Source organism: Nicotiana tomentosiformis, chromosome 8 (assembly GCF_000390325.3).
Source record: "Nicotiana tomentosiformis chromosome 8, ASM39032v3, whole genome shotgun sequence".
NCBI lineage: Eukaryota > Viridiplantae > Streptophyta > Magnoliopsida > Solanales > Solanaceae > Nicotiana > Nicotiana tomentosiformis.
This window is the reverse complement of record NC_090819.1, coordinates 11,780,098-11,852,186: the sequence shown is the minus strand read 5'-3', so window position 1 is coordinate 11,852,186 and position 72,089 is coordinate 11,780,098. Positions and strand designations below refer to the sequence as shown.

General features: G+C 37.5%; 3 protein-coding genes across 3 annotated transcripts; 1 reads left to right on the top strand and 2 right to left on the bottom strand.

The window, feature by feature from the left end:
- Nucleotides 1-11,132: 11,132 nt before the first annotated feature.
- On the bottom strand, nt 11,133-11,822 carry LOC138897069 (uncharacterized). Its single transcript, XM_070183023.1, has one exon. It carries the CDS (start codon nt 11,820-11,822, stop codon nt 11,133-11,135), a length of 690 nt encoding a protein of 229 aa, XP_070039124.1.
- A 35,776-nt stretch (nt 11,823-47,598) lies between these two features.
- LOC138897068 (uncharacterized) lies at nt 47,599-47,952 on the bottom strand. The gene has a single exon (XM_070183022.1). It carries the CDS (start codon nt 47,950-47,952, stop codon nt 47,599-47,601), a length of 354 nt encoding a protein of 117 aa, XP_070039123.1.
- A 3,355-nt stretch (nt 47,953-51,307) lies between these two features.
- Nucleotides 51,308-51,928, top strand: LOC138897067 (uncharacterized). Its single transcript, XM_070183021.1, has one exon. The coding sequence runs from the start codon at nt 51,308-51,310 to the stop codon at nt 51,926-51,928; it is 621 nt and encodes a 206-aa protein (XP_070039122.1).
- The last annotated feature ends 20,161 nt before the right edge of the window (nt 51,929-72,089 follow it).

Sequence of the window (72,089 nt, the reverse complement as noted above, 5' to 3'; positions counted from 1 at the left end):
TGGGTAACAACATCTGTAATAAGAAGAGAGAGAAGCAAAGCGAAAGCGATTAATCTGTAAACAAGCAGCCAAACAAGATGAATTTGTTTGTAACATGCTTTCCAAACTTCATCTTTATACAGAAAACCTGCTTTATTAATTAGCTCATGATTCTCTATTTGTTGGCTTCTACATTTTGAGAAACCTTCATACTTCCGGATGAGTGGTGGTGGAGTACGGTGGTTCCATTGTATAAGAACAAAGGTGATATCCAGAGTTATAACAATTATAGGGGTATCAAATTACTGAGTCATACCATGAAAGTGTGGGAGAGGGTGGTTGAAGCGAGGGTGAGGATGATAGTGTCTGTATCCGACAATCTGTTCGCGTTCATGCCGGGTCGTTCGACTACAGAAGCTATACACCTTGTTAGAAGGTTGGTGGAACTGTACAGAGAGAGGAAGAAGGATCTGCACATGATGTTTATTGACCTAGAGAAAGCGTATGACAAGGTTCCTAGAGAAGTTATCTGGAGATGCCTGTAGGTAAAAGGTGTGTCGGTTCCCTATATTATGGCGATTAAGGATATGTATGATGGGGCTAAGACTCGGGTTAGGACAGTAGGAGGCGACTCTGAGCATTTTTCGATTGTAATGGGGTTACACCAAGGTTCTGCGCTCAGTCCGTTCTTATTCGCCCTGGTGATGGACGCGTTAACACACCATATTCAAGGGGATGTGCCATGGTGCATGCTATTCGCTGATGACATAGTTTTGATTGATGAGTCGTGAGCCGGTGTTATCGAGAGACTGGAGGTTTGGAGACAGGCTCTTGAGTCTAAGGGTTTCAAGTTGAGCAGAACGAAGACGTAATACCTGGAGTGTAAGTTCAGTGCTGAGCCAGGAGAAGTGGGCGTGGATGTGAGGCTTGATTCGCAGGTCATCCCGAGTAGAGGCAGCTTCAAGTACCTTAGTTCGGTTATCCAGGGGGGAGGGGAGATCGACGAGGATATCACCCACCGTATTAAGGTAGGATGGATGAAGTGGAGGTTAGCATCTGGAGTCCTGTGTGACAAGAGAGCGCCACTGATATTCAAAGGTAAGTTCTATAAAGTGGTGGTTAGACCAGCCATGATGTATGGGGCTGAGTGTTAGCCCGTTAAAAACTCACTTATCCTGAAGATGAAAGTAGCAGAAATGAGGATGTTGCGGTGGATGTGCGGGCACACTATGATAGATAAGATTAGGAATGATGATATTCGGGAGGAGGTGCACGTGGCTCCCATTGATGACAAGATGCGGGAAGCGAGGCTTAGATGGTTCGGACATGTTCAGAGGAGAAGCCCAGATGCTCCGGTAGGTGTGAGCGGCTAGTTGTGGAGGGCACGAGAAGAGGTAGAGGGCGGCATAAGAAATATTGGGGAGAGGTGATCATGCAGGATATGGCGAGGCTCCAGATTTCCGAGGACATGACACTTGATAGGAAGATGTGGAGGTCGAGTATTAGGGCTATAGGTTAGGAAATAGTTGAGTCGTGCCTTACTTTGTACTATTGTGGGACTAGCCATGTAGGGTTTTTGTCTAAGATAGCTAGTGGCAATGTTGTGTCTTACTATTTCGTTTTTCAGTGCAGGTCCTATTTACTAGCTATCGCTTTTGCTTTACATCTTTCTTCTAGATTTCATGGTGTTCTTATTTTTCTTATGATTGTTGTGGTGATACTAATATTGTCTCCCTTTGCTTTGCATCTTTCTTCTGGATTTCATGGTGTTCCTATTTTTCCTATGATTGTTGTTGTGATACTAATATTGTCTCATTTTTGTTCTTTTGTCTTTTTTTTTAGCCGAGGGTCTTTCGGAAACAGCCTCTCTACTCCTTCGGGGTAGGGGTAAGGTTTGCGTACACACTACCCTCCCCAGACCCCATTAATAAAATTTTACTGGGTTGTTATTGTTGTTGTTGTTGTTCATACTTCCATATTATGAGTGCTGAAACCAACATTGCTGCTAATATCCATATTGCACAGATTTAGAATCTCCAATTAAGCCAATAACTAGGGGTAGTTGTATCTGCTGTCATGTCATAACCGGTGGCTAAGTATGATTCAAATATTCTTGTGTTTTAATGAAAGAAATAAAAGCAAATAGGCAAATATGCATTGGTTTCAATTGGTTAATTGTTTATTTGAGGATTAAACTAATGAGTCCAGAGTGATAGTATGAGCAAAAGATGAGGCCTGCACGTACAAGAGGAAAGGAAATAGAAGGAAAAAAGGGCAAAGGGCCAAATATATCTTTCTATTTTTGAAAATGGTATAAAAATACCCCTCGTTATATTATTGGATTATCTATACCCTTGCAGTCATACTTTGGGTTCAAATATACCCCTCATTTAAATGGAAAGACATGTGTCATCGTCCTGTTGGTCAATTTTAAATATCTCCTAATTAATTAAAAAGACTCATTACCCATACCCGAAAAATATATTTTTTTTGTAAAAACTGGAAAAAACTAAAACAATTTTACTAAAAACTGAAAAAAACGAAAATATTTTTTTTCCAGTTTTTACAGAAAAAAACTGCTTTAAAAAACCTGAAAACTATTTTCTAAAACAATATTTTGTTGAAACTGAAAATAAAAACTGAAAAATAATTTTCTAAAGCAATTAAAAACTAGAAAAAACTGAAATATTTTTAACTAAAAACTAAAAAAAAATATATTTGTTTTTTCAGTTTTTACAAAAACATTACTATAGAAAATTGCTTTTTAGTTTTTTTTTCAGTTTTTACAAAAATATTATTTTAGAAAATATTTTTATTTTTTTTCTGTTTTTAGTTTAAAAAATCAGTTTTTTCCAGTTTTTACAAAAAAAAAAATGCTTTGAAAAATTAATTTTCAGCTTTTGTTTTTTCAGTTTTTACAAAAATATTGTTTTAGGAAATATTTTTCAGTTTTTTTAAAGCAGTTCTTTTGTAAAAACTAAAAAAAAATTATTATTTTTCGGGTATGGGTAATGAGTCTTTTTAATTAATTAAGAGATATTTAGAATTGACCAACAAGATGATGACACGTGTCCCTCCGTTTAAATGAGGGGTATATTTGAACCCAAAGTATGACTGCAGGGGTATAGATCACCCAATAGTATAACGAGGGGTATTCTTAGACCATTTTCGAAAGTAAAGGGGTATATTTGACCCTTTGCCGAAAAAATATTAGTACGTATTAAACTAATACACAACGAACTATCTATTTATTTCTTTTTCTTAGATCTCCTCTTTAGTTATCATAATAGAAAAAGGAAAGTGGGATAGCAGTTCTGAACCAACACACTCATTATGACGTATATACGTGATATGAAAAGAGGCGGATTCAGAATTTTGATGAGTTTATGAGGTCTTATTCTAGATAAGATACATCTTATTAGATTCTGAATAAATTATTTATACTTATTTTAATATAAATACAGAATTTTGATTAAAGCTATTAAGTTCTACCGAACCCATAGCTATAACTTTAGTTCCGTCTGTGAATATTAATGGCCTTTAAAGGACATCTTCTTGTATGGCTGTAGCCTTACAAACACCATCTACCTGAGCATCATACTTGACTGAACCAACATGTTTAAGAAGTCTGATAGTGCCTTCTCTGGCCTCTAAGCTTTTATCAACTTCTACCTTAGCTTTTATCTCTGTCGCTAAATATGGCTTGGGACAAATCAGGTATTCTCTTTGTTTTTATTTATATGTTTTACTTTCTTTTTTAGTCTGTTAAAAAAAATACCTTTTTTTTATATTTAATAATTCTTTAACTTCAACATTTCACATGATATATTTAAGATCACAAGATTTAAAAGTATTTTGGTACATTACACATATCTTTAGTCTAAGATCACAAGATTTAAAAGTGATAGAATTTAAGGGTCCAGAGAACCAGGTTCTCTATAAGTTCCCACAGATATAAGTTCCCACAGAAACCACGCAAAGTACATTAAGTAAATGACAAGAGGAATTTTACGTGGAAAATTCCCAGCTCAACGGGATTAAAAATTACGACCTACCCTTGTAGGATGTCAATTTCACTACTGAGCAACTTTCAGATTACAACCTATGTCACCTAGGAATTAACCTCTTAATCCCTCACCATCTTGTAACACTCTATTACAAGCCACTTTGTAATAACTCTATTACAAAGACTTTATAACTCGACTAACTCTAGCCAAGACACAAACACAAGGGTTTATGATTTACAAAGTGTTTCCTACGCAATGCTTCTAAACAAGATAAGTAGGAATTGCAATTGAAGTGCTTTAACAGAGGTGCAACACAACTAAGGACATGTGATAACTCAATACAAGAAGCTGGTCCTTCGTTATGTTGTTCTTTGTTCTTGATACCCTTGAGAATCACTTGCAAGATTGGCACAGACTTGAGAGAATGCTTCTTGGATTCTTGAATGTGCAAGTGTTTTGTTTTACCTTTTATTCTTGATGTAAATAACTTATTTATGACATCACATGAATGATGTAAGCTAGTTAGGTAAAGGGCATTCCCCATAAAGTTGACTGTTGCACTGTTTCTGTACTGTAGCGTGTGCAGGCAGCAACTTTACAGCTGGAGCAGTTGACTTGTGTAGTTTTCTCGGAAAATGGTAGTTATCTATTCCCTCTGTTGTTCCTTTGACTCTGAAGAGTTGAACCATATCCCAAGTTGGAACCTTTTGATCTTAAGGTGTTGAGAATGTATAACAGGTTCCTTATCTAGTTCTTGACAGTAAGTTTGTTAGATCATCAAAACATAATAGGGATATACATATGGCCTATCAATTTCCTCCTTTTTGATGATGACAAACTTATAATTCAAGTTCCCCCTAAGAACCAGCATTTCTTGAATTCCCCCTGAATTTGTTTCCCATCCTATTCCCCTTGAATCTGTTTCCCTTATGTTCCCCCTGAATTATTTTCCCCCTTTTGGCATCATAAAAAGATTAGTAACAGGCGTATAGCAAAAAGAAGTCTAGCTTGAGTTAACTCATGCCACTTGTGTGCACACAACATGACTAAAAACAGAGCATAAAGACAAGGCATATACAGCAAAAAGGGAAAAGCTTCCATTAAACAATTTGGATTTGAAAATAGGGAGCAAAGTCAATGTTACTGACAACCATCCACAATTCAAAACAACAAAAACAAATACCACAAACATAAAAAAACTAATCATAGGAAACCAATACTTAAGACTTGACACTGAGGGGACACTATTTAGGGAGTACTGGAAGGAGAGGGCTTAGAGGCAGAGGCAAGGGTTTGGAGGACGAGATCCATTCGAGCATTCGCCGACATTTGCTCATTAAGCAATTTCTCTTTCAGGTCCTCCACCTGTTTCTTGAGCTCAACATTCTCCTTAGTCAGATGGGAAACCTCTTCATTTTGAGAGATACTAGAACCAGGTGCCTCCTGAAGCTGACTCAACTGACCTTTAAGAATAGCATTCCTTGCTTTCAACTGCCTTATCTCAGCAGTAGCACTATTCTGAGCGTAGATCAACTGAGAAATGGTAGAAGTGTTTCCAACTCCTCCAACCCTATCAATGCACTCACATTCTTCTAGAGTAGACATAGAGAAAGTTTGTTCCTTAGTGCCCACTTTGGCTTGTCCCAGAGGAACCTTGAAGTACTCAAAGACCTTGGTGAGAAGGAACCCATAAGGCAACCCATGATTACCATCTTTAAAATCTGCCACTCCCTGCATGTGCTCTATTATGATCCCAGGCAGATTGATGGTAGTGAAGTTGTCCAGTGCTTCCATGAGGGACAGGTCTGCACGAGAAGTGATAGATCTTCTCTCAGCACGAGGGAGCAAGACCTTGTTCACCATCTCAAATAGCAGTTGGTACTACACTAGAAGGAGGGCCTTCTTTTGTACCCGTTCCCCTTGCTGAACTGCTATGTCATTCAGGATGGCATTTCTGAAATTTTGAGAACAAGATCCCTGAACACTAGACAGCTCTTCAGCAGGCACACCCAGAATAGATCCCAACAAAGCATAGTCCATTACCATGTCAACTCCATTTACCAGCACGCAGATGCGATCATCCTCAACTTTGAAGAGGTCGACATGGAAACTTTGAACTTCCTCCTCATACACCTTTGGAGCATCACTTGTGAACAAATGTGTCCACTATTGAAACTCACAAATTTCAACCAGTTGTCTCAAACCAGCTTCCTCCAAAATGTCAGGGGCAAACGTGCGGCCCATAGCACCTTTTGATTCCTCAACTTCTCTTTCCTAGCACTCCTTGGATCACTAACTTTGGCCTTCTTTGAGGAATGTTGTTCCTCATCAGTATCAGCTTTTCTCTTAGCAGACTTGCGAACATTCTTTCCTTTTTCATCAGACTTGTAATAACTCTATTCCATCACCATGGCAGCAAACTCTTCTACCAACTTATCACCAGATTTTTTCACCACATTTTCACTAGCGACAGCATCATCAGATTTGCTCAGACTTTCAGCAGACATAGAAGATCCCTTTTTTGGCTTGGGGAGGCCATGCTTCTGTGAGCGCTTTCTAGTCAAGGAACCAGGTTCCTCTTCTACTTCATCATCCGCATTCACAACTGGCACCGTCTTCTCGCGCACAACTTTCCCATCTTTCACTAATTTTCTTCTCCTTGACTTAGCTTGGCTGTTCTTAAGCGCAGACTCAAGAGCCTCCTTCATTTGCAACCTTGTAGTAGGTCGCTTAGGAGTAGACTCTTGAGCAACCATTGGTCTATGCCTAGTTAATCTAGCAATTAGCATATCATCAGAATCCTCTTCACTTTCCTCAACTACTTCTTCAGAATCAGATCTCATCTCAGGCACAACCGCAGACAAAAGCTCAGCATCGAAATGAGGAAAGGGAGCAGGATCAATACTGACCTGGGGCTCTTAAGAGGACCCCTGAGTTAGATCCTCTGAGAAGGGATCAGGTCCCACATTTGGTACCCCAGTAGTATTGCCATGTGTTGATTGTTCAACAGGCACAAGCTCTCTACCCTCTACCACAGTCTTAGACTCTTCTCCCTGAGCCTCAGACCCATCCACACTTCCTTCGATAATAAACCCTTCATTAGCTATAGATAACATGTTTTCTATTACTTCTTTCTCTTGTAACTCCATGGAAAACACAGAAGAAGAAGGAGTTGTACTTGTGGGTCAAGATTAGGAACTGAAGCATTCTCAGAACCAGCAGTTTGGTCTGCATTTGAGTCTTCATCCAAAGGAAGACTGGAGATTTCCTAATTTTCTTCTTCGTTAACTATACCCTTTTCACCCTAATTTTCCGACGAGGTAGGAGGAGAACTCGTAGACACAAACCTTTTAGGAGTCGAGATTTTGCTACTCCTATGAGAACCAGAACTCGATTGGGTAGGAGAGGAAACTGATAGTGGGCGTGACTCTGTCCTAGGGTTTTGGCTAGTAGTAGTGAGGAGCGAGGAGTCCAACATTAGTGTTTTAACTGGTGAGGACTCAGTTGAGGTGTTACTTGGAACACCCGAGTTTTCATGATTTTCAGCCATGGTGAGAAGTGATGAATTGAAGAAAAAGAATGGGTAGTTTGAAGAGAGGAAGAAGAAGGGAGAGTTTGAAGTTTGATGTGAAGAGTTGTGATAGTGATGGATGTATTTAAGATGGATAAGGGATTGGTTAATAAAGGGCGACAGTTTTGGGAGTCGGGTAGATTATTAACGGGTGAGACGTTTGGGTTCAAAAGGCGAAAGGAAAAGAAACTAACACACTGATGATGTGGCACTTGTTTTAACTGATCAAAATTGTGCATGAGAGAATAGAGAAGCTGCTAACCTGTGTCAGGAGAACCAGGTTCCCTGACTAATCTTGCATCTGTAAGCTTTGCCCTTTTTACCAGCGTGTACTGCATCCACTGCCTACTTTCTATGTAATCATTATACGTGCCTACCTGTAACGGTATAGAGATAAGTTAGACGTTGCCAGAAAACACTTTTTAACTAATTTTACCTGAACATTTCTTTCATAGCCAATCATCGAGGGACCAGGTTTTCAATTGGGTTTTATCAACCCTAGTGTCGGGCAATTTCTTTCAAAATATTCTCTGCTCAAAGCCTTGGTAAATATGTATGCAATCTGATCTTCTGTGCTGCAGAATTTCATGCAAATGAGCCTCTTTTTAGCATTGTCTCTGAGGAAGTGGTGGCGCACATCAATGCGCTTGGTTCTCTTATATTGGACTGGATTTTTGGCCATATTGTGTGCACTTGTATTGTCACACATGAGGGGCACACAGTCAGAGAACACTCCAAAGTCTTCCAACTGCAATTTGATCCACAACAATTGAGCATAGCAAGAAGCAGCTGCTACATATTCCACTTCTGTAGTTGAGAGTTCCACAGAGTTTTGCTTCCTTGTACCCCATGAGATTAGACAGGAACCCGGGAAATATGCCATTCCAGACGTGCTTTTCCTGTCCACCAGATATCCTACATAATCAACATCAACATACCCAACAAGATTAAAGTTGTCGCCTGAGGGATAGTAGAGAACCAGGTCCTGCGTTCCTTTGAGATATCTCAATATTCTCTTGGAAGCCTTCAGATGAGATTCCTTTGGATTAGATTAAAATCTTGCACAAAAATCCACGCCAAACACAATGTCTGCTTGCAGTGAGATACAAGAGTGACCCTATAATCCCTCTATACATGGTCTGATTTACAGGGGAACCAGGTCCATCCATGTCTAGACGTGTGGCTGTGGCAATGGGAGTGTCAGTGATTTTTTATGCTTCCATGTCAAATCTCTTCAGCAGCTCCTTGATGTACTTCTGGTGACTTATCAAAGTCCCCTTTTGAGATTGCTTCATTTGTAAACCCAAGAAGAAATTCAATTCCCCCATCATGCTCATTTTAAACTCACTTACCATAAGCATTGCAAACTCTTCACATAGAGAATCATTTGTTGCACCAAAGATGGTGTCGTCAACATAAACTTGCACAATAAGTAGGTTCCTTCCTCGTTTCATGCACGAGGAGATTGCTTTAGACCGTATAAGGCCTTGTTCCTTGTTGTGTTCCCAAACTCATCAAGTTTGTTTGGAAATACCCACCTAGTTCCTATGACGGTTCTGTCAGCAGGTCGAGAAACCAGGTTCCACATGATGTTTCTCTCAAATTGATGAGGTTCATCTTGCATAGCAGTATTTCAGTCAGCATCCTTCAATGCTTCCTTGATATTTTTGAGAACAAAACATTTGCAGCCAAATGTCCTCAAATGTGTTAGCTTGGGCTTCCTTCCGTTCAACAGTTCATACGGGGTTTTGTTCAGGAGGGACCTGATCATGCACTTGTTTACCAAGTAGCACGCATTGTTGACTGCTTCTGCCCAGAAATTCTTTGCAATGCCATTATCAATCAATATCACTTAGACAGTTGAGATCACCACTCTGCAGGGACTCAAAATTAGCAACATAGATGTTTTTGTATCTTTTCGCCACTAGCACCACTTCACCAGTCACAATATTTGTGACTGTGCATATCTTTGACACAAATTCCACCTTGTTTCCCTTGTCACAAATTTCGGAAACACTCAAAAAGTTGTACTTCAACCCATTCACGCAGTACACATTTTCAATTAAGTTAGAAAGAGACTTCCAATCCTTCCAACTCCCAGAATGTATCCCTTTTTGCAGTTTCCAAAGGATACACTCCCTCCTTGCAGGGCTTTGAGTGAAAGGAAATCATTTTTGCTTCCAGTCATGTGCTTCGAGCAACCACTATCCATGTACCATTATTGGTTGCTCCCTTTCACTTCTCCCTGCACAAGGAAATCAAGGGTTAGACTTAGGAATCCAAACAAGTTTGGGTCCCTTGTAATAAGGAAAGGGATGAATCGGGACCTTTTTTGTCCAAGCAGGCATCATGGTTCTTTTATATGAGGGACCAGGTTCTCTAACAGTAGTTACCTTTTTGGCAAAAAATTTATTTTTTCGTTAAGACTGAAACTTGGCCTTACAGGTTTCCTTAAAGTGCCTAGTGTTACCACAGTGAGTGCAAAGCCAATTATCTGGTACAGTAACATACTTGCTATGAGGGTTGTAAGGAGTCTTTTCCCTTTGGAACCTTATCCCTTGCCTGTTTCCCCCATTGTTTTTATACAAAGTAGTGATAGCATCAGAGGACTAGGTCCACTTGAGTGATTTTTCTAGATCATTCTTAACTCTACCTAGATCTTCCTGAAGTTGTCTGTTTCTCTCAAGTTCGGCACATAGACTATATTTCACTGATTTTAGCTCATCTTCAAGCCTAAGGTGTGCCTCACTTGCAACTTCCTTTTCCCTTTTGGGTAATCTCATGCCTACCTTCCCTTTTTAGTTCCTCAATTGTTTCCTTTAGGTCCACGTCTACTACTAATAGGTCATCGCTCCCATGCTCTATGTTTGCAATTCTCTCAGTCAAAGTATCTTTTTCCTTTTTAAACTCTCAATGGTCTCTCTTTAATCAACCGCAACCACCACTAGATCATCTCTCTCGTGTTCTATTTCTCCTAGTTCCGTGGTTAGCGCATTTTTATCAATAATGAGAGTGTGATAAGAATCAATTAAAACATTAGCTAAATATATAAGCTTCTTTTGAGAATAGGATTTCAATTTTCTTTGAACATCCAGAAAGTTTACCTCATCTTCATCGTCATCTTCATCATCATCAGATTGTGCCATCAGGGCAAAGATAAAGTCATATTTAGTTGCTTCACTTTCTACTGCCATCATGGAGCTATCACCTTTGTCATCATCTTCGCCAGATTCACTTGAGGAGTCTCCTCATGCAGCAAGAGCTTGTTTTTCAACGTTGTCGGCAGCATCTTTTCTTTTGAATCATTTGTCAGAAACCTGGTTCCTCTTAGCTGCTTTGTCTGAGTTGTGTTTGTAATGATCTTTCTTGAGGAGAGGACAATCTTTGATGAAGTGCCCTGACTTCACATACTTATGACATAAGTCATAGCCTCTTGGCTTGCTAGAGCTGCCCTTCTTTGGAATACCTCCATTTCTGTGAACCATTTTCTGAAATCTATTTGTCAGGTAAGCCATGTCGGCATCCTCACCACTTGAGTCATTTTTGTCTATCTTGAGGACTAGGTTCTTCTCCCTTCAAGACTCTCTTCTCTCATTGTCCTTCTTCTTCTTCATTTCATAAGTTTTCAGATTACCAATGAGTTCATCAATGGTCAGCTTCTGCAAATCTTTTGCCTCTGTGATGGCGTTTACCTTGCTTTCCCAAGAACCAGGTAATACACTAAGTATTTTCCTGACAAGTTTGTTCCTGGGAATGATTTCTCCCAGTGAGTGAAGCTCATAGATGATAGAGGTGAAGCGAGTGTGCATGTCCTGAATGGACTCGTCGTCCTTTATTCTAAAGAGCTCATATTCTGTTGTGAGCATGTCGATCTTGGATTGCGTGACCTGTGTTGTTCCTTCATGAGTTATCTGGAGAGCTTCCCAGATTTCCTTGGCTGACTGACATGCCAATATCCTATTGTATTCGTAAGGACCGATACCATAGAGAAGGATTTTCTTTGCACGAAAAATCTTCTCTATGGCTTTCCGGTCGGCATCATTAAATTCTTTTCTTATTTTGGAAATAGTTATAGCAGGGACACCACTGGTTTTTGTGGGAACGAAGGGTCCATGACAGATGACGTCCCAGAGCTCGGAATCTCCAGCCATGATAAAATCGTGCATCCTTATCTTCCACCATCCATAATACTGGCCATTGAACCTTGGTGGCATGTAGGTGGACTGACCTTCTTCAAAGTTTAGTGGAGCAGCAATGAGGATCATTTCTAGGTGTTAGCTTGATAGAAAGAATCCGCTCTAATACCAATTGATAGAATTTAAGGGTCCACCAAAATATATAGAGAACCAGGTTCTCTATAAGTTCCCACGGATATAAGTTTCTACAGAAACCACGCACACTGCAGTAAGAAATGACAAGAGGAATTTTACGTCGAAAATTCCCAGCTCAACGGGATTAAAAACCATGACCTACCCTTGTAGGATTTCAACTTCACTACTGAGCAACTTTCAGATTACAACCTATACAACCTAGGAATTAACATCTTAATCCCTCACTGACTTATAACACTCTATTACAAGCCACTTTATAATAACTCTATTACAAAGATATTACAACTCGACTAACTCTAGCCAAGACACAAATACAAGGGTTTATGATTTACAAAAGGTTTCCTACGCAATGCTTCTAAACAAGCTAAGTAGGAATTACAATTGAAGTTCTTTAACAAAGGTGCAATACAATTAAGGACATGTGATGACTCAATACAAGAAGCTGGTTCTTCGTTATGTTGTTCTTTGTTCATGATGCCCTTGAGAATCACTTGCAAGATTGACACACACTTGAGAGAATGCTTCTTGGATTCTTGAATGTGCAAGTATTTTGTTTTGCCTTTGCTTGATGTAAATAACTCATTTGTGACATCACTTGAATGATGTAAGCAAGTTAGGTAAAGGGCATTCCCCATAAAGTTGACTGATGTACTGTTTCTGTATTGTAGCATGTGCAGGCAGCAACTTTACAACTGGGGCAGTTGACTTGTACAGTTTCCTTGGGAAACGATATCTATCTGTTCCCTCTATTATTCCTTTGACTCTGAAGAGTTGAACCATATACCAAGCTGGAACCATTTGATCTTAAGTTCTTGAGAATGTGTAACAGGTTCCTTATCTGGTTCTTGACAGTAAGTTTGTTAGATCATCAAAATATAATCGGGATATAAATATGGCCTATCAAAAAGTCTTACTTACTTTTCTTAAACTCCGTGCCCAGTTAAACTAAAATACATAAAATAAAATCTGAGGGAGTAATATAAATGTTCTCTGTAAAAGCTTGAGCCACATATGATGATGTATAAGGGAGCACCAAATTGATGAAATGAGTTATTTCCACAATTATCAGAAACTTGTTATTAGGTAGGCCTTTTTTTTTCAAAGATTCCTCGTAGGAGATAATATTGAGAATAAGTCAAAAAGGTACATAGAGGGGGACATAGACCTGAACTCATCAATAGGATGAACAAAATCTATCTTTACAATTTAACTTATTCCTAGAGAAGCTTAAGTAAAGAGGAGGATTGCTCCTTTAACATTTAAGGTGACAAAAAGAAAGCTAAGTATGAAACTTAGCACCAACTTAAGCTTTCAACCAGGATCAAAGATGAAGGTATTCTTCCTCACCTTAATTTTAAAGTTTGGTCTTCCTAACTCATCATTCTTCATTGAAGATGTAATCTGCCTTGACAAGTTTATATCCCTAGTGAAGAACTGGTTCTTTTTGTCCTTTTCTGCTAAGTTGGCTAGAAGATCTGTTGGAATATTGCCTTCTCTAAAGGTATGAATGAATTGAAATTGTTCCTCTAAGTTCATTGATTCAATCTCTTTGATCTCCTCCCTGATTTACCATGATGTAGAGATTTCTTCATTTATCATTTGAAGAACAAATAATGAGTCTGATTCAATTGTTAATCCGTTGAAGCCATGATCTAAGCACCATCTCATCCCACTTTTAATTGCATGTACCTCAGCTGAATTATTTGAACAAGAACCAAGATATATAGTGAATGTCATGATCGTATGACCAAGATGATCTCGTAATATTTCACCACCCCCGGTACTACCAGGTTTCTTCCACTTTGCTGGAGTAATGCTTAGCTTGGGTTTAATCCCATCAACCATTTGAATAATTTTGGGAAAAGTCGAGTTAAAAGATAGAGAGGGAAATTGCGTAGAAAGCAACATCTGCATCAAAAAGGTTATTTTTTTAATGATTCTGCCCGTTGTGCTACTAATTCCCTCATATTTAAAAGTACATATGAACTTCCAAATTTTTCAGCAAATAATAGATGGAAGACACTACAGTATCATCTCCTGAACTTTATTTTGAGGATTAACAAGCCACCATCTAATGATTTTACCTCTTATGCCTCCTGTAGATTCTATATTCAATCCACATGCATCTTGAAAATATTTTCAAACCTTCCCATCAATCATACTTTCACAAAAAAAATGATTAATTGATTCAAAACTGCCATTAGGACAGCAATAGCATTTTCAAGGACCATGCACACCAAATTTAACCAAAACATCATATGTGGCTAATTTACCATTCAGTAACCTAAAAATATGGAATGACACATTGAAAGGTTTTTACTATGCCAAATCTTTGAGAGTGTGAGTGATGATCCTTTTGATTTTCTAAAGGTCTTCCAGGCTGATTTACTGGAAAAGGAACCATTATTATTTGCAAGCCAAATAGGTTGCTCCTTCACTTCATTGGCGATCTTGATGGACTGGATATGAGATACCAGATTAGATGGGAAAACATCATTGAGCTTTTCCAGATTCTATTGATTGTGTGATATGAAATCGGACACTTTAATCTTCTTAGACTTGTTGCCTTGATTAGTTACTTTGGCCAGTGCACCTTTGTATGTCCAATTGTCCCACCAGAAAGGAATGTTGTCGCTACCCACTTTCCACAATATATATTTTTCGTATTCCTTTCTGATATCTATTAATCTTCTCCAAGAGTGAGAATGAGAATAGTTCTTCTTTTTGAAAACTGGATGAGATTTTTTGCAGTACTTGGCTTCCAAAAAGAGAGTGAGAAGAGATTTATGAGTTCTGAAATTCTCCAAGCTTTGACAGCAAATGAGATGCACACGTCATGAAATGTCCTAAATCCTATCCCTCCCTCCACTTTAAGATAATATAAATTCTTCCAAGAAAGCCAGTGATAAGTTCTCTTGCTCTCTGAAGACCCCTAGAAAAAATTAGCAAGAGATTTTTCAATATGAAGAAGGGTATAGGTTAACCTATTTTTTAGTAATCGGAGTGCTGAAAATGGTATGAATCTCTCTTATATTCCTCCTACTATAGTCAATGGTGAAATAGTTTTGCAATTAGAAAAAGAAGAATTTGAGAAAGAAATTAAAAAATAGAGCAGTGCATTAATTGTGTATGTAGTTGGAAATTGCCCAGGCTACAATTTTATAAAGAAGTATGTTAAGAAAATATGGAACAAGGTGGCTGAACCTACTATTTTCCTCTATGAAGAAGGTTAATATGTGGTCAAGTTCCAATATAAGGAGTATATGAATGAAATCCTCTATGATGGGCCCTATTCCATCAACAACAGATCATTGATCCTAAAACCTTAGACACCTGAATTTGACCTAAATGATGAGTTCCTTACTGAAATCCCGCTATGGGTGAGTTTTCCTAAACTCCCTATGAGCTGTTGGAGCTACAATTCTTTGAGAAGAATTGCTAGTGAAATTGATATCGCCTTAAATGCAGATAAATATACAACTAAACAATCCATAATATCATATGCAAGAATGTTGATCCAAGATAATGTTACTAGAACTCTACCTGATGAGATATGTGTAACTGATCCGTATGGAAAATGTTTCCAACAAGCTGTTATTTATGATTGGAAGCCTGAGTTTTGTGAAAAATGCCAAAAGATTGGTCATATCTGTTTGCCACAACAGGAAACTGAAGAGCAGCAGTTTGAACCTCCTAGAAGAAGAAGAAAAGCTAGAAGAGCTCAACATCCCAATCAGCAGCAAGAGCCTGAACCTAACAGATTTGCGCAAATTTGGAGAGCAAAAGAGGTTGGCCAGCATACCAAGCTAAATGACACTACCGAATTACACATGGATGGTGACAATCCCCAGTTAGAGGAGATTGTTCATCTAACCACTGATCTAGGGACTCATTCCCAAAGCCCCAAAAAGCATACTAAAGATGATCAAGGGACAGAGCAGCGCACAAACCAGTTAAATCAATCTCTCACACATGTGTAGACAAGTAGTACTAGCCAAGTCAGTACAGGGGTCATATGAGTAATGAACTCACAACAGCAGGCTACTCAAACTACTACTAATGTTGCTATTACGCAATGAAAAGCCCTGTTTTGGAGTGCACTAAGGAATTTTCAGAGCGAAATGCAACTTCAGCTTAGAAGAGTTTAAAGGCTCTAAGAATTAGGAAATATGTGATAACCAATCCACCACCCACTAGTAGTGGGGGAACTCTATTTCTCAATGACTTGGTTGGTATGGAATGTTAGGGGGCTCAATAAGAGATACAAGCAAAGGGAGCTAAATTACTATATGCAGCAAAATCATATTCAGTTAGCTGCCTTGCTTGAAACAAGAGTTAAAGAGTCTAAAGCTAGAAAAATTGCTACTACTGTTGTTCCTGGATGGGAGATTCACCACAATTATCATGATGTATTGAATGGTAGGATATGGCTACTATGGGACAATACTATCTTTTCAGTAGATGTTTTACAAATTGAGGCTCAATTCACACATTGTATGGTTAAGGGGAGATTGGATGGTTTTGAATGTGTTTTGACCATAGTCTATGGGTACAATATTGTGGAATACAGGAAATCTCTTTGGAACTCACTCATTACTATGGCAAGTAATTGTGCCAAGCCTTGGGTAATAGGAGGGGACTTTAATGCCATTTGTATCACAATGATAGACTATTTGACAACCCCATTTCCTCAACTAAAATTAGAGATTTCTCAAAGTGTATTAAGGATGTGAATTTAACTGAACTACCATTGAAAGGCCAATACTACACCTGGTCAAATAAATAACAAGGAGGATACATAATATGTAGCAGACTGGACATGGTATTTGGGAATAATAATTGGATGCTGAATTGGGGACATATATGCATTGAATATGATAATCCCAATTTTTCTGATCATGCACCTATGCTACTCAACATTAAGATATCTAAATGGGCCCCTAAAGTGCCTTTTAGAATCTTTAATGTTTGGGCGGACCATGGGGATTTTGAGAAGATTGTTAAGAGTGTTTAGCATAATCATTTTCCTTGTAATAGGATGTAGAAAATCTGGCTAAAATTGAAGGCCCTTAGACCTGCCTTCAAGACTCAATGTTGTAGAATTTAAAGGGATTACTCAAAGAATTGAGAGAGACAGATTTGAGTTACAAGAAATCCAAGAGAAGATAGCTATATACTACTTTGATCACCTGATGGGGAAAGAAAGAGACACTCTAATGGATTTAGAAAGGTGGTCACTTATTGAAGAGAGTGTTATGAAGCAGAAATCAATACCTAAATAGATCCAACTAGGGGATTCTAATATAAAATATTTTTTAGCAGTTGTGAAAGAAAGGAGAAATAGAAAATAAATCATAGAACTCAACTCTACCATAGGCATCAAATTGACTGATCCTAAGGACATAAAGGAAGAAATAATTAATTTCTATAAAGGCTTGATGGGTACTGCTGCACACACACTTTTAGCAGTTAATAAAATTACTCTACAAAAAGGCCCCAAGCTAACACATAGCCAATAGATGATATTGTGTACAGATATTACTGAGAAGGAAATAGCAGAGAGTTTATGGTCCATAGGTGATGATAAAGCTCCGGGGGTGGATGGTTTTGATGGCTACTTATTTAAGAAAGTTTGGCCAATAATCAAGGATAATGTATGCACAACAGTGAAAAAGTTCTTCTCTACTGGTAAAATATGTAGAACCATTAATTGCACAACCATTACACTTGTCCCCAAGACAGCTAGCCCCGATACAGTGAGAGAATTCAGACCAATTACTTGTTGTACTGTCCTCTATAAGACAATCTCTAAGATCTTGGCTGCAAGAATCAAAAGAGTTATTGCTTCTATCATTTGTGATGCACAGGATGGTTTTATCCCAGGTAGGAAAATTGCTGATAATGTTATTCTTACACATGAACTTGTGAAAGCATATACTAGAAAATATATCTCACTGAGATGTATGCTCAAGATAGACTTGAAGAAAGCCTATGACTCAGTAGAGTAGATTTATCTTAAGCAAGTTATTGAGGGTCTAGGCTTCCCTGAGAAGTTCACCAAATGGGTTCTAAAGTGTTCAAACTGTGAATTATTCTATAATCATCAATGGTGAACCATCTGCTCCATTTGATTCTGCTAAGGGGCTTCGACAAGGCGACCCAATGTCTCTTTTTTTTGTTTGCCATAGCTATGGAGTACTTAAGTAGAAACCTAAATGCTTTAAAGGAGAACAATGAGTTTAAGTACCTCCCCATATGTGCTAAACTAGGAATCACTCATCTAAGTTTTGCTGATGATCTACTTCTCTTTGCTAGAGGTGATCTTCCATCGGTTACTCTTATCCAACAACATTTCTCTGAGTTTTATACTACCTCTGGTCTTTAGGAAAATATGGATAAAAGCTCAGTTTACTTTGGAGGTATGACCCAAAAAGAAAGAGAGCAAATTTTGCACAAGCTGGGATTTGGCCAAGGGGAACTTCCCTTTAAATACTTGGGAATACCCCTCTCTACTAAGAAGCTATCCCTAATGCAGTGGCAACCACTAATTGATAAGATGGTTGCTAGAATATCTAATTGGACTTCAAGAAAACTATCTTATGCTCGGAGGATTCAACTAGTGAAGACTGTGATGTTTGGCATCCAAGCATATTGGGCCCAATTCTTCCTCATTCCTGCTAAGATAATGAAGGCAATTGAGGAATATTATAGAAGCTACATTTGGTCGGGTACTAACTTTATTACTAAGAGGGCCTTAGTAGCATGGGATAAGATGTGTACACAGAAATGTAGAGGGGGGAGGGGGTTGTCAATCTCACTAACTTGCATTTGTGGAACAGAGCTGCAGTGGCTAAAAACTATTGGGACCTTACACATAAGCAAGATACAATGTGGATTAAATGGGTTCACGTGTTTTATATAAAGGGACAACAAATAGATCAGATGGCCATACCAAAACAATCAAGTTGGATGCTGAGGAAGATCTTTGAAGCAAGGGAGACTGTGCAGTTGAATCAGATTACTGTGAAGGCATGGAGTAGTATGGTAAGGTAGCTGTATCTGCAATTACTTGGCACTCAAAATAGAGTTCCCTGAAAGATTTTTATGTACAGGAATGATGCCAGGCCTAAAGCTATTTTTACCATGTGGCTACATTTCCAAGGAAGACTACTTACCAATGACAGGCTTCTCAGATGGTGTATACGCATTAAACCTGAATGTGTCATATGCCAGGACCATTTAGAAACGAGAGATCATCTTTTTGTGGAATGTATGTTTGCAAGAAACCTATGGAACAGAGTGTTACAATGGCTGAAAGGACAAACATATATAGCAACAAACTGGGAAAAACACTCAGTGTGGGCTATCAAGAATGCTAAGGGGAGAGGCAGCTCACATCTTTAAAGTGTGCTATGCTGAATGTATCCACGCTATTTGGCTCGAAAGAAATCAGCAGATCTTTGAGAAGCGGAGCAGAACAGTGGAGGTCATATCTAAGGATATTGCCTATATGTGCAACCTCGGAGCAACAGCTGATATTAGAAGAATATTACAACTTTGCCCATTCTAGGAGTATAGAAATCAGTCCTGGAAATGTTAGTGTCTATGCGAAATCCTCTACTTTGAGGGCAAGTATGGAAACCCAGGTCCCTAGGAGATGTACCTACTACCCTTAGAACTATGGAAAAGTGTCTACTTAGTTTCTGAATTTAGACAACTTGTTGAGTTGTAGCAATGATGTAGTTTTATATTCTTTACACTGGTGATTAATAACAATTAATTAGTTACCAAAACAAAAAGGTAGTTTTTGATGGATGCCCAATAGATATGATATGCAATGATAATGAATACAGTACAGAAAGAAGTTTTCCCTTCCACCCTTGTGTTCAATTTGCTATCTTGGCCACCATATTTCCAAAATAACAAATTCTCTTCCTACCAAAATAAATAGGACACCCTAAATAGGTAGAGGGAAAATGGGAGTAGGAAAAACCAGTAATTCTTTTAATATCCTCTATGATAGAGATAGGGGTAGAAGGAGATACCAAGAAAGCAAATTTTCTTTTATTTACCATTTGGCCTAAGACTTGTTCATAGTTTTCTAACTTCCTTATCATCATGGCAATGGAGAGAAGGTGATAACCAGAGAAAAAGAGTATAGTATCATCAGCATATGTTAGATGAGTGATCAAAGGGCTCTTATTGTCCACAGAGAAGGGGATGAAATTATCATTTTTCAATTGACCCATCATATTGGATAAAATCTCAGAACCAATGACAAATAATGATGGAGATAGTGGGTCCCCTTGTTTGAGACCTCTTGAGGATTTGAAGAACACATGTTTCACTTCATTGATATTGATGGAACACCAATTGTTAAAGACCACTCTGGCAATCATATCAATCCAAAATTCGCAGAATCCCAACTGTCTCATTGTTTGGCAAAGATAATCCCAAATAAATCTATCAAAAGTCTTGGCTATATCTAATTTAAGCACTATATTTTCATTAGTATTGGGCCTTTTTAGATTGTGAACAATCTCTTGTATGAGCATGACATTATCATATATGGATCTTCCTTTAATGAAACTAGTTTGGGTTAGGGGAGATGATCTTGTTCATTAAAGGGAATAACCTGGTATTCTGCAATTTGGATATGATTTTGGAAGTGAAGTTACTTAAGCTGATAGACCTAAAATCAGTGTATTGATGTGGGTTATCAATCTTTGGAATAAGAACAAGACATGTAAGTGTAAAAGATCTTGGTATCTCACTTCTAGAAAAGAAATCTAGTATAATATTGTATAGATCCTCAGCAATAATATCCCAGTAGTGGTGAAACAATTTCCTAGATATACCATCTGGTCCAGGTGAGCTATTGTTGCTCATGGAAAATACTACTTTTTTCACTTCATCTATGGTAGGAATGGCCCCCAATGCCTGGTTATCATCATCATCTATCACTCTAGGAAGCCGGCTTAACATAGAAAAATCTCTGAATAAGATCTCTTGTGTGAACTGTTGTTCAAAAAATTCGACAACTTCCGTTACTATGTCATCCTTATTCTCAATCCAGGTGCCATCCTGTTTTTAATTCTTGTTAACTGTAACTTCTTCCTTCTAGAGTTGATAATAGAGTGAAAGAATTTAGTGTTATTATCTCCCGCCGAATACTACTTCAATCCTATATTTTGTCTCCAAAAGAATTTTTCATTCTTAATGTGCCTGATGAGCGCATTCACATTGTTGTACTCCATCCAATTACTTTCTGAATTATCATTCAAATATCGATCCTCAAGCTCTTCAAGTCTATTTTGCATTTCCTTGGTCTTGTCAAAAATATTCTCAATAGAGTTTCTAGACCATGAAGAAAGATTCTTACAGACATTCTTATGTTTGAGATGAAATTTCCACATAGGACCCCCTTCTACCTGAATCTGTCAAGCTTGTTCAACCACTGGTAGGAAGCCTTCTTGATCAGTCCGGAAATCTAAGAATCGAAAATATTTCTTAGGCTCCAATTGAGGATTAGCTGTAGCGATAAGCAAGGGAGAATGATCAGAAGCAGTTCTGACCAAATGAGAGACTGAAGTATTTGGATATCTATGTAACCATTCTTAGTTTACTAGTGCTCTGTCCAGCCTTGCCCATATCCTCCTGCTAGGGGCCCAACCATTACACAAAGTGAAAGGATTACTAGAATATCCAAGGTCCAACAAACCATTGTCTACCATACAGTTGATGAAAGGAAGGCTTTTAGATATATTATGAATTTTACCCCTTCCTCTCATCGGGATCCATAATTGAATTAAAGTCTTCAGTCACCATCCATGGTGAAGTAATATCTTCAGAGACTGACCCGATATTATCTCATAGTGATTCCCTGAGATGAGCCTTATAGTTGGCATACACCAATGTGATATACAATTGTAACACCCTGAAAAATTTCGAAGTACTTAAGCGCTAGTAAGAAAGTTGATGTGCGCTAAATATATTATTTTGTGTGAAGACGAGGATTATTAATATAATGGATATGATACTGAGTGTACGAGTTATATTATAAGTGGGGTGGGGTCTAAGGTGAGCCCTAAGTCTAAGTCAAGTTAAAAATTTCATGATAGACTAAAGTTTCAAATGAGTACGCATAAGACCAAACTTTGGACGAGCATATATACATATATATATATATATATATATATATATATATATATATATATATATATATATATATATATATGTGATGGATTACCTATCACATTAAAGCTCTTCGAGTCTAGTTTCTAACGCTTCAAACTGTTCGTCATTTGGACACTCCTACAAGAAGTTATGACCAAATTACTAAAGGCTGGCAGAATGCAGTTCTGCGGGCAATTCTGCGACCGCAGAAGTGGTTATGCGATCGCAAAATGGTCGCAGACCTGTCCAGTGAAGCTCATTTCTAGGCATCAGTTTTGCGGTGCATTGTGCGACCCGCATACCAATTGTGCGGTTAATTATGTGACCGCAGACCTGAGTTCGGAGGGTTAATTTTCCTATTTTCATAACCCGACCCCATTTTGATAAATAGCCTTTGGGACTTATTTTAGGGTATTTTTCTGAGGGTTTTAGAGAGAGGTAAGAGCATTTTAGAGAGATAAGGATGGAACCTAACATTCTAATCATCCAATCTTGCACCAATCTTCAAGAATCAAGGAAGCCAATCACAAGATCTTCCTCTAAGAGGTAAGATTCAACCCATAGTCTTCAATTTCGAGTTTGGGGTAAATGATTGGTGATTAGGAGTATGATTCTTGGGTGTAAGAGTATTATGTATATATGCTTGTACCAATAAGGTTTGTGTGAAAATTGTTCAGCTCAAATAAGTAAATATTGGGTTGAGGAGTAAAGGAAATATTGTAGAAGAACCTTGTAGTTAAATTTGCACACCTAGTGTTTAATAAAATGCTCAAATGAGCTGAAACCATAAATACCTTTCTAATTTGTGTTTAATTTTGTCATGTCTCAAAATAGATTGGGATTGCTAGAATTTTCGGAACGTTGTAGTAATTTAAGGAAAGCTCAAAGCGAGGTATGTTGGCTAAACTTCTTTCCTAGAATTGAATTCCATGATGTTCTTGTAAGTCCCGAGTTATTTTTTATATATCAACTATTCCGAATAAACTTTGTGTTGAAAGGTATATGTTCAAAATGTGTTCCGGATGCTTTTATCATATGATGTGATCCTTCTGGAATGTGTTCAAAGTGAGAGTTGGGTATAAAAATATTATGACTCCAAGTAGTATTTCAAGTGAAGGATATTATGCCAAATTATGTAAGAAGTCTCAATATGCATAAGACTTTTAATTGCTCATAGGTATACTAAACGTCATGATTAGGTATTCTTTGTTGTCGATAATCTATATAAATTCTTGAAAGGGAAAGTAGTGATTTGGGGATATAAAGTGTAAAGTAGTAAGTTGGGTATATAAAGTGTGAACACCATACCAAGAATGAAAGTTATACTTGTGGCCAATAGCACCAACGAAACGAAATAATGTGTGAAATATTATGAAATGAGCCTTGATTCAACTATTCCAAATTGACAAATAGAATTATCCAAAAGCTTATGTACTCAAGTCATGTCCAAATGTGGTTGTTCTAACTAATGTTATGTTTGGTAGGTATTTCCAATATGTTATGATTTCTTACATATTCATGAGTTAAAATTGTGTATTGCCCTTTTGGGGGACAGGTAGTTCAAGAGTATTCTATATGATGATGTTTATGATGATGTTTAGACTATAGGTTGCTCTAGTGGTAAGAACTCTCCACTTCTAACCAAAAGGTTGTGAGTTCGAGTCACCCCAAGAGCAAGATGGGGAGTTCTTGGAGGGAGGGAGCTGAGGGTCTATCGGAAACAACCTCTCTACCCCAGGGTAGGGGTAAGGTCTGCGTACATACTACCCTCCCCAAACCCCACTAGTGGGATTATACTGGATTGTTATTGTTGTTGTTGTTGTTGATGATGACCCATGAAAGTAAAGAAATGAAAGTGCGGAATATGATATATGGCCACAGTGCCATAAATGAAGAATAATATGTATGGCAAAGGGAGCCAATGAAATAATGATGTTGTAAGTAATTGTGAAGTGATATATGGTGTGAAAGGTTATGAGATGAACGTATTTGTACTTATGTTCCCAATGTGTTATAAGCTCATACACCCTCATGAGGAGAGGCTATAGCATTCCTAAATATTTTAAATGTTCTTAATGTTCTATGATCACCCATGGCAAGTACAATTAAGTGATAGTATGAACATGAAATGTGGTCGTTGCCTAAATGAGAATTATGAGGTGTTGTATGTCCCAATAGTTTCAACTATAGTTGTATGCTTCTGAAATAATGTATATAAATGATTTCGATTGTTAAATCCCCAAGAGTCATGAATCTAGCTAATGACCTCAAGATGTCAAGTGAGTGAATAATGAGATGAAATAGAGATGTCCTATGTTAAATGACGGTGAACCTTAAGAAAAAAAATAGGGCTCATGTGCCATTGAAATCGACTTATTGATTTACTATGAATGTGCTAATGTAATGAGTTGTATTTCTCCATGATGAGTATAAACATGAAGTATTCCAATGATATGGGAAATTATGACCTTAAATGTAATGACAAACTATGTCGCTTTGAGTTTATATATGGTACTGTGATTGGGATTACACCTCCACCCGCATATATTGGGGTGAGGCGGTAGGACTATTTTGTGTAGAGTTTTGGTATTGTGGAATACACCTCCACCCACATATATTGGGGTGAGACGGTAGGACCGCTTTGTGTAGGAATTGTGGTATTGTGATATACCTCCACCCGCATATATTGGGGTAAGGCGGTAGGACCACTTTGTATAGGAATTGTGGTATTGTGATATACCTCCACCCGCATATATTGGGGTGAGACAGTAGGACCACTTTGTGTAGGGATTATGGTATTGTGATACACTTCCACCCGCATATATTGGGGTGAGATGGCATGACCGCTTTGTGTAGAGATTGTGGTATCGTGATACACCTCCACCCGCATATATTGGGGTGAGGCAGCAGGGCTGCTTTGTGTGAATGTGGTTATAGAGGATCCTCGACTTAATATCTATAAATTTACGAGTACTATTCCACATGTACTCACGTCCCTTTTGTCGGGGACGCTGCATCTTTTAATGGATGCAAGTATACTTCTACAGGATGATATGGACCTTTGATAGGGATCTTCTTCACTACTCAACTTATTTTGAGCCCGCTACAGTTCTAGTGGGTGTTTGGGTCTAGTTCATTTTATGTATATAGGTATCTATTATCATAGAAGCTCCATGTACACTGTGGGTCATGTAATTAAAGATTTGAGTTTTGTCATGTATTTATGTTCACAGTATTTACAGCTATTTATAAAGTTGTGTAACCATCACGAAAAAGAAAATATGAGCCATTGAGCCAAATGTATTCAATATGAAAGTCAATATCTAATTATGTTATGGTAAATCATGAATGAGTAATGATGAGAGGTTAATGTAAATTAGGCTTGCTCGACTGAGTTTACTCGGTTGAGCACCGGTCGCGCTCCTCGATTTCGGGGCGTGACAACAATGTATACCCATTATTGTTGATTGAGCAGTTGACATACTGAGGCATGTCATCAATAACAGTATAATTGATTGCATTGTCTCCGAAAAACCAGCTTTTGTTACTACAGTTGGCATATGCAAAATCAAAACTCAGTTCTCTCATGAACTTCTCAAGTTTGGAACTGCTACTGAAAGGCTCCATGATGGAAATGAATAAGAGATTGTGTGATATTTTGAGTTGCTTGAGTCTGTCAAAGGTACCCTGAGATGTGATGCCCCTAATATTCCAAATGAGGGACTTAATAATTAGAAGGATGTAGATTGATCATCTTTGACCTGCGAGAATCTCTTAGCAGGAATACTTGTTTCTCTTCTATTTCCTCTGCCACCCTTGTATGATGGACCACCCCTTTTTTATTCAAAACCTCTAGGTGAAAGATGGTGCTTCTCAGTGATTTCCCCAAAGGCTTGAGCAATTTCCTTCTAAAGAGGTGATTGAGTTGAGAAAAGTCCAACCAATATCTCAGCAACATCATCACTATTATTTGATTGTGTATCATTACTTCCATCACTGGATTCTGATTGGTCTGTAATATTTTCATAATCATCTTCAGAGTCACTCGCAATTTGATTATTTTCTATTGTTTTTTATTTCTCCCTTGATGCTTTAAATTTAGAATCCACAACATATTTATGTTTTGTTACTACATCATCATTGCCGTCAGCATAAGCATTATCTGTTGATCTTGGATCAATAGATAGTGGATCTAGAGTAGGCTTAGATTGTGATTTTACTGGTTGCCCTGAAGTAAAGTTTATCTGAATAGAAGGATGTTTTGACTTGATTTTGAGCAAATCTTGGATAGGGATGTTTGAGTCTGTTGGTTAGAAGGGTTGGGATTGGGTGTGGTGTTGGGACTAAAATGAGATTGTTGGTTTTGTTTGGGAGGAGGAGTTTGGTGATTTTCTTCTGTGTATTTAGTCTTGGGATTATTAGGCTTTGGTTGGGAGCTTGTGCTTGCTAGAGTATCTACTTTTGCCTTTGGTACATGTTGATCAATTGAATTTATTTGCGATAATGGTTGTTTGGATATTTGGGTGGGCTATATTATTTGGTTACTCTGATGAGGTTGCCATTGGACTCTTTTCTGTGATTTGATATTTTGTCTTAGAACTTGTTGGGGTTGTGATGCACGATCAGTTTATTTATAATTATTTATAACATCACTCATGGGTTGTTTTACATCTGTAATTGTCTGTTGTGCTCTGTGGAGTTACTTTCCCGTAGGTTACGCTGTGACGATCCACCAAAGTAATTCTTCCCCCTTGATTATCGATTATATTTCTTTTTGTTTCTCTGAACAATCCACTTATCATTGTCTTCTTTAGTAGATGTATCTATTACTTTAACATCTTCATCTCTTTTCATAATCTGAAGTTGAACCTCCTCATCCATTTTTCTTATTTCTGCAAGCGGAAATATCGTGACCTTGCATAAAACAATACTGACAATAAGAGGGGTTGCCTTCATATTCTATGTCCAACCAATAATCATCATCTTCATTAGTACCTAATCTCTTGAACCCAACCCAAATTGATCTTTTTTGGGTTTTAAAAGATCAATTTTAACTTTAAGCTTGCCTACATTCCCTCTAGACTTAGAGTAAGTAGCCATGTCTGGGGCCATGGCAATGCCTACAGAACTGACCATTCTAGAAAGAATATCCTATCTAAAAAGATGACATAGAAGCTGGTGAATCAAAATCCAAATCAGAGCATTTGTAGTTTCACATCCGGGTACAAAATCAGGGGTGCATTTGATGATTTTCATTATGTGAGGACCAAGGGTAATGAATGGTTTAAAGTAGATACGATAAAAATCCGTTTCATTGGTAAAGTCAATGTATACAGAGTAGGATCAAACTAGGCCTTCAATAAATCAATATTGATATCTTGTCACACCTATGATTAATGGTTGCAAACTTACAACAGCCGTGGAATATTAGAATTTCCCCTTTCCATCTCTAGCGTACTTCACCCCTTACTAGGAATTGTCATACCTAACTTATCCCTGATGAGATGACCCTTCGGTCCTGTTTATTTTTTTTATTTAAAAATTAAGATGTTTAATATATTGTCACATCCCAAACAACCCCATAGACCAGTCACACAAAACATACTTTCAAAATCGATATGCAAAAAGCAAGCATCAAAACTTAAAATCTCATTTACCTCGCTAATAGAAAATTTTCCAACCTTGCAATGTCCAGAACACCAACCAAACAACTTCCAATGGAATCAACCTATCCAAAATATTAAAAAATAAATCCTAATTATTCTAGATAAATAATTTCTATAATTTTAGGACAAATCCAAATTAAAGTCAACCATCAGCCCAATTAATCCAAATATGTAGCAGTGGAAGTCGAGACATTGTTCTTAAATATAACTCAATAGTTCTGAACCATTGATTTCTCCTACTAACCAAATTGACTACTCCCTCTGTTCCAGTTTATGTGAACCTATTTTCTTTTTGGTCCGTTCCAAAAAGAATGATCCATTTCTAAATTTGGAAACAATTTAGCTTAAACTCAAATTCTACCCTTAATGAAAAATTTTTATAACAACACAAATACCCTCGACCCCTTTTTGACTTGTTTAGGACCACAAATTCAAAAAGTCTTCATTTTTTCTTAAATTCCGTATCCAGTCAAACATGTTCACATTAATTGAAACGAATGGAGTACTATTTTATATACAATTTCACATTCCATATTATTACACAATCATATTGTCCTCTCATGATTCCCAATCATTGGGTGATCATTATGTATTCTAAACTAAAAATAAGAAAAGATCGAACTGCAGCAATAAAAATTTCTTCCCATATCAGATTATCTTATTCTTGAAACTTTCTATATTTCTAAATAACTACCCCTCTGTTTCAATTTATGTGAACCTATTTTCTTTTTAATCCGTGACAAAAAGAATGACATCTTTCCTTATTTGGAAACAATTTACCTTTATACAATAATTTATAACCACACAAAATATATGTGCCTCATTTTACACCACAAGTTCAAAAGTCTTCTCTCTTTTCTTAAATTTCGTGTCCATTCAAATGAGTTCACATAAATTTGAATGGACGGAGTACTAACTAATCAATCATTGCATAATCATTATACTATCATAATGTTACTTTTTAATGATTACAACATCAGTAGTTATTTAATGCTCACTTTATTCTTCTTTTCAGGTTGTATAGTTACGGTGCTAATTCCTTCAGCCGCCACCAATTTTCGGAGAAATTCTTTTTTGTTGATTTTGGTTTTTCGTTCTTTCTTCTCCCTATCAAATATTAGCTCAGTATACCAAACTCTTAAAACAAATCTGACAATAGGATATTAAGAAGGGTGGACTTGGAAAAATTATTAACCTTTTAAATAATAATCAAAGTCATTCACTTCTAATTCTTAATTTATAATGTGTAGTTAGTCTTCTAATCACTTATTTAATATATTATCTCATACATTATAATAAATTTTCTTCTACTAGCTTAGGCCCAATAACTAAAAAAAATTAATTCTTCAATTCCACAACTAATAAGTATATCAAAATATTTCGGGTTATTACACACACACACACACACACACACACACACACATATATATATATATATATATTCAAATGTGTATCTCAATCTGAATGAACATTTGAATATTAAGATTCTTTTCGAAATCAATACTAAATAACTATTGTTTGTTTTCTCTACATCTGAATGTATAAAACTTTTTTTTTTCCGACCTTGATCCTCTTAATTCCTCACACCCAACACCTGGCCCTTGCCCCCCAAACCTCGAACCTACATATCCTCTTTCCCATAATGTTTGTCTAGATTATACATAAATACTTTTGAAATAATATTTTTTGCTTACTAATCAAATATGAGAAAATAAGCAACAAAAATTAAACTACTTATCATACCAAACACATCCTTGGTGTCCTTTTTCTTTCCTTTTCATTTCATCTTTTATTATTCACCTGTGGACTGATATTCATGGGGTATGAAGGCTAAAGATGAATAATACATCTGTTCTTAGCTCATATTCTATTTCAGTATAAACTAAACTAGTCAACTTAAGTAAGCAGTCTTTCAATTTAAGTAAGAAAACTCCCATGTGCAATTTCCTAACATTATACTTTTTCTTTGAGAAATGTATATTTAATCGCTTAAAAATTAATAGCCAATAAAATATAAATCTTTTGCTAGCTAGTACAACTAATCTCGACTTATCGGCCAATTTTATAATTTGCCTTTTTTGTTTTCACCGATCCTATCGTTATACTCAGAGTAAAATTCACTTTACCCCCTTAACCTTTAATGATTGGAAAACAAAATCATCCTCACATATTGAATGGGAAAGGGAACCCCGTAATGCAATATTTTTCTGGTGAGAGTTTCTTTTTTAAAATAAAAATTATTTCTCTCTCTATCCTTTCAAAGGAGAAGTATAATATTTCTCATCCAAATTCCAAACCAATACTTGAATTTGGTCTTTTTTGCTTGTATTTAAGATATTTTTCTATTATACTGAAGTAATATTATAGCCATTGTTAAAACTTTTGCAATAAAGAAAAAACTCTTGCATACAAAATATGTTGAACGCATATTCACCATGGATGCTTTAGCATTTCAATGTGAAGGGGAAAAACATACACTGAAATAGTTAATTCTCTAACATATATATTAGATATGTGGCCCGACCGTGGCCACATGGGTGAAATTACATCAACGGCCTCATTTTTATTTAGCCCTACAATTTTCCCTCCAAAACAGAATGTTAAATATGGAGAGCTTCTTCCTATTCCCAAGCATTGAGCAGCGCAAAATCATCCATGTTCACATACGGAGGAAGCTGAAAAGTCTTTATATCATATTGTATTTTATGTGTATAGTAAATTATTGTATTTAAAAAAAATACGGTATACGATTTAGTAGGAGGAAGAAAATTTGAATTCACCAGATTTAGTAGTATCAGTGTTTTAAAAGGCGTTTTCGTGGCGAGCCTTGGGGCGAGACGCACCAAAAATGCCCTGAGGCAATGGTATGGAGCGAAAGTCTCCAGAAGCGTACGCCCAACAATTTGGAGTGTACGCCCGGGCGTTTGAGGCGCGTTATTGTAGTGAGACGTAATCCCAGAGAGTTTTTAAAATTAAAACAAAATTTGTTGAATAAGTCACCTCATATAATACCCAAATTCTCAAAAGTGAACTTGTAATTATTCAAAAGTTTTAAAAAGGAACTGAAATATATTAAATTTAAAAGTAAAGACCTTTTTTATTGATTTAAACCCTAATTTATGGTATTTCCCAATTCTTTATCTTATCCGCTAGTCTGTTAATATCTCCCAAAAGCATCGAATATTTTTTTTTTTACAAATACAAAGAGAACTCCATTCTCCTTCATAGCAGCAAATTCAAAGTTCAAATTGCAGGTTAGTCATCCTTTTTGTTCCTCCATGTAGAAATATTTATTCCTTTCGACTCAAGTTACTTGTGCTTGTAAGTAGCATGTAATAGATTATTTTGACTAGTTTTTTGTGGGATGGAGCACATCCATATATATATTTTTCACATATTTAAAGTTTTCTTCAATTTTTATGCAATTTTAACTGTATAAAATATTTATTGTAATTAAATTATTTTATAAAATATTAAAAATTAAATACCCATGGGGCTTACGCCCCGTGCCTCGGGGCTTATGCCTCGCTGAGGCATATGTAAAATACCTCACCTTACGCCCACGCCTTTTAAAACACTGAGTAGTATTACTACTTCCTCCTTATCAAACCAAGTCAAAGTGGACATGTAATGACCCAGCCAGTCATTTCAAGTGTTATAACCTTGTCTCCCCATTTACTGCTCAAATTATGCTTTTCGGTTGTTATTTGACTTGCCGGGGTATTGGTTCGGGTCCGGTGAGGTTTGGAATGATTTGGAACAATTAGTTATAAGATTTAGAACTTAAGTTGAAAAGGTTTTGTGGTGCCGAGGTAGATTAATTAGTATAAAAGTTGTAGAAATTTCTCGGACTTTTTGGGTTGAATTGTGCGCGGGAGAATTAAAGAAAAATTTTTGGCAGAAAGATGCATTTCTGCGGTCCACTTTACGGCCGCAGAATCACTCTGCGGGCCGCATAATGGTCAGAAGCTTGGCAGACGTGAGTGTAAATCTGCAGTTGATTATGCAACCGCAGAACTGTTTTGCGGTGCATTATGCGACCGCAGAACAAGTATGCAGGCCGCATAGTGACCGTACACCCAGACAGAAAATACCTAGTTCCGAGGGGCCATTTCGCGGACCGCATGATCATTATGCGGTCGCATATGCGACCGCAGAGTGTGTTTTAGAGCTTCATTTTCAGGTTTTATAAAGCCGACTCCATTCTTATAAAACACTATTGGGGGTCATTTTGAAGTGTTTCATCTGATATTTTAGAGAGGTGGGAGCATCTTAGAGAGAGAAAGTGAATACCTAGTCATTTGTCCATCAATTCTTGTTCAAGGTTTGAAGATATCACAAGAATCTTGCTAGGGCTTCAAAGTGGTAAGAATTCCTAGCCCTAGTCTTCAATTTTGAGTTTGGGTAAAGATGGGTGATTGAGAGTATGATTCTTGGGTGTGAGAGTATTATGTATACATGTTTTACCAATAAGGTTTGCGGGAAGGTTGTTGAGTTCAAATGGGTAAAGATTGGGTTGAAAATGGTAGAAATCTTCAAAGACTTTAATTAATGATTTGAGGGTCGAGTTGATGTCGGAATTTGGTGAAATTTGTATGGTTGGACCCGTGGTTGAATGGGTTCATATTTCGTAACTTTTGTCAGGTTCAGAGACGTGGGCCCTACGGACGATTTTTGAGTGCAAATTACGGATTTTATTGGAAAATTAATATTTTCATATGGAATTGATTCCTATAATTTGTATTGACTGAATTGAATTAATTGTGGCTAGATTCGAGGCGTTTGGAGGCCGATTCCCGAGGCAAGGGCATTGCAGAATAAAGAATTTCACGATTTGAGGTAAGTAACAGTTCTAAATTTGGTCCTGAGGGTATGAAACACTGGATTATGTGATATTTGATTAGTTTTGAGGTGACGCACATGCTAGGTGACGACACGTGGGCGTGCACCATAGGAATTGTGACTTTTTCAATTCCATGGAACTGTGTAGTTGAATAATCTATTGATTTTCGTACAGTTTTTCACTTATTTAGAGAAATTGATCTATAAATCATGTTTAAACTATGTGTTGACATCGGTGGGACCCATAGAAGTCGTGTACATGTTGAATTATCTACTAAATTGTTGTTTCATACTCAGTCACGATTTGTACTTGCATATTACATCTCAGTCTCTCTTATTCATTATTGATGCATCATATCATTGTTATTGGGCTGCTTATCATGATTTCTGAGAGCCCAAGAGACTAGAGATGTTGATGACTGAGTGAGGTCGAGGGCCTAATTGTGAGGATAATTATGGGATCGGGCTGCACGCCGCAGCATGTTTCAATGATTTATTCCATGATTGGCTTATTATAGCGTTTGGGCTGAAGGAGCCCCTCCGGAGTTTGTACACACCCCTAGTGAGTGCAGGTACCTACTGAGTACGAGTGCGAGTGCTGAGTGATTGTGAGGAATGAGTGATTGTGAGGAAAAAGTGATCGTGAGGTTGGAGTGAATGGGAGGACTGAGTGACTGTTACTCTGAGAGGATGCATTAATTTCATTATTGCTGCATTTCAGCTGTCATTTATCACTGTTTTGGAAAAGTTCTTAAATACATTATATTCTGTTTCAGTTGAAGTTGATATGAAATTACTGCGAAATTTTAAATGTTGAACTTGAGAGCATGCCTACCCTTTTATGTTGAAAATTACTATATTTGGACTTAGCTGTGAAGCTTGTCACTACCTTCAGTTCTTATTTATTATTGTTACTTACTGAGTTGGTTGTACTCATACTACACCCTGCACTTCGTGTGCAGATCCAGGTGATCCCGGACATAGCGGGTGTCGATTCGTTCGCACAATTGATTTTTCGGAGATTCATAGATAGCTGCCATGTTTTGCAGACCTTGTCTCTCCTTCCCTATCTCCTTGTTTACTGTATTTGATCTCCGACTAATAGACCATGTTTTTCCAGACTTGTAACGTATAGATGCTCATGTACTCAGTGACATCGAGTTTTGGGAATATATTTTACCCAGTATTTATGGGATTTTCTCTTAAACTTAGTTATTATGTTTTCCGTATTTAAAAGAAATTGTGGGTTATTGATGATATCGGCTCGCCTAGTATTGAGATAGGCGCCATCACGACGGGTGAGATTTCGGGTCATGACATGACACTTCCTCCTTATCCAAAATTGGATTCAAACGAAGAAAATTTGGCGGTGCAAGAAAATATGAATCCAAATGAACATAATACAAATACAATAACCATGAATATGAACCAAGATAATAGGTTTGATCTAGTTAGGGACGAGTTGTGCAGATCTTTAGGGATGACATCGGACAACAGTTTGTTGAATGAATACAAATGGGTCGATCTTGATTCTCACGGCATTTTCAACAATGTTATGCGCTTAGATGATGATGATGAAGAACCCGATGGAGAATATTATGGAGAAGCTGACGATGATAAGCAGTATTTTTTAGGAAATGAGTTAGAGTTATATGATGTTGATCAGGAATTGGAGAATGATTTCACTGAAAAAGATGTAGTTGTAGGTCCAATCTCTGGAATGCGATATAGAGATAAAGATTCTTTGTTTGCATTCTACAAAGAACATGCACGATTGAAAGTATTCTCCGTCGTCAAAAGAAATTCCAATAATAAGGGTGGTGACACTGCCAGGTATATAACTAACTATTGTGATAGGGCTAGGATTCGCAAAACTAGGTTTACCACCAAGAGTAACAATTGTAAAGCTAGGCTCACTGCTGTTTTGGATGATTTTGGTTGTTGGCGCGTCTCTAAGGTCGTTCACGATCACAATCATGATTTGCTCCCTTCCATATCGCACCTCATGGCTGGACATAGGTCTGTTTATGATTCTTTGAAGAAGGATCTTATAGCTCACGGTCAATCTAGCATTAGACCCTCCAAGAATGTTAGACTTGCTGAGGTTCAGCATGGTGGACCGCAAAATTTAGGTTGCACTCTAAAAGATTTTAGAAATGTTATTTTAAAGAGTAGAAATTTTGAAATGCAGAAGGGGACGCTGTCGCGACCCCAATTTCCCTTCATAGGAGGTCGTGATGGCACCTAGTCTCTAAGACTAGGTAAGCCTAACACTTACTGAATTAATAGCAAAATTCAACCAATAACTGTTAAATATGAAATAGAAATCTCTATACAAAACTTACAATCTCAAAACTGGTAGTACAAGTCATAAGCTCTACTGAGTTTACTAGAATTGTCTTCTAAGTACAACTATTCTGGAATAGAAATAAACAGTATAAGTACAATATGAAAGAGTGACTTTGAGGCCTGCGAACGCGACGACAGGTTTACTTTGAGTCTCCACAGCAAAACCCGGACAACTAGCTAGTAATCAACAACACCCGAGGTACCGGGATCTGCACAAAAATATGCAGAAGCGTAGCATGAGTACAATTCAGTGGTACCCAGTAAGTATCAAGACTAACCTCGGTGGAGTAGTGATGAGGAACAATCAAGACATCCACTAGACTAAACAACCTAAACAAGTATAATATAGAACTAACAGGGAACAATATTAATATGAAGCGAGGCATGATGACATTAATAATACAATGCTTGTAATAGGGACTAAAAGCAACAGGTAGCCACGAGGAACAACAAGTAATAACACTGTAGAGTAAGTTGAACACAGTTTAAATCTGGTGAAACCAAATAAAGGAAAACAAGTCATAACTCTATAAGAATAACCGTTTTCACACTAGGTTTATTCAAGAATTTCCACGAGGTACCAAACCTCAAATCACAAATCACGGGTCCCAATTCGTGAACCCTAATCACTTGGCATCTTGTGCCCATATTACAACTTATAATCGCACGGACAACTCATGTGACAAGAGGGTGACAACATCTAATATCCGCACGGACAATTCACTTGCCAACATAGTAACTCTCACACATAAGGCAAGTAAACAAGAGTACATGTAAATAGTCAATAACATTAGGATTCATCTTCTTAACCAAAATGGGTGATTAATTACATATATGCTTGTGCAAGTGTCCTATCACAATTCAAGTCAACGAGCAAGAGTAGAGAAAATGAATGGCGCATAAGAAACGATCACCACAAAAGGTACAAGGTAAACTCGCACAAGGTATGCACACCACTGTACAAATATCAATAATAACAATGCCCCCATGCCATCACAAGTCATCACAAATCATACCCCGACATAGCCCACCTTGTCTCGCCACGTGCACAATAGTAAAGTATATGCCTACCTTGTCTCGCCGCACGCGCATAATAATGTTCCCACCTTGTCTCGCCACATGCGCAAACCCACATATATAGCCCGTCTTGTAACACCGTATGTGCAAATATCAATAGTAACAACAACAAGGCATAAAGCTCGTGCAAACACCCGAACAATCCTCCCAACAATATCATGTGTGCCAAAAACATAACAACATAATAAAATGACTTTCACAACATGTGCCCATATGCCACAACATTTCCTCAAAACAGTTTCAATACCACAACCACATATAGCCCTCGGCTCAACAACACTGAGTACAACCGCAACAACAACAATAACACAAGAATACAGCAAGTACTTCAACTCAAGAACTTCAGAACAAAAAGAAACGGTAGAACGAGCTCACAAAGAAAGACACAACAGAGTATAGTGGTTTCAACAAGGGAGAGATAATACGTAACAATGATTCCACAAAAGTACAATTCGACAGTAAGAGAGAGATAGCATGAATTAATGATTCCAACTAAGGACAAGTCAACAATGAAAAGGTATAGCAAAACTTCATTTAAGGTTGATCAATTACGGAAGAGGTAACAACAAATTCAATTAAGGATAAGCAATTACGGAAAAGATAATAATAAGTTCAATTAAGGATAAGCAATTACGGAAAAGATAATAATAACTTTAATCAAAAATAAGCAATTACAGAAAAGATAATAATAACTCCAACTAAGGATAAGCAATTACTGAAAAGATAGCACGGCAATAAAAGAGGCAACAACTTCAATTAAGGCATTTAAGAGTTCAATAGGCAACAAGGGTAAAACATAAATCGATTAATTCCAAATAAGACACATAAGGATAGATTTAATAAATGGAGGATTTAACATGATAAAACAACTTCAAATCTAATGAACATAAGAATCTAAGATCTCTAAACGGTCAAATTGCCATAATTAAGCCCGGGTACGTACTCGTCACCTCGCGTACACGGCCTTCACACGACACAATTAGCACAAATGACTCAAATCCTAATGGATAGTTTTTCCAATACAAAGTTAAGCAAGATACTTACCTTAAAAAAGCTAGACTGATACTCTAAAATGACCTTCTTTAAAACAACCTCCGCACGGCTCAAATCTAACCAAAATAACTTCAAATCATAAATAAAACTCATAGGAAACAATTCTGAATATAAAGCTTCGATCTTTAATTAAAACTAAAAAGTCAACCCAAAAGTCAATCCCCGGAACCGCACCTCAGACCTGACAAAATTCACAAAACCCAAATACTCATCCCGATACGAGTCCAACCATACAAAAATTATCAAATTCCGACATCGAATCACCCTTCAAATCCTCATTTTAAATTTTTGAAAGATTTATACAAAATTCTCATCTTCTTCCATTAAATTCACTAATTTAATAATAAAAATAATTATGGAATCATGAAATATAATCAATTTCGGATAAATAACACGTACCCCAATCAAACACGTAAAGAACCCTTCAAATATCGCCCAAATCCGAGGCCTCTAGCTCAAAAGATGAAAAATGGATAAAATCCTCGATTTTGGAAATTATAATCTGCTACCCAGGTATAACACATCGCGATCGCGAAAATGCATTTCTAATCGCGAAGTGGGAATGACTACTGCCCAAAAATTTACTACGTGATCGCGAACAAATGCATGCGATCACGAAGAAGGGAACAACTACCGCCCCAAGAAATGTATTACGCGATCACGAACGAATACATTCGATCGCGAATAAGAAACAATACCAGCTGCCAAGGAGAACTCATACGTATGCGATCACGAAACACTCCCTGTGAATGCGAAGAATATTTTCTGCCAACCTCCAAATTACACTATGCGAACGCGATGAAAAACTCCAGATACCAGCAAATCAGCAGTCCAACAACATGGAGAAATTGCCCGAAGCCCATCCGAAACACACCTGAGGCCCCCGGGATCCCGTCCGAACATACCAATTAGTTCCATAACATAACGCGGACCTATGCGAGGCCTAAAATCACATCAAACAACATCGAAACTACGAATCACACTTCGAATCGAACTTATGAACTTTCAAATCTTCCAACTTCCAAAACTCGTGCCGAAACATATCAAATCAACCCAGAATGACGTCGAATATTGCATGGACATCCCAAATGACATAACGGTGCTAATCCATTTTCGGTATTATAATCTGAGTCTGATATCAGCCAATTCAACTCCCGGTCAAACCTCTCAACCTTCCAAAACTTCAAGTTTCCAATTTTCACCAAAATGCTTCAAATTATCCTACGGACGTCGAAATATAAATCCGGACGCACACCTAAGTCTAAAATCACCATAAGAAGATATTGAAATCATCAAAAGGCCATTTTGGAGTCGTCTACACAAAAGTCAAACTCCGGTCAGCTTTTACCGCTTAAGCTTCTAACACAAGAATCCTTCTTCCAAATTGACCCTGAATCATTCGAAAACCGAACTTGACTACACACGTAAGTCACAACACCTAATACAAAGTTTTTCAAGACCTTAAACCACCGAACGGAATACTAATTCTCATAACGACCGGTCGGGTCATTACATTCTCCCCCTCTTAAACAAACGTTCATCCTCGAACATGCCAAGAATCGTTCTGAAGTCCTCAAATCACTGGATGTACTCACCATACATACACCCGCGGGTAATCCCACGTCACTCCAATCCACATAGGCCTGGCAACACCATCTCAACTAAAGATTATTTCCTCCACCAACGCTACTAGGCCTTAGAACCAAATTTTCTTACTATCCGCTCATTTCCAAAAGACCTGATTTCCACATCGACACACGGTATCAGCCTCAACCAGCTGTAACAACTCGTGCCTACACCCACCAGGTACAACCACATGATGTAACACATCACACATATACCCATAACAATATTTCCAACCATAATAGTTGTCCATGATCAAATCTAGCACCGACAATTAACCTCATACCAGCTAGAACCCTGTTCTAAACCTCCACAACACCGACAACGATGCAAGAAACACGAAGATGCCATGACTATTCACTCAAATCAACAAGTCACACCCAACACCACTTGGGCATACACCTCGCAGGCTAAAACCCAATAAACACGGTACGAATATGACTGAATATACAAGGAAACACATGAAAGAACTATCAAATAAGCCCAAAAGGCACCACTCTTTATCAATAACATACTACGAATCAATTTCACAAGGGAGAATCAAAGTATATGAACAAATCGCAAGAATCTCATCCTAATATAACTCCACCGCGACGTGTAGCCCGGTTTAAACATATCAAATCACCTGTAGAACGCGTGGATCCCATCCTTAACTCTAAATCACAAGTAGTATACATATCATACCAACTGAAACCTTCCTCTAACAAAAATCAAAAAACATACCTGACCCCTACCCAGTAGAGCATCTAAATAACAAATCGTAACCAACCATCCAAAAATCACATCAAAACTATCGTAATGAGTAAATAACATAGGTTATATGACTACAACCTTAGTCAATGGACTTATATGGTTGCTATGAAAAACAAGTAGCCGATACATATGACCTTAATGAATGAAATTATATATTGGCTATTATATAAACGGTCAATATAACTATGAATCGAAATGATGTAATTAATATAGGTTATATGACTGCAACCTTATCCAATGAACTTATATGGTTGTTATGAATAACTAGTGGCCGATACGCATGACCTTAATAAATGAAATTATATTTTGGCTATTATATAAATGGTCAATATAACTATGAATCGCAATAATGTAATTAACTGTAACGACCCGGCAGGTCATTTTGAGAGTATTAGCCCTGAACCCCTATTTATTTCTCCCTCTATTTCATTTTTTGGTTATGTGACTTGCCGGGAGGTTTGGTTTTTTGGTTTCGGAGTGAAATGGGACACATAGTACCTAAAATAGAAGTTTAAATCGTAGGAATTAACCGTAGTTTGATTTGTATGAAGATGACTCTAGAATATAGTTTCAACGGTTCCAATAGCTCCATAGGATAATTTTGGTCTTAGGAGCGTGTCCGAATGTTGATTTGGAGGTCCGTAGGTCATTTCAGCGTCAGTTGGCGAAAGTTGGAAAATTTGATGATTTTTGAAAAGTTTGACTGGGAGTGTATCTTTTGATATCGGGGTCGAATTTCGATTACAGAAGTTGGAGTAGTTCTGTTATGTCAAATGTGACTTGTTTTCAAAATTTGAGATCGATCGGACTTGATTTGATAGGTTTCGGCGTCGAATGGAGAAGTTAGAAGTTCTAAAGTTCATTAGGCTTGAATCGATGTGCAATTCGTGTTTTAGCACTGTTTGATGTGATTTGAAGGCTCGAATAAGTCCATATGATATTTTAGGACTTGTTGTTATATTCGGACGGGGTCTCGAGGACCCCGGGTGTGATTCGGATTGAATCCAGAACAAATTGTGGACTTGTGAAAATGCTGAAGCTCCTAGTTCTGGTGTCATCACACCTGCGGAGGGATTGGCCACAAGTGCGGACTCGCATGTGCGATAAATAGAGCGCAGAAGAGGTTATGGGAAGTCCAGGTAGGACTAGTAGGTGCGGAACGGTTTTCGCGGAAGCGACTTCACTTCTGTGGTGGGGAGATGCGCAGGAGCGACTAGGTCGCAGGTGCGACATGTTTAGCCGCAGGCACGCATGCGCAGGTGCAGCCCTATTCTTACAGAAGCGGACCCAGGCTACTTAAGTGAAGTCCATACCTGCGATGGAACTTCCACAGGTGCAGAGCCGCAAATGCGGCTGTGGGTTCGCATATGCGATTTAACTGGGCAGAAAATGGGATTTTTCGAGGGTTTGATTTCATAATCCATTTTTGGACCTAGAGAGCTCGATTTGTGGTGATCTTTCGAGGGTTTTGCAAAGAAATCATTTGGGTAAGGATTATTAACTTATTTTGAATTAATCTCCATGAATCTACTGTTGTTTTCGTCATTTAATTAGTGTTTCTAGTTGGAAATTGGAGAAAAATTGGGAAAACTTCTTAAGCTAAAATTTGGAGATTTGAGGTCGAATTTGAGTAATTTTGGTATGGGTGAACTCGATATAGAATGGGTATTCGGATTTTATAATTTTGGTTGGGTTCCAAGACGTGGGCCCGGGTTGACTTTTTGGAGTTATTTTTCCATTCCTTGCTAAAGTCATAGTTTTGTTATTTAAATTAGTTTCTTATAATTATATTTATAGTATGTAATTGTTTTGTCTAGATTCGAGCCGATGGGAGTTGGAAAATCAGGGGAATTGCCTTCTTATTGATTGATTGAGCGAGGTTTGAGGTAAGTGACTTGCCTAACCTAGTGTGGGGTAGGATTTGGTACTGTTGTAAAAATTTGTGATATGTGAGTGCCGTGTAAGCTAGGTGACGAGTGCGTACACGATCTAAGTATGGAAATTCCGATCTTTTCTAATTGGTTTCATTTTAGGCCTTAATTGAGTTATTCTAGTACGTGTAGTCATCATGTTTAACCTAATTTCACATGTCAACGTGTCTTATCTCTTACTTGAAATTTGTGCAACATACTTAGTTGAATTACTTGCTTCCTTGATTTTGTATTAAGTCTTTAACTGTAGGATTCCTTGCTGAAATTTCATTGTCCCATTGGTTATGTGTTATATATTTACTGTTGGGACTACGAGGCGGTACCTCAAGAGTGTTCTTATTCCATATTTACTTTTGGGACTACGAGGCGGTACCACGGGAGCGCCCTTATTATATATTTACTTTTGAGACTACGAGGCGATACCTCGGGAGCGCCCATGTTGCATATTTACTTTTGGGACTATGAGGCGGTACCTCGGGAGCGCCCATGTTGCATATTTACTTTTGGGACTACAAGGCGGTACCTCACGAGCGCCCCTGTTGCATATTTACTTTTGGGACTACGAGGTGGTACCTCGGGAGTGCCTCTGTCGTGATACAATATCTATCCAGAATGTAAACAAGACAGGATAAAATAAATAGTACGATGGTGACTCAGTTGACTGAGATGCGTAGCCTGGGTTGCAGCTCACATAAAGTCTCCTCAACAGATGACCCAGTATGATCACCAAATGAACCTGTCAGATCCTGCACATTTAGTGCAGAAGTGCAGCATGAGTACGTAAATCAACGCATACCCAGTAAGTATCTGGCCTAACCCTTGAAAAATAGTGACGAGGGGTCGACATCGACACTTACTAGAGGTCCAAATAAATAATATGATAATTCATAACAAATATGAAGTGCACATCAATAGTGGACTAAATATGTAATTTCATAATTTTCCAATTATTTCTTTTAAAGTATAAATTTCTCGATCTTGTATTCTACTTTAATAGCTCAGAAAATGCCAAGTGTCAATACCAAATAAATAAGAAATACCATAAAATGCCAGGCATCAGCGGAAGGTTTATCTCGTGAATAATAGCGATATAACTCACGATTTTGCCGAGGTCGTTTGGCCCGATCCAGAATAATGTGTACACTGTCAAGGGTCGTGCGACACGAACCATAGATGCATCTATATACTGCAGAGGCACTCGGCCGACTCCACAAGAAAGGAATGAATTTACCAAATTACGAGACACGTATTTACAATACATTATATGAGCACAAGATGAATATAATTTTTATTGTTTCTCAAACAACTCGCCCACAACTCAAAGTGTTAAGGCTCGGCCTATTATACATATATGTATTTCTAAATCAAATTCAATTATAACTTTAATTAATTAAGCTAGCAGAGCGAGTTCAAATAATTCAATTATTACATGATAAGGTCCTAAGTCTACCCGGACATAAAAACATTCTTTAACTACGTACGGACTCTCGTCACCTCGTGCGTACGTAGCACTCACAACTAGTTGCACATAACAATAAATATCACCTAGGGTAGTTTTCCCCTCACAAGGTTAGACAGGAGACTTACCTCGCTCCGAAGTTCCATAACCGGCTCTAACGCCACTCAAAGGCTCAGCATCGAAATGATTGAAGGGAGTAGGATCAATACTGACCCGGGGCTCTTGAGAGGACCCCTGAGTTAGATCCTCTGAGGAGGGATCAGGTCCCTCATTTGGTACCCTAGTAGTATTGTCATGTGCCGATTGTTCAACAGGCACAAGCTCTCTACCCTCTACCACAGTCTTAGACTCTTCCCCCTGAGCCTCAGACCCATCCGCACTTCCTTCGATAATAAACCCTTCATTAGCTATAGATAGCATGTTTTCTATTGCTTCTTTCTCTTGTAACTCCATGGAAAACGCAGAAGAAGAAGGAGTTGTACTTGTGGGCTCAAGATTAGGAATTGAAGCATTCTCAGAACCAGCAGTTTGGTCTGCATTTGAGCCTTCATCCAAAGGAAGACTGGAGATTTCCTGATTTTCTTCTTCGTTAACTGTACCCTTTTCACCCTAATTTTCCGGCGAGGCAGGAGGAGAACTCGTATCCACAAACCTTTTAGGAGTCGAGATTTTGCGACTCCTATGAGAACCAGAACTCGATTGGGTAGGAGAGGAAACTGATAGTGGGGGTGACTATGTCCTAGTGTTTTGGCTAGTAGTAGTGAGGAGAGAGGAGTCCAACATTAGTGTTTTAACTGGTGAGGACTCAGTTGGGGTGTTACTTGGAACACCAGAGTTTTCATGATTTTTAGGCATGGTGAGAAGTGATGAATTGAAGAAAAATAATGGGTAGTTTGAAGAGAGGAAGAAGAAGGGAGAGTTTGAAGTTTGATGTGAAGAGTTGTGATAGTGATGGATGTATTTAAGATGGAGAAGGGACCGGTTAATAAAGGGCGACAGTTTTGGGAGTCGGGTCGATTATTAACGGGTGAGACGTTTGGGTTCAAAAGAGGAAAGGAAAAGAAACTAACACACTGATGACATGGCACTTGTTTTAACTGTTCAAAATTGTGCATGAGAGAACAGAGAAGCTGCTAACCTGTGTCAGGAGAACCAGGTTCCATGACTAATCTTGCATCTGTAAGCTTTGCCCTTTTTACCAGCGTGTACTGCATCCACTGCCTATTTGCTATGTAATCATATGCGTGTCTACCTGTAACGGTATAGAGATGAGCTAGACTTTGCCAGAAAACACTTTTTAACTAATTTTACCTGAACATTTCTTACATAGCCATTCATCGAGGGACCAGGTTCTCAATTGGGTTTTATCAACCCCAGTGCCAGGCTATTTCTTTCAAAATGTTCTCTGCTCAAATCCTTGGTAAATATGTCTGCAATCTGATCTTCTGTGCTGTAGAATTTCATGCAAATGAGCCCTTTTTCAACATTGTCTCTGAGGAAGTGGTGGCGCACATCAATGTGCTTGGTTCTCTTATGTTGGACTGGATTTTTGGCCATATTTTGTGCACTTGTATTGTCACACATGAGGGGCACACAGTCAGAGAACACTCCAAAGTCTTTCAACTGCTGTTTGATCCACAACAATTGAGCACAGCAAGAAGCAGCTGCTACATATTCCGCTTCTACAGTTGAGAGTTCCACGGAGTTTTGCTTCCTTGTACCCCATGAGATTAGACAAGAACCCGGGAAATGTGCCATTCCAGACGTGCTTTTCCTGTCCACCAGATATCCTACATAATCAACATCAACATACCCAACAAGATTAAAGCTGTCGCCTGAGGGATAGTAGAGAACCGGGTCCTACGTTCCTTTGAGATATCTCAATATTCTCTTTGGATCAGATGAGATTCCTTTGGATTAGATTAAAATCCTGCACAAAATTCCACGCCAAACACAATGTCTGCTTGCAGTGAGATACAAGAGTGACCCTATAATCCCTCTATACATGGTCTGATTTACATGGGAACCAGGTTCATCTATGTCTAGACGCATGGCTGTGGCAATGGGAGTGTTAGTGATTTTTTATACTTCCATGTCAAATCTCTTCAGCAGCTCCTTGATGTACTTCTGGTGACTTATCAAAGTCCTCTTTTGAGATTGCTTCACTTGTAAACCCAAGAAGAAATTCAATTCCCCCATCATGCTCATTTCAAACTCACTTCCCATGAGCGTTGCAAACTCTTCACATAAAGAATCATTTGTTGCACCAAAGATGGTGTCGTCAACATAAACTTGCACAATAAGCAGGTTCCTCCCCCGTTTCATGCACGAGGAGACTGCTTTAGCCCGTATAAGGACTTGTTCCTTGTTGTGTTCCCAAACTCATCAAGTTTGTTTGGAAATACCCACCTAGTTCCTATGACGGTTCTGTCAGCAGGTCAAGGAACCAGGTTCCACACGCTATTTCTCTCAAATTGATGAGGTCCATCTTGCATAGCAGTATTCCAGTCAGCATCCTTCAATGCTTCCTTGATATTTTTGAGAACAAAACATTTGCAGCCAAATGTCCTCAAATGTGTTAGCTTGGGCTTCCTTCCGTTCAACAGTTCATACGGGGTTTTGTTTAGGAGGGACCTGATCATGCACCTGTTCACCAAGTAGCACGCAGTGTTGATTGCTTCTGCCCAGAAATTCTTTTCAATACCACTGTCAATCAATATCACTTAGACAGCTGAGATCACCACTCTGCAGGGACTCAAAATCAGCAACATAGATGTTTTTGTATCTTTTCGCCACTAGCACCACTTCACCAGTCACAAGATTTGTAACTGTGCATATCTCTGACACAAATTCCACCTTGTTTCCCTTGTCAAAATTTGGGAAACACTTAAAAAGTTGTACTTTAACCCATTCATGTAGTACACATTTTCAATTAAGTTAGAAAGAGACTTCCAATCCTTCCAACTCCCAAAATGTATCCCTTTTTGCAGTTTCCAAAGGATACGCTCCCTCCTTGCAGGGCTTTAAGTGAAAGGAAATCATTTGTACTTCCAGTCATATGCTTCGAGCAACCACTATCCATGTACCATTGTTGGCTGCTTCCTTTCACTTCTCCCTGCACAAGGAAATCAAGGGTTAGAACTAGGAACCCAAACAAGTTTGGGTCCCTTGTAATGAGGAAAGGGATGAATCAGGACCTTTTTTGTCCAAGCAGCCATCATGAGTCTTTTATATGAGGGACCAGGTTCTCTAACAGTAGTTACCTTTTTAGCAAAAACTTTGTTTTTCTGTTGAGACCGAAACTTGGCCTTACAGGTTTCCTTAAAGTGCCCAGTGTTACCACAGTGAGTGCAAAGCCATTTATCTAGTACAGTAACATACTTGCTATGAGGGTTGTAAGGAGTCTTTTCCCTTTGGAACCTTATCCCTTGCCTGTTTCCCCCATTGTTTTTATACAAAGTAGTGATAGCATCAGAGGACTAGGTCCACTTGAGTAATTTTTCTAGATCATTCTTAAATCTGCCTAGATCTTCCTGAAGTTGTCTGTTTCTCTCAAGTTCGGCACATAAACTATATTTCACTGATTTTAGCTCATCTTCAAGCCTAAGGTGTGCCTCACTTGCAACTTCCTTTCCCTTTTGGGTAATCTCATGCCTACCTTCCCTTTTTAGTTCCTCAATTGTTTCCTTTAGGTCCACGTCTACTACTAATAGGTCATCGCTCCCATGCTCTATGTTTGCAATTCTCTCAGTCAAAGTATCATTTTCCCTTTTTAAACTCTCAATGGTCTCTCTTTAATAACCCGCAACCACCACTAGATCATCTCTCTCGTGTTCTATTTCTCCTAGTTCCGTGGTTAGCGCATTTTTATCATTAATGAGACAGTGATAAGAATCAATTAAAACATTAGCTAAAGATATAAGCTTCTTTTGAGAATAGGATTTCAAATTTCTTTGAACATCCAGAAAGTTTACCTCATCTTCATCGTCATCTTCATCGTCATCAGATTGTACCATCAGGGCAAAGATAGAGTCATATTCATTTGCTTCACTTTCTACTGCCATCATGGAGCTATCACCTTTGTCATCATCTTCGCCAGATTCACTTGAGGAGTCTCCTCATGCAGCAAGAGCTTGTTTTTCAACGTTGTCGGTAGCATCTTTTCTTTTGAATCATTTGTCAGAAACCTGGTTCCTCTTAGCTGCTTTGTCTGAGTTGTGTTTGTAATGATCTTTCTTGAGGAGAGGACAATATTTGATGAAGTGACCTAACTTCCCATACTTATGACATAAGTCATAGCCTCTTGTCTTGCTAGAGCTTCCCTTCTTTGGAATACCTCCATTTCTGCGAACCATTTTCTGAAATCTCTTTGTCAGGTAAGCCATGTCGGCATCCTCACCAATTGAGTCATTTTTGTCTATCTTGAGGACCAGGTTCTTCTCCCTTCTGAACTCTCTTCTCTCATTGTCCTTCTTCTTCTTCATTTCATAAGATTTAAGATTACCAATGAGTTCATCAATGGTCAGCTTCTACAAATCTTTTGCCTCTGTGATAGCGTTTACCTAGCTTTCCCAAGAACCAGGTAATACACTAAGTATTTTCCTGACAAGTTTGTTCCTGGGAATGATTTCTCCCAGTGAGTGAAGCTCATTGATGATAGAGGTGAAGCGAGTGTGCATGTCCTGAATGGACTCGTCGTCCTTCATTCCCAAGAGCTCATATTCAGTTGTGAACATGTCGATCTTGGATTGCTTGACCTGTGTTGTTCCTTCGTGAGCTATCTAGAGAGCTTCCCAGATTTCCTTGGCTGACTGACATGCCAATATCCTATTGTATTCGTAAGGACCAATACCACAGAGAAGGATTTTCTTTGCACGAAAAACCTTCTCTATGGCTTTCCGGTCGTCATCATTAAATTCTTTTCTTATTTTGGGAATAGTTACAGCAGAGACGCCACTGGTTTTTGTGGGAACGAAGGGTCCATGACAGATGACGTCCCAGAGCTCGAAATCTTCAGCCATGATAAAATCGTGCATCCTTATCTTCCACCATCCATAATACTGGCCATTGAACCTTTGTGGCATGTAGGTGGACTGACCTTCTTCAAAGTTTGGTGGAGCAGCAATGAGGATCATTTTTAGATGTTAGCCTGATAGAAAGAACCCGCTCTGATACTAATTGATAGAATTTAAGGGTCCACCAAAATATATAGAGAACCAGGTTCTCTATAAGTTCTCACAGATATAAGTTCCCATAGAAACCATGCACACTGCAGTAAGTAAATAACAAGAGAAATTTTATGTGAAAAATTCCCAGCTCAACGGGATTAAAAACCATGACCTAACCTTGTAGGATTTCAACTTCACTACTGTGCAACTTTCAGATTACAACCTATGCAACCTAGGAATTAACCTCGTAATCCCTCACTAACTTGTAACACTCTATTACAAGCCACTTTGTAATAACTCTATTACAAAGACTTTACAACTCGACTAACTCTAGCCAAGACACAAACACAAGGGTTTATGATTTACAAAGATTTTCCTACGCAATGCTTCTAAACAAGCTAAGTAGGAATTACAATTAAAGTTCTTTAACAAAGATGCAACACAACTAAGGACATGTGATGACTCAATACAAGAAGCTGGTCCTTCGTTATGTTGTTCTTTGTTCTTGATGCCGTTGAGAATTACTTGCAAGATTGACACAGACTTGAGAGAATGCATCTTGGATTCTTGAATGTGAAAGTATTTTGTTTTACCTTTGCTTGATGTAAATAACTCATTTGTGACATAACTTGAATGATGTAAGCAAGTTAGGTCAAGGGCATTTCCCATAAAGTTGACTGCTGCACTATTTCTGCATTGTAGCGTATGCAGGCAGCAACTTTATAGCTGGAGCAGTTGACTTGTACAGTTTTCTTGGGAAACAGTAGCTATCTGTTCCCCCTGTTATTCCTTTGACTCTGAAGAGTTGAACCATATCCCAAGCTGGAACCTTTTGATCTTAAGGTCTTGAGAATGTGTAACAGGTTCCTTATCTAGTTCTTGACAGTAAGTTTGTTAGATCATAAAAATATAACAGGGATATACATATGGCCTATCAAAAAGTCTTACTTACTTTTCTTAAACTCCGTACCCAGTTAAACTAAAACACCTAAATTAAAATCTGAGGGAGTAATATAAATGTTCTCTGTAAAAGCTTGAGCCACATATGATGATGTATAAGGGAGCACCAAATTGATGAAATGAGTTATTTCCACAATTATCATAAACTTGTTATTAGGTAGGCCTTTGTTTTTCAAAGATTCCCCGTAGGAGATAATATTGAGAATAAGTCAAAAAGGTACATAGAGGGGGACATAGACCTGAAATCATCAATAGGATGAACAAAATCTATCTTTACAATTTGACTTATTCCTAGAGAAGCTTAAGTAAAGAGGAGGATTGCTCCTTTAATATTTAAGGTGAAAAAAAGAAGCTAAGTATGAAACTTAGCACCAACTTAAGCTTTCAACCAGGATCAAAGATGAAGGTGTTCTTACTCACCATAATTTTAAAGTTTGGTCTTCCTAACTCTTCATTCTTCATTGAAGATGTAATCTGCCTTGACAAGTTTATATCCCTAGTGAAGAACTGGTTCTTTTTGTCCTTTTCTGCTAAGTTGGCTAGAAGATCTGTTGGAATATTGCCTTCTCTAAAGGTGTGAATGAATTGAAATTGTTCCTCTAAGTTCATTGACTCAATCTCTTTTATCTCCTCCCTGATTTACCATGATGTAGAGATTTCTTCCTTTATCATTTGAAGAACAAGTAATGAGTCTGATTCAATTGTTAATCCGTTGAAGCCATGATCTAAGCACCATCTCATCCCAGTTTTAATTGCATGTACCTCAGCTAAATTATTTGAACAAGAACTAAGATACATAGTGAATGTCATGATCGTATGACCAAGATGATCTCGCAATATTTCACCACCCCCGGTACTACCAGGATTTCCTTTGCTGCATCCGTCCACATTTAGCTTGAATTCACCAAAAGCAGGTTTCTTCCACTTTACTAGAGTAATGCTTAGCTTGGGTTTAATCCCATCAACTATTTGAATAATTTTGGAAAAAGTCGAGTTAAAAGATAGAGAGGAAAATTGCGCAGAAAGCAACATCTGCATCAAAAAAGTTATTTTTTTAATGATTCTGCCTATTGTGCTACTAATTCCCTCATATTTAAAAGTACATATGAACTTCCAAATTTTCCAGCAAATAACAGATGGAAGACACTGCAGTATCATCTCCTGAACTTTATTTTGAGGATTAACAAGCCACCATCTAATGATTTTGCCTCTTATGCCTCCTGTAGATTCCATATTTAATCCACATGCATCTTGAAAATATTTTCAAACCTTCCCATCAATCATACTTTCACAAAAAAAAATGATTAATTGATTCAAAACTGCCATTAGGACAGCAATAGCATTTTCAAGGACCATGCACACCAAATTTAACCAAAAAATCATATGTGGCTAATTTACCATTCAGTAACCTAAAAATATGGAATGACACATTGAAAGGTTTTTTACTATGCCAAATCTTTGAGAGTGTGAGTGATTATCCTTTTGATTTTCTAAAGGTCTTCCAGGCTGATTTACTGGAAAAGGAACTATTATTATTTGCAAGCCAAATAGGTTGCTCCTTCACTTCATTGGCAATCTTGATGGACTGGATATGAGATACCAGATTAGATGGAAAAACATCATTGAGCTTTTCCAGATTCTATTAATTGTGTGATATGAAATCGGACACTTTAATCTTCTTAGACTTGTTGCCTTGATTAGTTACTTTGGCCAGTGCACCTTTGTATGTCCAATTGTCCCACCAGAAAGGAATGTTGCCACTACCCACTTTCCACAATATATGTTTTTCACATTCCTTTCTGATATCTATTAATCTTCTCCAAGAGTGAGATTGAGAATAGTTCTTCTTTTTGGAAACTGGATGAGATTTTTTGCAGTACTTGGCTTCCAAAAAGAGAGCGAGAAGAGATTTATGAGTTCTGAAATTCTCTAAGCTTTGACAGCAAATGAGATACACATGTCATGCAATGTCCTAAATCCTATCCCTCCCTCCACCTTAGGATAATATAAATTCTTCCAAGATAGCCAGTGATAAGTTCTCTTGCTCTCTGAAGAACCCTAGAAAAAATTAGTAAGAGATTTTTCAATATGAAGAAGGGTATGGGTTAACCTTTTTTCTAGTAACCGGAGTGCTGAAAATGGTATGAATCTCTCTTATATTCCTCCTACTATAGTCAATGGTGAAATAGTTGTGCAATTAGAAAAAGAAGAAGTTGAGAAAGAAATTAAAAAATAAAGCAGTGCATTGATTGTGTATGTAGTTGGAAATTGCCCAGGCTACAATTTTATGAAGAAGTATGTTAAGCAAACATGGAACAAGGTGGCTGAACCTACTATTTTCCTCCATGAAGAAGGTTAATATATGGTCAAGTTCCAATATAAGGAGTACATGAATGAAATCCTCAATGATGGGCCCTATTCCATCAACAACAGACCACTGATCCTAAAACCTTGGACACCTGAATTTGACCTAAATGATGAGTTCCTTACTGAAATTCCGCTATGGGTGAGTTTTCCTAAACTCCCTATGAGCTATTGGAGCTGCAATTCTTTGAGCAGAATTGCTAGTGAAATTGATATCCCCTTGCACGCGGATGAATGTACAGCTAAACAATCCAGAATATCATATGCAAGAATATTGATCCAAGATAATGTTACTAAAACTCTACCTGATGAGATATGTATAACGGATCCGTATGGAAAACGTTTCCAACAAGCTGTTATCTATGATTGGAAGCCTGAGTTTTGTGAGAAATGCCAAAAGATTGGTCATATCTATTTGCCACAACAGAAAACTGAAGAGCGGCAGTTTGAACCTCCTAGAAGAAGAAGAAAAGCTAGAAGAGCTCAACATCCCAATCAGCAGCAAGGGCCTGAACCTAACAGATTTGCGCAAATTTGGAGAGCAAAAGAGGTTGGCCAGCATACCAAGCTAAATGACACTACTGAATTACACATGGATGGTGACAATTTGTTCATCTAACCACTGATCTAGGGACTCATTCCCAAAGACCCAAAAAGCATACTAAAGATGATCAAGGGACAGAGCAGCGCACAAACCAGTTAAATAAATCTCTCATACATGTGTAGAGGAGTAGTACTAGCCAAGTCAGTACAGGGGTCACACGAGTAATGAAATCACAATAGCAGGCTACTCAAACTACTACTAATGCTGCTACTACAGCAATGAAAAGCCCTGTTTTGGAGTGCACTAAGGAATTTCCAGAGCTAAATGCAACTTCAGCTTAGAAGAGTTTAAAGGCTCTAAGAATTAGGAAACATGTGATAACCAATCCACCACCCACTAGTAGTGGGGAAACTCTATTTATCAATGACTTGGTTGGTATGGAATATTAGGGGGCTCAATAAGAGATACAAGCAAAGGGAGCTAAATTACTATATGCAGCAAAATCATATTCAGTTAGTTAGCTTGCTTGAAACAAGAGTTAAAGAGTCTAAAGCTAGAAAAATTGCTACTACTGTTGTTCCTGGATGGGAGATTCACCACAATTATCATGATGTATTGAATGGTAGGATATGGCTACTATGGGACAATACTATCTTTTCAGTAGATGTTTTACAAATTGAGGCTCAATTCACTCATTGTATGGTTAAGGGGAGATTGGATGGTTTTGAATGTGTTTTGACCATAGTCTATGGGTACAATATTGTGGAATACAGGAAATCTCTTTGGAACTCACTCATTACTATGGCAAGTAATTGTGCCAAGCCTTGGGTAATAGGAGGGGACTTTAATGGCATTTGTATCCCAATGACAGACTATTTGGCAACCCCATTTCCTCAACTAAAATTAGATATTTCTCAAAGTGTATTAAGGATGTGAATTTAACTGAACTACCATTGAAAGGCCAATACTACACCTGGTCAAATAAATAATAAGGAGGACAAAGAATATGTAGCAGACTGGATATGGTATTTGGGAATAATAATTGGATGCTGAATTGGGGACATATATGCATTGAATATGATAATCCCAATTTTTTTGATCATGTACCTATGCTACTCAACATTAAGATATCTAAATGGGCCCCTAAAGTGCCTTTTAGATTCTTTAATGTTTGGGCGGACCATGGGGATTTTGAGAAGATTGTTAAGAGTGTTTAGCATAATTATTTTCCTGGTAATAGGATGCAGAGAATCTAGCTAAAATTGAAGGCCCTTAGACCTGCCTTCATGACTCAATGCTGCAGAATTTAAAGGGATTACTCAAAGAATTAAGAGAGACAGATTTGAGTTACAAGAAATCCAAGAGAAGATAGCTATATACTACTTTGATCACCTGATGGGGAAAGAAAGAGACACTCTAATGGCTTTAAAAAGGTGGTAATTTATTAAAGAGAGTGTTATGAAGCAGAAATCAATAGCTAAATGGATCCAACTAGGGGATTCTAATACAAAATATATTTCAGCAGTTGTGAAAGAAAGGAGCAATAGGAAACAAATCATGGAACTCAACTCTACCATAGGCATCAAATTGATTGACCCTAAGGACATAAAGGAAGAAATAATTAATTTCTATAAAGGCTTGATGGGTACTGCTGCACACACACTTCCAGCAGTTAATAGAATTACTCTATAAAAAGGCCCCAGGCTAACACATAGCCAATAGATGATATTGTGTACAGATATTACTGAGAAGGAAATAGCAGAGAGTTTATGGTCCATAGGTGATGATAAAGCTCCGGGGGTGGATGGTTTTGATGGGTACTTATTTAAGAAAGTTTGGCCAATAATCAAGGATAATGATGCACAACAGTGAAAAAGTTCTTTTCTACTGGTAAAATGTGTAGAACCATTAATTGCACAACCGTTACACTTGTCCCCAAGACAGCTAGCCCCGATACAGTGAGAGAATTCAGACCAATTGCTTGTTGTAATGTCCTCTATAAGACAATCTCTAAGATCTTGGCTGCAAGAATCAAAAGAGTCATTGCTTCTATCATTTGTGATGCACATGCTGGTTTTATCCCATGTAGGAAAATAGCTGATAATGTTATTCTTACACATGAACTTGTGAAAGCATATACTAGAAAACATATCTCACTGAGGTGTATTCTCAAGATAGACTTGAAGAAAGCCTATGACTCAGTGGAGTAGATTTATCTTAAGCAAGTTATTGAGGGTCAAGGCTTCCCTGAGAAGTTCACCAAATAGGTTCAAGAGTATGTTCAAACTGTGAATTATTCTATAATCATCAATGATGAACCATCTGCTCCATTTGATGCTGCTAAGGGGCTTCGACAAGGTGACCCAATGTCTTTTTTTTTTGTTTGCCATAGCTATGGAGTACTTAAGTAGAAACCTAAATGCTTTAAAGGAGAACAATGAGTTTAAGTACCACCCCATATGTGCTAAACTAGGAATCACTCATCTAAGTTTTGCTGATGATCTGCTTCTCTTTGCTAGAGGTGATCTTCCATCGGTTACTCTTATCCAACAATGTTTTTCTGAGTTTTCTACTACCTCTAGTCTTCAGGAAAATATGGATAAAAGCTCAGTTTACTTTGGAGGTATGGCCCAAAAAGAAAGAGAGCGGATTTTGCACAAGCTGGGATTTGGCCAAGGGGAACTTCCCTTTAAGTACTTGGGAATACCCCTCTCTACTAAGAAGCTATCCCTAATGCAGTGGCAACCACTAATTGATAAGATGGTTCCTAGAATATCTAATTGGACTTCAAAAAAACTATCTTATGCTCGGAGGATTCAACTAGTGAAGACTGTGATGTTTGGCATCCAAGCATATTGGGCCCAATTCTTCCTCATTCCTGCTAAGATAATGAAGGCAATTGAGGAATATTGTAGAAGCTATATTTGGTCGGGTACTAACACTATTACTAAGAGGACCTTAGTAGCATGGGATAAGATGTGTACATAGAAATATAGAGAGGGGGGGTCAATCTCACTAACTTGCATTTGTGGAACAAAGCTGCAGTGGCTAAAGACTATCGGGACCTCACACATAAGCAAGATACAATATGGATTAAATGGGTTCACATGTTTTATATAAAGGGACAACAAATAGAGCAGATGGCCATACCAAAAAAATCAAGCTGGATGCTAAGGAAGATCTTTGAAGCAAGGGAGACTGTGCAGCTGAATCAGATTACTGTGAAGGCAGGGAGTAGTATGGTAAGGCAGCTATATTTGCAATTACTTGGCACTCAAAACAGAGTTTCCTGGAAGTGCTTTATGTACAGGAATGATGCCAGGCCCAAAGCTATTTTTACCATGTGGCTACATTTCCAAGGAAGACTACTTACCAATGGCAGGCTTCTCAGATGGTGTATACGTATTGAACCTGAATGTGTCCTATGCCAGGACCATTTAGAAACGAGAGATCATATTTTTGTGGAATGTATGTTTGCAAGAAACCTATGGAACAGAGTGCTACAATAGCTGAAAGGACAAACATATATAGCAATAAAATGGGAACAACACTCAGTGTGGGCTATCAAGAATGCTAAGGGGAGATCTCAGGCAGCTCACATCTTTAAAGTGTGCTATGTTGAATATATCCACACCATTTGGCTCGAAAGAAATCAGCAGATCTTTGAAAAGCGGAGCAGAACAGAGAAGGTCATAGCTAAGGATATTTCCTATATGTGCAACCTCAGAGCAACAGCTGATATTAGAAGAATATTACAACTTTGCCCATTCTAGGAGTATAGAAATCAGTCCTGGAAATATTAGTGTCTATGAGAAATCTCCTACTTTGAGGGCAAGTATGGAAACCCGGGTCCCTAGGAGGTGTGCCTACTACCCTTAGAACTATGGGAAAGTTTCTACTTAGTTTCTGAATTTAGACAGCTTGTTGAGTTGTAGCAATGATATAGTTTTATATTCTTTACACTGGTGATTAATAATAATTAATTAGTTATCAAAATAAAAAGGTAGTTTTTGGTGGATTCCCAACAGATATGATATGCAATAATAATGAATACAGTACAAAAAGAAGTTTTTCCTTCCACCCTTGTGTTCAATTTGCTATCTTGGCCACCATATTTCCAAAATAACAAATTCTCTTCCTACCAAAATAAATATGACACCCTAAATATGTAGAGGGAAAATGGGAGTAGGAAAAACCAGTAATGCTTTTGATATCCTCTATGACAGAGATAGGGGTAGAAGGAGATACCAAGAAAGTAAATTTTCTTTTATTTACCATTTGGCCTAAGACTTGTTCATAGTTTTCTAACTTCCTTATCATTATGGCAATGGAGAGAAGATGATAACCAGAGAAAAAGAGTGTAGTATCATCAACATATGTTAGATGAGTGATCAAAGGGCTCTTATTGTCCACAGAGAAGGGGATGAAATTATTATTTTTCAATTGATCTATCATATTGGATAAAATCTCAGCACCAATGACAAATAATGAGGGAGATAGTGGGTCCCCTTGTTTGAGACCTCTTGAGGATTTGAAGAACACATGTTTCACTCCATTGATATTGATGGAACACCAATTGTTAAAGACCACTCTGGCAATCATATCAATCCAAAATTCGTAGAATCCCAACTGTCTCATTGTTTTGCAAAGATAATCCCAAGTAAATCTATCAAAAGTCTTGGCTATATCCAATTTAAGCACTACATTTTCATTAGTATTGGGCCTTTTTAGATTGTGAACAAGCTCTTGTATGTGCATGACATTATCATATATGGATCTTCCTTTAATGAAACCAGTTTGGTTAGGGGAGATGATCTTGTTCATCAAAGGGGATAACCTGGTATTCTGCAATTTGGATATGATTTTGGAAGTGAAGTTACTTAAGCTGATAGTCCTAAAATCAGTGTATTGATGTGGGTTATCAATCTTCAGAATAAGAACAAGATATGTAAGTGTAAAAGATCTTGGGATCTCACTTCTAGAAAAGAAATCTAGTATAATATTGTATAGATCCTCAGCAGTAATATCCCAGTAGTGGTGAAACAATTTCCTAGATATACCATCTGGTCCAGGTGAGCTATTGTTGCTCATGGAAAAGACTACTTTTTTCACTTCATCTATGGTAGGAATGGCCCCCAATGCCTGGTTATCATCGTCATCTACTCTAAGAAGCTGACTTAACATAGAAAAATCTCTGCATATGATCTCTTGTGTGAACTGTTGTTCAAAATATTCGACAACTTCTGCTACTATGTCATCTTTATTCTCAATCCAGGTGCCATCTTGTTTTAAATTTTTGTTAACTGCAATTTCTTCCTTCTGGAGTTGATAATAGAGTGAAAGAATTTAGTGTTATTATCTCCCGCCGAATACTACTTCAATCCTATATTTTGTCTCCAAAAGGATTCTTCATTCTTAATGTGCCTGATGAGTGCATTCACATTGTTGTACTCCATCCTATTACTTTCTGAATTATCATTCAAATATCGATCCTCAAGCTCTTCAAGTCTATTTTGCATTTCCTTGGTCTTGTCAAAAATATTCTCAATAGAGTTTCTAGACCATGAAGAAAGATTCTTACAGACATTATTATGTTTGAGATGAAATTTCCACATAGGACCCCCTTCTACCTGAATCTGCCAAGCTTGTTCAATCACTGGTAGGAAGCCTTCTTGATCAGTCCAGAAATCTAAGAATCAAAAATATTTCTTAGGCTCCAATTGAGGATTAGCTGTAGAGATAAGCAAGAGAGAATTATCAGAACCAGTTCTGACCAAATGAGAGACTGAAGTATTTGAATATCTATGTGACCATTATTAGTTTACTAGTGCTCTGTCCAGCCTTGCCCATATCCTCCTGCTAGGGGCCCAACCATTACGCAAAGTGAAAGGATTGCTAGAATATCCAAGGTCCAACAAACCACTGTTTACCATACAGTTGATGAAAGGAAGGCTTTTAGATATATTATGAATTTTACCCCTTCCTCTTATCGGGATCCATAATCGAATTAAAGTCTTCAGTCACCATCCATGGTGAAGTAATATCTTCAGAGACTGAACCGATATTATCTCATAGTGATTCCCTGAGATGAGCCTTATAGTTGGCATACACCAATGTGATGTACAATACACCCTGAAAAATTTTGAAGTACTTAAGCGCTAGTAAGAAAGTTGATGTGCGCTAAATATATTATTTTGTGTGAAGACGAGGACTATTAAAATAATGGATATCAATTGGATATGATGCTGAGTGTACGAGTTATATTATAAGTGGGGTAGGTCTAAGGTGAGCCCTAAGTCTAAGTCAAGTTGGAAATTTCATGATAGACTAAAGTTTCAAATGAGTACGCATAAGATCAAACTTTGGACGAGCATATATATATATATATATATATATATATATATATATAAAAGAATTTATGTGATAGATTACCTATCAAATTAAAGCTCTTTGAGTCTAATTTCTAACGCTTTAAACCGTTCGTCATTTGGACACTCTTACAAGAAGTTATGACCAAATTACTAAAGGCTAGCAGAATGCAGTTCTGCGGCCAATTCTGCGACCGCAGAAGTGGTTATGCGACCGCAAAATGATCGCAGACCTGTCCAGTGAAGCTCATTTCTAGGCATCAGTTTTTCAGTGCATTGTGCGACCCGCATACCAATTGTGCGGTCCATTATGCGATCGCAGACCTGAGTTCGGAGGGTTAATTTTTCTATTTTCATAACCCGACCCCATTTTGATAAATAGCCTTTAGGGCTTATTTTGGGGTAATTTTCTGAGGGTTTTAGAGAGAGGCAAGAGCATTTTAGAGAGAGAAGGAGGGAACCTAACATTCTAGTCATCCAATCTTGCACCAATCTTCAAGAATCAAGGAAGCCAATCACAAGATCTTCCTCTAAGAGGTAAGATTCAAACCCATAGTCTTCAATTTCGAGTTTGAGGTAAAAGATTGGTGATTAGGAGTATGATTCTTGGGTGTAAGAGTATTATATATATATATATATATGCTTGTACCAATAAGGTTTGTGTGAAGATTTTTGAGCTCAAATAAGTAAATATTGGGTTGAGGAGTGAAGGAAATCTTGTAGAAGAACCTTGTAGTTAAATTTGCACACCTAGTGTTTAATAAAATGCTCAAATGAACTGGAACCATAAATACCTTCCTAATTTGTGTTTAATTTTGTCATGTCTCAAAATAGATTGGGATTTCTAGAATTTTCGGAACGTTGTAGTAATTTAAGGAAAGCTCAAAGCGAGGTATGTTGGCTAAACTTCTTTCGTAGAATTGAATTCCATGATGTTCTTGTAAGTCCCGAGTTATTCTTTATATATCAACTATTCCGAATAAATTTTGTGATGAAAGGTATATGTTCAAAATGTGTTCTGGATGCTTTTATCATATGGTGTTATCCTTCTGGAATGTGTTCAAAGTGAGAGTTGGGTATAAAAATGTTATGACTCCAAGTAGTGTTTCAAGTGAATGATATTATGCCAAATTGTGTAAGAAGTCTCAATGTGCGTAAGACTTTTAATTGCTCATAGGTATACTAAACGTCGTGATTAGGTATTCTTTGTTGTCGATAATCTATATAAATTCTTGAAAGGAAAAGTAGTGATTTGGGGATATAAAGTGTAAAGTAGTAAGTTAGGGATATAAAGTATGAACACCGTGCCAAGAATGAAAGTTATACTTGTGGCCAATAGCACCAACGAAACGAAATGATGTGTGAAATATTATGAAATGAGACTTGATTCAACTATTCCAAATTGATAAATAGAATTATCCAAAAGCTTATGTACTCAAGTCATGTCCAAATGTGGTTGTTCTAACTAATGTTATATTTGGTAGGTATTTCCAATATGTTATGATTTATTACATATTCATGAGTTAAAATTGTGTATTGCCCTTTTGGGTGAAAGGTATTTCAAGAGTATTCTATATGATGATGTTTATGATGATGTTTAGACAAGAGTGGGTTACTCTAGTGGTAAGAACCCTCCACTTCTAACCAAGAGGTTGTGAGTTCGAGTCACCCCAAGAGCAAGATGGGGAGTTCTTGGAGGGAGGGAGTCGAGGGTCTATCAGAAACAGCCTCTCTACCCCAGGGTAGGGGTAAGGTCTGCGTACACACTACCCTCCCCAAACTCCACTAGTGGGATTATACTAGGTTGTTATTGATATTGTTGTTAATGATGACCCATGAAAGTAAAGAAATGAAAGTGCGGAATATGATATACGGACACAGTGCCATAAATATAGAATAATATGTATGTCAAAGGGAGCCAATGAAATAATGATGTTGTAAGTAATTGAAAGTAATTGTGAAGTGATATATGGTGTGAAAGGTTATGAGATGAACGTATTTGTACTTATGTTCCCAATGTGTTATAAGCTCCTACGCCCTCATGAGGAGAGGTTATGGCGTTCCTAAATATTTTAAATATTCTTAATATTCTATGATCACCCATGGCAAGTACAAGTAAGTGATAGTATGAACATGAAATATGGTCGTTGCCTAAATGAGAATTATGAGGTGTTGTATGTCCCAATGGTTTCAACTATAGTTGTATGCTTCTGAAATAATGTATATAAATGACTTCGATTGTTAAGTCCCCAAGAGTCGTGAATCTAGCTAATGACCTCAAGATGTCAAGTGAGTGAATAATGAGATGAAATGAAGATGTCCTATGCTAAATGATGGTGAACCTTAAGAAAAGAAATAGGGCTCATGTGCCATTGAAATCGACTTATTGATTTACTATGCATTTGCTAATGTAATGAGTTGTATTTCTCCATGATGAGCATAAACATGAAGTATTCCAATGATATGGGAAATTATGACCTTAAATGTAATGACAAACTTTGTCGCTTTGAGTTTATATATGGTATTGTGATTGGGATTACACCTCCACCCGCATACATTGGGGTGAGGCGGTAGGACCGTTTTGTGTAGAGTTTTGATATTGTGGAATACACATCCACCCGCATATATTGGGGTGAGGCGGTAGGACCGCTTTGTATAGGGATTGTGGTATTGTGATACACCTCCACCCGCATATATTGGGGTGAGGCGGTAGGACCGCTTTGTGTAGGGATTGTGGTATTGTGATACACCTCCACCCGCATATATTGGGGTGAGGCAGTAGGACCACTTTGTGTAGGGATTGTGATATTGTGATATACTTCTAGCCGCATATATTGGGGTGAGGTGGCATGACCGCTTTGTGTAGAAATTATTGTATCGTGATACACCTCCACCCGCATATATTGGGGTGAGGAGGCAGGGCTGCTTTGTGTGAATGTGGTTATAGAGGATCCTCGACTTAATATCTATAAATTTACGAGTACTATTCCACATGTACTCACTTCCCTTTTGTCGGGGGCGCTGCATCTTTTAATAGATGCAGGTATACTTCTACAGGATGATATGGACCTTTGATAGGGATCTTCTTCACTACTCAACTTATGGTGAGCCCGCTACAGTTCTAGTGGGTGTTTGGGTCTAGTTCATTTTATGTATATAGGTATCTATTATTATAGAAGCTCCATGTACACTGTGGGTCATGTAATTAAAGATTTGAGTTTTGTCATGTATTTATGTTCACAGTATTTACAATTATTTATAAAGTTGTGTAACCATCACGAAAAAAAAATATGGGCCATTGAGCCAAATGTATTCAATATGAAAGTCAAGATCTAATTATGTTATGGTAAATCATGTATGAGTAATGATGAGAGGTTAATGTAAATTAGGCTTGCTCGACTAGGTTTACTCGGTTGAGCATCGGTCGCGCTCCTCGATTTTGGGGGGTGACAACAATGTATCCCCATTATTGTTGATTTAGAAGTCGACATACTGAGGCATGTCATCAATAACAGTATAATTGATTGCATTGTCTCCGAAAAACCAGCTTTTGTTACTACAGTTGGCATATGCAAAATCAAAACCCAGTTCTCTCCTGAACTTCTCAAGTTTGGAACTGCTACTGAAAGGCTCCATGATGGTAATGAATAAGAGATTGTATGATCTTTTGAGTTGCTTGAGTCTGTCAAAGGCACCCTGAGATGTGATGCCCCTAATATTACAAATGAGGGACTTAATAATTAGAAGGATGTAGATTGATCATCTTTGTCCTGTGAGAATCTCTTAGCAGGAATACTTTTTTCTCTTTTATTTCCTCTGCCACCCTTGTATGATGGACCACCCCTTTTTTATTCAAAACCTCTAGGTGAAAGATGGTGCTTCTCAGTGATTTTCCTAAAGGCTTGAGCAATTTCCTCCTAAAGAGGTGATTGAGTTGAGAAAGTTCCAACCAATATCTCAGCAACATCATCACTATTATTTGATTGTGTATCATTACTTTCATCACTGGATTCTGATTGGTCTGTAATATTTTCATAATCATCTTCAGAGTCACTCGCAATTTGATTATTTTCTATTGTTTTTTATTTCTCCCTTGATGCTTTAAATTCAGAATCCACAACATATTTATGTTCTGTTACTACATCATCATTGTCGTCAGCATAAGTATTATCTGTTGATCTTGGATCAATAGATGGTGGATCTGGAGTAGGCTTAGATTGTGATTTTACTGGTTGCCCTGAAGTAAAGTTTATCTAAATAGAAGGATATTTTGACGTGATTTTGAGAAAATCTTGGATAGGGATGTTTGAGTCTATTGGTTATAAGGGTTGGGATTGGGTGTGGTGTTGGGACTAATATGAGATTGTTGGTTTTGTTTGGGAGGAGGAGTTTGGTGATTTTCTTCTGTGTATTTAGTTTTGGAATTATTAGGCTTTGGTTGGGAGCTTGTGCTTGCTAGAGTATCTACTTTTGCCTTAGGTACAGTTTGATCAATTGGATTTATTTGCGATAATGGTTGTTTGGATATTTGGGTGGGCTTGATTATTTGGTTACTCTAATGAGGTTGCCATTGGACTCTTTTCTGTGATTTGATATTTTGTCTTGGAACTTGTTGGGGTTGTGATGCACGATCAATTTATTTATAATTATTTATAACATCACTCATGGGTTGTTTTACTTCTGTAATTGTCTGTTGTGCTCTGTGGAGTTACTTTCCCGTAGGTTACGCTGTGACGATCCACCAAAGTAATTCTTCCCCCTTGATTATCGATTATATTTCTTTTTGTTTCTCTGAACAATCCACTTATCATTGTCTTCTTTAGTAGATGTATCCACTACTTTAACATCTTCATCTCTTTTCATAATCTGAAGTTGAACCTCCTCATCCATTTTTCTTATTTCTGCAGGCGGAAATATCGTGACCTTGCATAAAATAATACTGACAATAAGAGGGGCCGCCTTCATATTCTATGTCCAACCAATAACCATCATCTTCATTAGTACTTAATCTCTTGAACCCAACCCAAATTGATCTTTTTTGGGTTTTAAAAGATCAATTTTAACTTTAAGCTTGCCTACATTCCCTCTAGACTTAGAGTAAGTAGCCATGTCTGGGGCCATGGCAATGCCTACAGAACTGACCATTCTAGAAAGAATATCCTATCTAAAAAGATGACATAGAAGCTGGTGAATCAAAATCCAAATCGGAGCATTTGTAGTTTCACATCCGGGTACAAAATCAGGGGTACATTTGATGATTTTCATTATGTGAGGACCAAGGGTAATGAATGGTTTAAAGTAGATACGATAAAAATCCGTTTGATTGGTAAAGTCAATATATACATGAGTAGGATCAAACTAGGCCTTCAATAAATCAATATTGATATCTTGTCACACCTATGGTTAATGGTTGCAAACTTACAACAGCCGTGGAATATTAGAATTTCCCCTTTCCATCTCTAGCGTCATCTCTAGCGTACTTCACCCCTTATTAGGAATTGTCATACCTAACTTATCCATGATGAGATGACCTTTCGGTCCAGTTTGTTTTTTATTAAAAATTAAGATGTCTAAATTTTATTTTATATATATATATATATATATATATTATCACATCCCAAACTACCCCATAGACCAGTCAGACAAAACATACTTTCAAAATCGATTTACAAAAAGCAAGCATCAAAACTTAAAATCTCATTTACCTCGCTAACAGAAAATTCCCCAACCTTGCAACGTCTAGAACACCAACCAAACAACTTTCAATGGACTCAACCTATCCAAAATATTAAAAAATAAATCCTAATTACTCTAGATAAATAATTTCTATAATTTTAGGACAAATCCAAATCAAAGTCAACCATCAGCCCAATTAATCCAAATATGTAACAGTGGAAGTCGAGACATTGTTCTTAAATATAACTCAATAGTTCTGAACCATTGATTTCTCCTACTAACCAAATTGACTACTCATTCTGTTCCAGTTTATGTGAACCTATTTCCTTTTTGGTGCGTTCCAAAAAGAATGATCCATTTCTAAATTTGAAAATAATTTAGCTTAAACTTCAATTCTATCCTTAATGAGAAACTTTTATAATCACACAAATACTCTCTATCTCTTTTTGACTTGTTTAGGATCACAAATTCAAAAAGTCTTCATTTTTTTCTTAAATTTCGTATCCAGTCAAACATGTCACGTAAATTAGAACGGATGGAGTACTATTTTATATACAATTTCACATCCCATATTATTACACAATCATATTGTCCTCTCGTGATTCCCAATCATTGGGTGATCATTATGTATTCTAAACAAAAAATAGGAAAAGATCGAACTGCAGCAATAAAAATTTCTTCCCATATCAGATTATCTTATTCTTGAAATTTTCTATATTTCTAAATAACTACTAACTAATCAATCATTGCATAATCATAATACTATCATAATGTTACTTTTTAATCATTACAACATCACTAGTTATTTAATGCTCACTTTATTCTTCTTTTCAGGTTGTATAGTTACGGTGCTAACTCCTTCCGCCGCCACCAATTTTCGGCGAAAGTCTTTTTTGTTGATTTTGTTTTTCCGTTCTTTCTTCTCCCTATCAAATATTAGCTCCAGTATACCAAACTCTTAAAACAAATCTGACAATAGGATATTAAGAAGGGTGGACTTGGCCCAATTATTAACCTTTTAAATAATAATCAAAGTCATTCACTTTTAATTCTTAATTTATAATGTGTAGTTAGTCCCCTAATCAGTTATTTAATATATTATCTCATACATTATAATAAATTTTCTTCTACTAGCTTAGGCCCAATAACTAAAAAAAATTAATTCTTCAATCCCACAACTAATAAGTATATCAAAATATTTTGGGTTATTACACATACACACACACATATATATATACACACACACACACACACACACACATATATATATATATATATATTCAAATGTGTATCTCAATCTGAATGAACATTTGAATATTAAGATTCTTTTCGAAATCAATACTAAATAACTATTGTTTGTTTTCTCTACATCTGAATGTATAAAACTTTTTTCTTTCCGACCTTGATCCCCTTAATTCCCCACACCCAACACCTGGCTCTTGCCCCCCAAACCTCGAACCTACATATCTTTTTTCCCATAATGTTTGTCTAGATTATACATACATACTTTTTGAATAATATTTTTTGCTTACTAATCAAATATGAGAAAATAAGCAACAAAAATTAAACTACTTATCATACCAAACACATCCTTGGTGTCCTTTTTCTTTCCTTTTCATTTCATCTTTTATTATTCAGCTGTGGACTGATATTCATGGGGTATGAAGGCTAAAGATGAATAATACATTCGTTCTTAGCTCATATTCTATTTCAGTATAAACTAAACTAGTCAACTTAAGTAAGCAGTCTTTCAATTTAAGTAAGAAAACTGCCATGTGCAATTTCCTAACATTATACTTTTTCTTTGAGAAATGTATATTTAACCACTTAAAAATTAATAGCCGACAAAATATATATTTTTTGCTAGCGCGTACAACTAATCTCGACTTATCGGCCAATTTTATAATTTGCCTTTTTTGTTTTCACCGATCCTATCATTATACTCAGAGTAAAATTCACTTTACCCCCTTAACCTTTAATGATTGGAAAACAAAATCATCCTCACATATTGAATGGGAAAGGGAACCCCGTAATTCAATATTTTTCTGGTGAGAGTTTCTTTTTTAAAATAAAATTTATTTCTCTCTCTATCCTTTCAAACAAGAAGTATAATATTTCTCATCCAAATTCCAAACCAATACTTGAATTTTGTCTTTCTTGCTTGTATTTAAGATATTTTTCTATTATATTGAGGTAATACTATAGCCATTGTTAAAAATTTTGCAATAAAGAAAAAACTCTTGCATACAAAATATGTTAGAACGCATATTCACCATGGATGCTTTAGCATTTCAATGTGAAGGGGAAAAACATACACTGAAATAGTTAATTCTCTAATATATATGTTAGATATGTGGCCCAACCGTGGCCCCATGGGTGAAATTACATCAACGACCTCATTTTTATTTAGCCCTACAATTTTTCCTCCAAAACAGAATGTTAAATATGGAGAGCTTCTTCCTATTCCCAAGCATTGAGCCGCGCAAAATCATCCATGTTCATATACGGAGAAAGCTAAAAAGTCGTTATATCATATCGTATTTTATGTGTATAGCAAATTATTGTATTTAAAAAAAATACGGTATACGATTTAGTAGGAGGAAGAAAATTTGAATTCACCAGATTTAGTAATATCAGTGTTTTAAAAGGCATTTTCGGGGCGAGCCTTGGGGCGAGACGCACCATAATGCCCTGAGGCGATGGTATCGGGTGAAAGTCTCAAGAAGCGTATGCCCAACAATTCGGGGCGTACGCCCGGGCGTTTGAGGAGCGTTATTGCAGTGAGGCGTAAGCCCAGAGAGTTTTTCAAATTAAAATAAAATTTGTTGAATAAGCCCCTCATATAATACCCAAATTCTCAAAAGTGAGCTTGTAATTATTCAAAAGTTTTAAAAAGGAACTGAAATGTATTAAATTTAAAAGTAAAGACCTTTTTTTATTGATTTAAACCCTAATTTTTGGTCTTTTCCAATTCTTTATCTTGTCCTCTAGTCTGTTAATATCTCCCAAAAGCAACGAATTTTTTTTTTTTTTACAAATACAAAGAGAACTCCATTCTCCTTCATAGCAGCAAATTCAAAGTTCAAATTGCAGGTTAGTCATCCTTTTTGTTCCTCCATGTAGAAATATTTATTCTTTTTGACTCAAGTTACTTGTGCTTGTATGTAGCATGTAATAGATTATTTTGACTAGTTTTTTGTGGGGATAGAGCACATCCATATATATTTTTTTCACATATTTAAAGTTTACTTTAATTTTTATGTAATTTTACCTGTTTAAAATATTTATTGTAATTAAATCATTTTATAAAATATTAAAAATTAAATACCCATGGGGCTTACGCCCCGTGCCTCGGGGCTTATGCCTCGCTGAGGCATATGTAAAATACCTCGCCTTACGCTCACGCCTTTTAAAACATTGAGTAGTATCACTACTTCCTCCTTATCAAACCAAGTCAAAGTGGACATGTAACGACCCGGCCAGTCGTTTCAAGTATTATAACCTTGTCTTCCTATTTACTGCTCAAATTGTACTTTTCGATTGTTATTTGACTTGTCGGGGTATTGGTTCGGGTCCGGTGAGATTTGGAATGATTTGGAACACTTAGTTCTAAGATTTAGAACTTAAGTTGAAAAGGTTTTGTGGTGCCGAGGTAGATTAATTAGTATAAAGGTTGTAGAAATTTCTCAGACTTTTTGGGTTGAACTGTGCGCGGGGGAATTAAAAAAAAAATTTTGGCAGAAAGATGCATTTATGCAGTCCACTTTACGGTCGCAGAATCACTCTGCGGGCCGCATAATGGTCGCAAAATGGTCAGAAGCTTGGCAGACGTGAGTGTAAATCGGCGGTTGATTATGCAACTGCAGAACTATTTTGCGGTGTATTGTGCGATCGCAGAACAAGTCTGCGGGCCGCATAGTGACCGCACACCCGGACAGAAAATACCTAGTTCCGAGGGGCCATTTCGCGGACCGCATGATCATTATGCGGTCGTATATGCGACCGCATAGTGTGTTTCAGAGCTTCATTTTTCAGGTTTTTTAAAGCCGACCCCATTCTTATAAAACACTATTGGGGGTCATTTTGAAGGGTTTCATCTGATATTTTAGAGAGAGGTGAGAGCATCTTAGAGAGAGAAAGTGAATACCTAGTCATTTGTCCATCAATTCTTGTTCAAGGTTTGAAGATATCACAAGGATCTTGCTAGGGCTTCAAAGATGTAAGAATTTCTAACCCTAGTCTTCAATTTCGAGTTTGGGTAAAGATGGGTGATTGGAAGTATGATTCTTGGGTGTGAGAGTATTATGTATACATGTTTTAACCAATAAGATTTGCGGGAAGGTTGTTGTGTTCAAATGGGTAAAAATTGGGTTGAAAATAGTAGAAATCTTCAAAGATTTTAATTAATGATTTGAGGGTCGAGTTGATGTCAGAATTTGGTGAAATTTGTATGGTTGGACCCGTGGTTGAATGGGTTCATATTTCATAACTTTTGTCAGGTTCCGAGACATGGCCCCTACGGACGATGTTTGAGTGCAAATTACGGATTTTATTGGAAAATTAATATTTTTATGTGGAATTGATTCCTACAATCTGTATTGACTGAATTAAATTAATTGTAGCTAGATTCGAGGCGTTTGGAGGCCGATTCGCGAGGCAAAGGCATTGCAGAATAAAGAATTTCACGATTTGAGGTAAGTAACAGTTCTAAATTTGGTCCTGAGGGTATGAAACCATAGATTATGTGATATGTGGTTAGTTTTGGGGTGACACACATGCTAGGTGACGGCGTGTGGGCGTGCACCGTAGGAATTGTGACTTTGTCAATTCCATTGAACTGTGTAGTTGAATAATCTGTTGATTTCCATACAGTTTTTCACGTATTTAGAGAAATTGATCTATAAATCATGTTTAAACTATGTGTTGACATCGTTGGAACCCATAGAAATCGTGTACATGTTGAATTATCTACAAAATTGTTGTTTCATACTCAGTCACGATTTTTACTCGCATATTACATCTCAGTCTCTCTTATTCATTATTGATGCATCATATCATTGTTGCTGGGCTGCTTATCATGATTTCTGAGAGCCCGAGAGACTAGAGATGTTGATGACTGAGTGAGGTCGAGGGCCTAATTGTGAGGATAATTATGGGATCGGGCTGCACGCTGCAGCATGTTTCAATGATTTATTCCATGATTGGCTTATTATAGCGCTTGGGCTGAAGGAGCCCCTCCGGAGTTTGTACACACCCCCAGTGAGCGCAGGTACCTACTGAGTACGAGTGCGAGTGCCGAGTGCTGAGTGATTGTGAGGAATGAGTGATTGTGAGGAAAAAGTGATCGTGAGGTTGGAGTGAATGGGAGGACTGAGTGACTGTTACTCTGAGAGGATGCATTAATTTCATTATTGCTGCATTTCAGCTGTCATTTATCACTGTTTTGGAAAAGTTCTTAAATACATTATATTCTGTTTCAGTTGAAGTTGATATGAAATTACTGCGAAATTTTAAATGTTGAACTTGAGAGCATGCCTACCCTTTTATGTTGAAAATTACTATATTTGGACTTAGCTGTGAAGCTCGTCACTACCTTCAGTTATTATTTATTATTGTTACTTACTGAGTTGGTTGTACTCATAATACACCATGCATTTCGTGTGCAGATCCAGGTGATCTTGGACATAGCGGGTGTCGATTTGTTCGCACAGTTGATTTTTCGGAGATTTAGAGATAGCTGCCGTGTTTTGCAGACCTTGTCTCTCCTTCCCTATCTCCTTGTTTACTGTATTTGATCTCCGACTATTATAGACCATGTTTTTCCAGACTTGTAACATATAGATGCTCATGTACTCAGTGACATCGGGTTTTGGGAATATATTTTACCCAGTATTTGTGGGAATTTCTCTTAAACTTAGTTATTATGTTTTCCGTATTTAAAAGAAATTATGGGTTATTAATGATATCGGCTCACCTAGTATTGAGATAGGAGCCATCACGACGGGTGAGATTTCGGGTCGTGACATGACACTTCCTCCTTATCAAAAATTGGATTCAAACCAAGAAAATTTGGCAGTGCAAGAAAATATGAATCCAAATGAACATAATACAAATACAATAACCATGAATATGAACCAAGATAATAGGTTTGATCGAGTTAGGGACGAGTTGTGCAGATCTTTAGGGATGACATCGGACAACAGTTTGTTGAATGAATACGAATGGGTCGATGTTGATTCTCACGGCAGTTTCAACAATGTTGTGCGCTTAGATGATGATGATGAAGAACCCGATGGAGAATATTATGGAGAAGCTGACGATGATAAGCAATATTTTTTAGGAAATGAGTTAGAGTTATATGATGTTGATCAGGAAATGGAATGATTTCACTGAAAAAAGATGTGGTTGTAGGTCCAATCTCCGGAATGTGATATAGAGATAAAGATTCTTTGTTTGCATTCTACAAAGAACATGCACGATTGAAAGGATTCTCCGTCGTCAAAAGAAATTCCAATAATAAGGGTGGTGACACTGCCAGGTATATAACTAACTATTGTGATAGGGCTAGGATTCGCAAAACTAAGTTTACCACCAAGAGTAACAATTGTAAAGCTAGGCTCACTGCTGTTTTGGATGATTTTAGTTGTTGGTGCGTCTCTAAGGTCATTCACGATCACAATCATGATTTGCTCCCTTCCATATCGCGTCTGATGGCTGGACTAGTAATACTAGATTAAAAGATGAAAATCTATTGTTATAAGGTGAATCTAATACAAAATTGCTCAAAAGGGAAGTTCCAGCCGTCTCACGTGCTCAGAGAATACACAACACAACATAAAATTGAAAAAAAGTTCCATTTATACTAAGCTAAAATTTCCGGACAAAAATACACCCGCAGAGGTTATGCAACTGCATTATTCTTATCGCGGATGCACTTTTGCTTTAGCGGCCGCGTAATTTTGATCACGATCTGCGTTCTTCACTTCTGGATCATTCTTTGAAGAGCGATCTTGTAGCTCACGGTCGATATAGCATTAGACCCTCCAATAATATTAGACTTGCTGAGGTTCAGCGTGGTGGACCGCAAAATTTGGGTTTCACTCTAAAAGATTGTAGAAAATTTATTTTAAAGAGTAGAAATTTTGAAATGCAGAAGGAGACGCTGTTACGACCCTAATTTCCCTTCATAGGAGGTCATGATGGCACCTAGTCTCTAAGACTAGGTAAGCCTAACACTTACTGAATTAATAGCAAAATTCAACGAACAACTGTTAAATATGAAATAGAAATCTCTATACAAAACTTACAATCCCAAAACTGGTAGTACAAGTCATAAGCTCTACTGAGTTTACTAGAATTATCTTCTAAGTAAAACTGTTCTGGAATAGAAATAAACAGTATAAGTACAATATCAGAGGGTGACTTTGAGGCCTGCGAATGCGACGACAGGTTTACTTTGAGTCTCCGTAGCAAAACCCGGACACCTAGCTAGTAATCAACAACACCTGTGGTATCTGGATCTACACAAAAATGTGCAGAAGCGTAGCATGAGTACACCACAGTGGTACCCAGTAAGTATCAAGACTAACCTCGGTGGAGTAGTGATGAGAAACAGTCAAGACATCCACTGGACTAAACAACCTAAACAAGTATAATATAAAACTAACAGGGAACAATATTAATATGAAGCGAGGCATGATGACAATAATAATACAGTCTAATAGGGCCTAAAAGCAACAGGTAGCCACGAGGAACAACAAGTAATAACACTGTAGAGTAAGTTGAACACAGTTTAAATCTGGTGAAACCAAATAAAGGAAAACAAGTAATAACTCTATAAGAACAACCGTTTTCACACTAGGTTTATCCAAGAATTTCCACGAGGTACCAAACCTCAAATCACAAATCACGGGTCCCAATTCGTGAACCCTAATCACTTGGCATCTTGTGCCCACATTACAACTTATAACCGCACGGACGACTCATGTGACAAGAGGGTGACAACATCTAATATCCGCACGGACAACTCACGTGCCAACATAGTAACCCTCACACAGAAGGCAAGTAAACAAGAGTACATGTAAATAGTCAATAACATTAGTATTCATCTTCTTAACCAAAATGGGTGATTAATTACATGTATGCTTGTGCAAGTGTCCTATCACAATTCAAGTTAACGAGCAAGAGTAGAG

Bases quoted from the DNA above. Each gene is read 5' to 3' on its own strand.
- LOC138897069 (XM_070183023.1), bottom strand. From the start codon at position 11,822: ATGATCCTCATTGCTGCTCCACTAAACTTTGAAGAAGGTCAGTCCACC.
- LOC138897068 (XM_070183022.1), bottom strand. From the start codon at position 47,952: ATGATCCTCATTGCTGCTCCACCAAACTTTGAAGAAGGTCAGTCCACC.
- LOC138897067 (XM_070183021.1), top strand. From the start codon at position 51,308: ATGGTCAAGTTCCAATATAAGGAGTACATGAATGAAATCCTCAATGAT.